Source organism: Phacochoerus africanus, chromosome 15 (assembly GCF_016906955.1).
Source record: "Phacochoerus africanus isolate WHEZ1 chromosome 15, ROS_Pafr_v1, whole genome shotgun sequence".
Taxonomy (NCBI): Eukaryota; Metazoa; Chordata; class Mammalia; order Artiodactyla; family Suidae; genus Phacochoerus; species Phacochoerus africanus.
In genome coordinates, this window is record NC_062558.1 from 82,638,388 (window position 1) to 82,708,904 (window position 70,517).

Sequence of the window (70,517 nt, forward strand, 5' to 3'; positions counted from 1 at the left end):
CTGGGTTGAAAACCCAACATAGTGTCTGTGAGGATGCAGGTTTGATCCCTGACTTTGCTCAGTGGGTTAAGGATCCTGATCCAGTGTTGCTGTGGCTGTGGCATAGGCCTGCAGCCGTAGCTCCAATTTGATCCCTAGCCTGGGAACTTCCACACGCCATGGATCTGGCCATAAAAAGAAAAAAAGGGGGGAGGGCAGAAATAAGTCTCAAAATATCTGTAGTCATTATCAGATTAAACTCACCAATTAAAAGCAGATACTCATTTTCACAGAACTTGAACAAAATATTTTAAAGTTTGTTTGGAAGCACAAAAGACCCAGAACAGCCAAAGACATCCTGAAAAAGAAAAACGGAGCTGGAGGAATCAGGCTCCCGGACTTCAGATTATACTACAAAGCAACAGTCATCAAAACCATATGGTTCTGGCACAAAGACAGAAATACAGACCAGTGGAACGGGATAGAAAGCCCAGAATTGGAGTTCCCGTCATGGTGCAGTGGTTAACAAATCCGACTAGGAACCATGAGGTTGCAGGTTCAGTCCCTGCCCTTGCTCAGTGGGTTAATGATCTGGCATTGCTGTGAGCTGTGGTGTAAGTTGTAGATGCGGCTCGGATCCCGCGTTGCTGAGGCTCTGGCATAGGCCAGCAGCTACAGCTCCAATTCGACCCCTAGCCTGGGAACCTCCATATGCCACGGTAGCTGCCCAAGAAATAGCAAAAAAAAAAAAAGCCCGGAATTAAACCCACACACCTACAGTCAACTCATCTATGACAAAGGAGGCAAGAATATACAATGGAGAAAAAACAGCCTGTTCAATAAGTGGTGCTGGGAAAACTGGATGGCCACATGTAAAAGAATGAAATTAGAACACTTCCTAACACCATACACAAAAATAAACTCAAAATGGATTAAAGACCTAGATACTATAAAACTCTTAGAGGAAAACATAGGCCAAACATTCTCCGACATAAAAGACAGCAACATCTTCTCAGATCCACCTCTTAGAATAATGACAATGAAAACAACAATAAACAAGTGGGACTTGATTAAACTTAAAAGTTTCTGCACAGCAAAGGAAACCCTAAGCAAAACAAAAATACAATCCACAGAATGGGAGAAAATCTTTGCAAATGAATCGACTAACAAGGGATTAATCTCCAAAATTTATGAACACCTCCTACCACTCAATACCAAAAAAACAAACAACCCCATCGAAAAATGGGCAGAAGATCTAAACAGACAGTTCACCAAAGAAGACATACAGATGGCCAAAAAAACACATGAAAAGATGTTCAATATCACTCATTATTAGAGAAATGCAAATCAAAACCACTCTGAGGTACCACCTTACACCAGCCAGAATGGCCATCATCAAAAAGTCTACAAACAATAAGTGATGCAGAGGGTGTGGAGAAAAAGGAACCCTATTACACTGTTGATGGGATTATAAATTGGTGTAACCACTGTGGAAAACAGTATGGAGATTCCTCAGAAAACTAAAAAGAGAACTATCATTTGATCCAGCAATCCCACTCCTGGGCATCTATCCAGAGAATACCGTGACTCGAAAAGACACCTATACTCTGATGTTCACTGCAGCACTATTTGCAATAGCCAAGACATGGAAACAACCTAAATGTCCATTGACAGAGGAGTGGATCAAGAAGATGTGGTACATATACACAATGGAAAGAAATAACGGCATCTGTAGCAAAATGGATGGACCTAGAAATTATCATGCTAAGTGAAGTCAGCCATACAATGAGACACCAACATCAAATGCTATCACCTACATGTGGAATCTAAAAAAAAAAAAGGACAGACTGAACTTCTTTGCAGAGCAGATTCTGATTTATAGACTTTAAAAAACTTATGGTTTCCATATGAGACAGGTTGGGGTTTGGGGGGATGTACTGAGGGTTTGGGATGGAAATACTGTAAAATTTGGTTGCGATGATTGTTGTACACTTATAAGTGTAATAAAATTCATTAAGTAATTTAAAAAAGTAGATATGCAGATTTATTTTTAAATCTTGTTTTTAAAAAAGTATGTCATTTCTAAGAGAAAAATCTAAAGAACAATACAGTAAGCATAAAAGAGAGAGAAAACATATACTTGACAAATACTATCTTAGATAGCAATGTTAATAGCAGGTATAATAATTTTTTAAGGAGAAAAGTAATAAAAGGAGTTAAGTAACCAAAAGATAAACCAATTATGAACTTGTATGAACCTAATAATGTGCCCTCAAAATTATAAGGCAAAATCAGAACAAATTATAGGGAGAAATGAACAAACTACAAAAAAAAAAAAGTGGAAAATGTTAAATTACTCTCTCACAAGTCAATGGATTGAACAGAAAAAAACCTCAGGATGTAAACATTTTAAATAACCAGATTAGCAAAATGGATGGAGAGATACATAGAATCTTACACATGTAAAGAGTGAATATACAAAGTCTATTATTAAGCAACAAAAAGTCTTAAATTCTAGAAAGAGCATATTTTCTCATCTCTAGGCATTAGTTAAAATCTATGATATGTTTTTTAAAAAAGCCATAACTTTGAAAACAAAATTGGAAAACACATTTCTAAATAGTCCATGAATTAAGGATAAAACCCAATAGAAAAAAAAAAATCGAAATACTTAGAACTAAGATATAACAAAAGCATGGCATATTACAACATATGTAGTTAAAGCAAGCTTTAGAAAGAGATTTGTAGCCTTATATAAATATTAGAAAACAACAATAAAAGATTCTGAAAATAAATGGCCCTAATATTCAACTCTAGAAATCAGAAAAAGAACACTGCTAGAGTAAACTCAAAGAAAGTAGAAGGAACAAAACTACAGGGACAAAAACAGAATTATTAATGTTTTTAAAAGACAACATGATTTTAAAAATCTAAAGGAGATTCTCTGCAGAGAGTCTGGCAAAACTCATCTGAAGACGTTCTAGGAGTTCCCGTCGTGGCGCAGTGGTTAACGAATCTGACTAGGAACCATGAGGTTGTGGGGTTCGGTTCCTGCGCTTCCTCAGTGGGTTAAGGATCCAGCGTCGCCCTGAGCTGTGGTGTAGGTTGCAGACGCGGCTCTGATCCCGCATTGCTGTGGCTCTGGCGTAGGCAGGCGGCCACAGCTCCAATTGGACCCCTAGCCTGGGAACCTCCATATGCCGCGGGAGCGGCCCAAGAAATAGAAAAAAGACAAAAAAAAAAAAAAAAAAAAGAAGACGTTCTAGATCCCAGCCTCTCATCTGCCTCTCATTTATGCTAGGGATCCTTCTTGCAAGTCTCTGTTGTGTTGGGTATTTATGATTAATTTTTTCTCCATTAGAGAAGAGCTGTGTTTAGAGCAAGGGGGTATTCTCTTGTACCTTCTTTCTTGGCACCTAGCACAGGGCCAGTCAGTCGGGTTGGCTGGGTTACACTGACTGTATTCAACCATTGTCAGTTGAATGAAGCAATGTAAAAAACATTATCAGTAATTATGAAAGATTGTTAAGTAGATTATGTACTACTCCGAGCCTTACAGCACCTGACCTTTTTACAAGGCGCTTACTTTCCCTTCCGTTATAGGATGTTTACACTGACCCTGAGCAACAATGAAGAAGAGGTTACTTTACAGATTTCTACCGGTCATTTTGAAAATTTTACAGGCGAGAAAACCAAGGCTTGAGAAACGCATCACTTTCAAGTGTCAGAATGGGTACTAGAACCCAGATTTTTGAACACCAAATCTAGAGTCTTTTCCCCCACGTGATGCTCTCACCAAGTCATGTAAAAGCCCAGTGGTAGTAGCTATTCACCATTCTAGCCTGGAGGAGTTCAGTTCTGAAGCAGGAAAGTTTGTGCTACATTTAGAAGTAATTCCACCCTAAAGGATTTGTTTATTATTTGTTAACGTGGTATTTAAAGAATCATTTGCTCGGCCACGAGAAAAATGAGCCATTCAAAGAAGCGCGGCTGTGGGGCCGCCAGGAAACAAGGAACAAGAGGCGCGGGCAGAGGGTGTCCAAGCAGAAGGGTTGGGTGGACGCCGGATGACCTTTCCAAACGAAGCCCCCAGCCCAGAGAAAGTGCCGGGAAACAGAAGCCCCCTCCGAACGCCGCTGGTCCGATGCAAGGGTCGTCACCGCTCCTGTGCCGCTGCGGGCTCCCATACGAGAAATATAACCCGGGGAGAGTCTCCTTGTGCCTCTGACCCTCAACTCTGTTTCCTCCGAGCCTTTGGCCAGAATTTCACCCTTATCCGACCAATCATCTCCAAAAAATGCAGTCCAGCCGCGAAAAAGGGCCACGCCTTGGGGGAGGTGGGGCTGTTGCCTGGATCCCCAGGGTAGCAGGGCTTGATTCAATCCTGCAAGAGTGCGCGGCTTGCGCCCAACACCCACCCCCAGCCTGGTACCCTGCCGCCCCGCCCAGCCCAGCCCCACTCCTAGCGCTATTACATTGTAAATCGGACCAGCAGCTCTTTTTTTTTTTTTTTTTTAACAGCCCCCCAAAAGCAACTACCTTCCTAAGGAGCTAAGTATTAAACAATGGCTACACGCGAGATCGCGCATGTTGTGTACTGATTAAAGAAGAACCAGGTTGATCTAGCTGCGCTTCCATGAAAAGGACCTCCAAGATATTGAGTTAAAAGGCACGTTGCAGAAAAATACAGCAACACCGTTTTGTAAAAAGTATATCTATGTGATATAGGAAAGGCACGCCTAAGTTGGGCTGGGGGAGTGAAGAGTGAATCTCAGGCTTTTAAAAATATTTAAATGTTTATGTAATATATATTATAAACATTTGTTAAATAAAAATAAAAATATTCACAAATCGCATGCGTGCATGACCCTTTTTAAAAATAAATTTAGAATTGTTTTAAATCTCCAGAAAAATTTCAAATAGAAGGTTCTCATAAACACCTTTTTTTTCTATTATTAACATTTTCTGTTGGCTTGGTGTTTTGCCACAATGAGCGAGTCAATACTGATGCAGTATTATTAACTTCACTCAGATTTTCTTAGTATTTAAATCTAACGTCCTTTTTCCAGGATCCCATCCAGGATACCATATTACATTTAGTTTTCATAATCTCCTCAGGCTTACTCCTGCCTGTGACCATGTGTGTCTCAGACTTTTCCCTGGTTTTGATGACATTGACAATTTTAAGTAGTACTGGTCCAGTATTTCGTAAAGTATCCCAGAACTGGGATTTGTCTCATGTTTTTCTCATGATTAGCATGGGATTATGTATTCTTGGCAGGAAGACCACGATAGGTTCATACCATCACTATTGATTTCTCATTCTTGATGCTGATCTGGCTTTAGTAGCTGGTCGGGGTTTCTCCTCTACAAAGCTACTCTCCCACTCCAATTTCCATACTGTTGTGTTCTTTACTTTAAAAGCGTCACTAAGGAAGGTACTCTGGGCTGCAGGGGGCTTGGGGAATCCGCTCCTCGAGAGTGAGACGAAGGGCAGGACGGACCTCAAGAGGCGTGGAGAGAAGCAGCATCATGTCGACCTCTGGGCGACCGTTGAGTACTCCTCCCGCGGCGGCGGAAGGCCTGTAGCTTCCTTCCTCGCAGAGGCAGTTTACAGCCAGCTGACCCTGAACGTCTTCTCACCTGGGGGCGGGAGCTGGGCGCAGACCACGCCCCTAGGCCCCGCCCCCTCCCGCCCCTCCCCTGGCGCACGCGGCTCCGCCCCGGGCGGATTAGGACCCCGGGCCCTAGGAGTTTTCCGCCTCGCAGGCTCCTCCTCCCGCCCCGCCCTGACTGCTGCGGAGCCCGCGGGTCCCGAGAGCCCCGAGAACCCCGAGACCCCAAAGAGCGGGAGTGGGACAGAACTCGAGGCCAATCCGAGGTGCTACGCCGGGACGCCCGTGGAGAAAGTCGCTGCTGCCCGTGTTCCTGTTCGACCGTCGCGGCCTCCCCTACCCCGGTGGCCAGTGGCCAGGTGAGTGAGGGTTCTTTGACTGCCGGGGGCACGGGACGGGGCGTTGGCCGGGCGCTGCGGCCTCTACCGGAAGGCCCCCAACTGTCCCGCGCCCCTTCCCATCGCGGCCCCGTCGCTTCCTGGTTGCACGGCGTTTGGGGGGGGGAAGGGGCGGGTGTCGGGCTGGTCCCGACCGGCTGCGTCGACGGCGAGGGGGCGGGGGGTTGCCTTCCTTGCGGGGTGGGTGGGCCACGTGATTGTGCTGCTGTGCCGGTGTCAGGGGCTCAAGCCGAATTTGGGCCGGCTTGGGACCGGGTGAACCCGTGACAAGAAGGCGACTGGCTGGTGTGGGTATGGACGGTGGCCATGGCCCCTCTGACCCCGCTGAATTCTCTAGAGTGTGTGTACCCTTCCGGGAAAGGCTTGTCCTGAGGAGAGCTAGTGGAGGACGCTGTCTTAAGCACCTTTCCTCCGGAAGACGGAAATACCTGGCAGCTGCTAGTGTTGGAATTGATTTGTAAGGCGTTTTGAGAGAACGCCGGATCCATCTCAGGTGCTCTGCTGACCTGTGTGTTTACCTTCTCTGTCTGCCTTTCCCCCATCTCCAACCTTGAGCTGAAGTTTCAGGGAGGGATTCTTGACTTTAACTCCCTTTGGGCTCAACCCAGCCTCCTGAAGTTTAAAAAACGTAAATACGCGTCTGTTGGCATAAATGAGGGTTATGAAATTCATCAGCTTGAGACTTTGAAGAGGAGAAGCTAAGCCAGCCAGTTCGAGCCCAAGCTGAGAACAGTCTGCCTGGCACATTTCTGTCCCTGCCCCCTCTAGTTAGTGTGACCTTTCTTTAGAGGCTGGGTGTTTTAGGACAGACCCAGGGTGTCTGTGGTAGCCAGCCACTCTGCCTACCCTCCGTGCCTTCTTCACTTTGCTCTCTGCTGCTTTGACCTGGGCATGGAGTGGCGCTGGGTGGGGTGAGCCTCTGCCCTGCCCACACAGCAGGAACAAAGCTTGCAGGCAGTGCCAGGCTGAGTCCAGGAGCTGGACAGGTGGGCTGTATTATCTTGCTCACTCCTAACTGGCTCTCATTATGCTCCTTTGTTCCTTCCTTGTTTCAGTCAGCTGTTGGGGATTCCAGTAGGATTAACAGGGCCCTTTCCCTCAAGGCACTCTCCATGCTACAAGGTGTTCCTAACAAGATAGGCCAGGGCAGTTTGTTGCCCTGGCGTGGGGTGCTTACTACCTCCTGCATCCCTCCTGAGTCTAACCTCTCGTTAGTCTCTGTGCCTTGGTTTCCTTAAAGTGGGGGTAATAATAGCTACCTACAAGGCCATTGTGAGGATTAAAATGATTTAATATTTTTAACAACCATATAGCTCAGGCATTGATCTGAACAGGTGGTGACTGGTGCACCATACCTGTGTGTCCCAGGTGGATGTCACCCAGATTAGACATAAAGCTTGCAGTGGAGCCTGGCACATAAGTAATCATCTATGAGTCAACAATAGTAATATAGTAATAATAGCTACCACTCCCTCTATGCAGCTGAAGGTCTAACAGTTGAATTGCTCTCCTTCTGACCTCTTCTGTCTTAGCTCATGCTGTTCTGCCCTCCTTCCCCCATTTCTGCCCATTTTTCACCACCCTCCTAGGGACCATTCAGGTGCCTGCTCCTAGCAGGAAGGGGCAGAACACACTGTGAGCCCACGCAGCTCTCCTCTTCTGCTCCTTTGGCCCTATTTCTCAATATTCACTCTGCAGTAGTAATTGTATAGTCTTATCTCTACCCCATCCTCCTGTCTCTGGTCTCACAGCATCCAGGAGGGACCTTGCCTAATTTAGGTCCTTAGGGGATGTTAGTTAAGTGAAAGAAGCAGGCCAGGGAAGTGAGTTGTTAAAGTATTGTACCTTGGAAGCTGAAATTGGATAAGCCAAAAAAAAAAAAAGTGGGGAGAGTGAGATACAAGCAAGTTCAGACTGAGAGGTGAGCATAGGAACTGGTTGAGCAACCAAGTAGGAGTCCCCTTGGATTCCTTTCTGTAGCCAGGACTAGGATGGTAGATAGGGCTCATCCTGGATTGCTGTACCTAGAAGGCCAAGATCGATTACTGATGCCTTGGCCGCGTGACTTGGGGAGGATGGGAGGTTTGGAATGACAGGAGTGAGAATTGAGTGTGGGTTTTTCTTGGGAATTCATTGCAGAATAGAGGGGGAAAAAAAAAAAAAAGCCAGTGTGGGCAGGAGGTGAATGTAGAAACAAAATCTGTGCTGAGCACTAGATGTTCAGAGGACCCTCTCCTTCCCCCTCCATCCTTTGTCTTCTCAGCTGCATCTTTTCCCTCTTGAACCTGAAGCAGTCCCTGGCACTTGGTCCCCTGGAGGGTGCTGGGGGAGGAATCTATACCTAGGTGTGTTTCACAGTCACAGCCAAGCAAATGGACTCAGGTTTCTCTGGATTTTTCTCTACAGTACCTTGTGAACCTATTGCCTGCAGAACATCAGGAATTTGAGGGATATATAGATAGTGAAGCTCTTGGGGAAATAAAGAAAATGAAGTTTTCCTGTTGGAAATTTGCTTTTTTTTTCTTTTTAGGGCCACACCCATGGCACATGGCAGTTCCCAGGCCAAGGGTCAAATTGGAGCTCCAGCTGCCGGCCTACACCACAGCTACAGCAACATGGGATCGAGCCATGTCTTCGACCTACACCACAGCTCACAGCAACACTGGATCCTTAATGCACTGAGCGGGGCCAAGGATTGAACCCACATCCTCATGGATAGCAGTTGGATTCATTACTGCTGAGCCACAGTGGGAACTCCTGGAAATTTGCATTTTTAAAAGGAGTTGAAATTTGGGGGTGCTTTCTAATAACCCCTGAAACCATACCACATTAAGCCTGCTGACCCTGACCCCTGTACTCCATGAAGCAAAGGTCTGATGTCACATGGTGGTTTGTATTTGGGAGGATCCTGACAGTACAGCCTGAGCAGTGACCCAAACCACAGTTGCTTTGCTCCTGGTCTGAGAAAGTAATGGGTGAGGCCAGCTGAGGAGTTGGGAGACAGTGCTCTCATCCATGCTGGGTACCCTGGGACAAGCCACATAGCCCACAGAGTCCCAGTGTTTTGGGTGGTCAAATGCCCACCTCAGATGGTTGTTTACAGAATCTGGTGAGAAGTTGTTTGCAGGGGGATTTAAGATCAGTTAAGGAGTGGCAATGGCGATGTTGATGTCTTGGGTGTGTCCTTCTAGGAACCTTGAAGCTGGGGATGGAGTGTGCAGGTGGCTGACTCCTGGCTCTGTGATCTCCTAGTGTCTAGTTTTCCAGGGGCTAGTGTTCCTAGAAGTCCTGCTGCTTTCACAGAAAAGGTGGGGGGGATTGCTCCTGAAACTGAGAGGAAAGTCAGGTGCCCCCAGCCTCTTACTTCTATAGTGTAGGAAGAGGCTAGCTTGGAGGACAGAGAGTGAGGGACAAGGAGAAACTCAGAGGCTGGTAACAGGGAGGCGGAGGGAGCATATGGCAGGTTAGGCCTGGGGAGTGGCATCTCTGGGGGGAAAGGGTGTGTATGTGGGCAGTCTGGTCTTAGCAGATGTGAAGTTGCTGTGTCTACCTAAAAGATCATGGCTATTTTAGGAAGCAAGTGACAAGGGATGTTTCTATTGAACCCAGCATTAGCAACTACCCAATGTTTGCCAAGTCTGTGCTGTGAGCATAAAAGCAGAGGCTACCCGCACCCACCCTAGTTGGTCCCCTGGCTGTTCTGTAGGACAGGTTTACAGTAATTTATTGAACCCTTCCCTTATTAATGGACATGGAGACTGTCAGCTGTTTTTATAATTTGAAACAGTGTTGGAGTTTTTATAATTTGAAACAGTGTTGGAGTTAACAACCTATAGAATCCTGATTGGAATGTCATCGACCGTATTTGTTTACAAGGAAAAGTTGACATTTTTATTGTATGAAGTTTTCCAAATCAGGGACATGTAGATTACAAGGCCTTGTAATATAGAATGTCTTTATTAGATGTGGAGAAAAGGACTCCAACTGGATATTCTGGATATGTATAATAAAGTATATATGTCATGTAATTTGGAAATTATTCCTAAATGGTTTTTTGGTATCCTTTCCTCCTTTTTTTTTTTTTTTTGTCTGTTTCTTGGTTATTAATTTCAACCTGTATCATTATGCATTTCTTCTTACTTTTGGCTTATTTTGTTGCTCTACTTTTAACATCTAAATTGGTTCATTTATTTTTAGTCTTCCATTTAAACTTAAGTGTATAAAGTGCAGTCTTTTCCTTTGAGTACAACTTTAGCTAATGGGCCTTTGTATGAAATGCTCACCTTTCCACTGCTTTCTAGTTATTCTGTAGATCAGTTTTGATCCAAGGATTTTTTAGAAGGCAGTGCCTTGAATTTGAGTAGTTTTGTAGGGGGTAGGATCATATTTTAATGTTGACTGCTCTTTTTTTGTTTGTTTTGGCCGCACCCGCAGGATATGGAAGTTCTCATGCTAAGGATCAAACCTGAGCCACAGCTGCAACCTATGCCACAGCTGTGGCAATGCCGGATCCTTAACCCATTGCACCGGGCCAGGGATTGAACCCAAGTTGCCTCAGAAACAGCGCTGGATCTTTATCCATTGAGCCACAGTGGGAACTCCATTTGACTGCTAGTTTTATTGGATTGTGATTAGTGAATGTGATTTGCAAAATCTCCTATTGGTCTGTATTAGGATCGTGTGGTCAGTTACACAATCAATATGAAAGGTTTCAGGGACATGTATTCCCTATGGGACGTGGACTCCACATACATCTGTGATCTTGAGGTTGCTGTCTACATCCTTGCTTGTCCATCTGTCAGATTCAGAGAGCTGTATCCAAAACTCTCATTATAATCTTTTTAAGTCAGACTCGACTTATGTTTGTTCTGGATTTATGAATTTGGCATGCATGTTTGGTTTATAGAGGTTTATCAGGCTTAGCTTCATGGATTATACCTTGTGTAATTTGTCTCTTATTTAATGCTTTTGGCTTTAAATTCTGTATTATCTGTGTTTTAGCAGTATATATTGCCAGGAATCCAGGAGAATCCCTTCTTCTTTAACTGTCCTAAAATTAATACCTAAGTACATTTTATAGAACAGTAAGTGAAAGGCTCAGAAATTTGGAGGCAGGCATCAGTCAGGGAGGGGAAAGCCATGCCCTTGAGTTTCCACTCATACTCGGTCAGAGTAGTAGCAATCAGGTTGCCCCCGCTTGCTTCTGGTGAGCTCCCCTTCCTTGCCTGTCCCAGTGGTCCCCATGATAACTAGGCTTTTAGGAAGGATGGATAAAAGAAGATCTGTCTGCCTGCAAGGCCCATGGACAGGTTTGGGTATATCATTCTTCTGCCTTTTTTTTTTTTTTTAAAATCACACCTTGTATTCAAAAGGCAGGGAGGAATGTCATAGTCCTACCTTATATATATTCAGGATTTTGCACCAGGGTGGCCTAAATATGCAGGCCATATCCACCCCCACCCCCAGTACCATCCCTTAGGTCCAAAGAGATGGATGGTTCTGACTCACAATTACATGTTTCCTTTCTCAATTGCAGCAGCAAGATGGACTTTCTCTGTTGCCCAAAGGATATGACAAAATAGTACACAAAAATGTCCCAGGGCCAAATGTCAGATATAGAGACTTGGGTCCCAAGTCTTATACTCTTTTCTGTGCTTGTGTTTTAAGTTATGTAAACTCTTTCAAGAGACTGAAATGGCCCAGGCTTTGTACCGTGAAATCCTAGTAAGTTGTTTTCCAAGTCCTGTGTTTTCAGAGAGAGGCAAATGGCTGAGAAATGGCTGGAAAAATCCCCTCAGCCTGCAGAGTCAGGATTATTGGCAAGTCCTCAACGTGGCTTTAATATTAATATTTCCACTTCTGGTTTTTCTTTGTGTTTACCTAATGTGTCATTGCTTTGATTTTTCACTTTTCTTTCTCACTTAAAAAAGTTTCTCTCGTAAGCAGTGAAACCGCACATGACTGGTAATGGGGAGGAAATGGCAGAAGGCAATGAAAACAACAGACTGAATTTGGTAGAGAATGCAGACTATTTGCATACCAGATATTCTTGGTTTCATTCCTTGTGTCTTGTTTTCTATTTATTATTTATTATACTTTGATGTTATTTCTTTCCTGATTTCTGGTTTCTTGGTTAATTGTCTCATCATTCCTCTTCCCCATTCACCTGCAGTAGAAATCGGATTGAGTTGTGATTTAAGAGTTTCTCGGAGTTCCCGTCATGGCTCAGCAGTAACGAATCCAAGTAGTATCCATGAGGGTGCAGGTTCGATCCCTGGCCTCTCACTCAGTGGGTTAAGGATCCCCAGTTGCTGTGAGCTGTGGTGTAGGTCACAGACTCTGCTCAGATCTTGTGTTGCTATGGTTGTGGTGTGGGCTGGCAGCTCCGATGTAACCCCTAGCCTGGGAATTTCCATATGCTTTGGGTGTGGCCCTAACAAACAAACAGAGAGAGAGAGAGAAGGGGGGGGGGGGGAGAGGGAGAGACACACACACACAGAGGGACAGAAAGAGAGAGACACACACACACAGAGAGAGACAGAGAGAGACACACAGAGAGAGAGACAGAGAGACAGAAAAAGACAGAGACAGAGGCACAATATCTCTAGATATTGGAGTCCAGGATTAATAAGTGTCTACTCCATGAGGTTGTCCAGGCACCGGGCTCCGTATATAAAGTTGCTCCAGGCGTTCTTCAGAGCTCTGGTTTTCAAACTTGAGCAATGTTTAAGAATAACCTGGAAAGTTTGTTAAAACACAGACCTGGGTCGCACCCCTAAATGTTCCGATTTACGAATTCTGTGGTGAGGCCTGAGAAATTTCATTTCTGACAGGCTCCCAGGTTGTGCTGATGTGGCCAGTCTGGGGACCACACTTGGGCAATGCTGCTCTAGGTGCTTCCCTCACCTGTATGGCCAGGGACAGCTGCCTTCCTGACAGGGCCCTGCCTGGTTGCCAGGGAGGCTCGGAAACCTAGCCCATGTTTGGGGCTGCCATGTGCCAGGCTCCAGTTAGTGTTCTGTTATGGAAATGAGAGGGGGCAGATGGTTGAGGGGGGATGACCAGAAGTTTCTGGAACATCACCCACTGCTGTCCTCAGTCTGAAACTATGACTGTGCTTTGGCTAAGCCAGCCTTGCTTGGCTTAGGAAGTGGGAATGGTATCTCAGGACAGTGGCAAGCCAGCAGTCAATGCAGAAGATGGCAGCCTCCTGTGGGCTGGTGGCTGGCTACACAGGAAAGTTGCTGCTCCTACTTTGCTGATGGTCTGAGGGTCCTCACTGCTTCCAAGCCGTGCCTAATAGTCAAGTCTGACAGCTCTGCCTTCTGCCACTTGGAGCCACCTCCCGATCTTAGAGGCTCAGTGGGATGGGGGTGGGATGGTGGTGTCCCTCCAAAACCAGCTTCAGCATGGAGAGTATCTTTCTGTGCTTCCTCCTCCTAACTGTTGCCTTCCTCATCTCTGGATGTTACAGGCGACTATTTCCAAGAGCTTGGGGGCAGAGGCCCTTTTAACCCTGAACTGAGTTAGGCTGATCACGGCTCCTGATACCCTGGAGAGATTAAGACAAGTGGATGCCAACCCCTGCTCTCTGCTGTTGTGAACTCATAGGGGGTGAACCTGGAGAGAAGCAATGTCACAGAAGCTTCCCTGTGTAGATGACACTTTCTCTGTGACTTGATTATATGGGGCTTTATTGGGAGGCAGCAGAGTCAGTTTCTCATTCTGTCTCTCCATGGTAGTCCTTACATTTCCAAGTCCATTCTCCAGCCTAGGAAGGTGGAATGGCACCCAGAAGTGTGAGTGGAGGGGAGCCAGCTGGTCCGTGATGCTTCGGCCTGGAGCTTGAGAAACACGATCGAGCCTTTGTTCTGCCCCAGCCGATCCTGAGATCCCAGGCATGCCTTGCTCTCTAGGCCTCGGCTCCCACCTTAGTAAAGGATCTCTTGAAGTCCCCTTCTAGCTCAATGTTGCAGGAGCACTGTGTACTCCAAATGCCAGCACCCTGGGAATTGGCTTTATTTCTGAGAGGTTCTTTCTGAGCCTGCTCAGTTCAGCCCCTTGGCTAGACCTGGACACTGGTGCGTGGCTACACTCCCAGCCTCCTCTGCCTGGAGCTTCTCCAAGCGGGGCCGCCCCAGGTGCCAGCCCTTGGGGAACAGAATCTGAGGCACTGCCTGGCTAATGATTGACATGGGCCCTAGCTATTCCTAATTCATGGGTGTGGGTGGGGAGTTGAATGTTTAACAGCACCTTCTGTGGGCTTTTTGTTCGCTGCCTGGGAAAATATCGTCAGGATTGGTGGAGTGCTGTTTTGAGGCTCCCTGGCTTGCTTCTGGGGCTTGATGGCACCTGTGACCCACACCTCAGAGGTGAGACAGTGCCCCAGCACAGTCAGGAATATTCAGGCGCCCTCGAACAGTGCTTGAGTCCTGCCTTGTCATGCGAGGGAATGTCTTAGCTGAGTCCTCTCTGCCCTTGGAATTCCTGGAGCTTTAGTACCAGAAGCTGTGACCAAAGAGACTGTTGGGGACAGGTGCCACCAGGGTGTGAAAGAGATAAAACAGGGTCCACTAGTGTCCTGTCTGTGTTAGGGACCTTGCTGTGCTCTTCCCCGTACTGGCCAGTGGAGGAGAGGAAATGCCTATCCTACAGCCCAGGCACTGTTCTCTCTCTCTAGGAGGACTGGAAAAAAACAATTCTGGTCCTGGCAGTAGTCAGGTGTGTGCTCCTTGTCAAGAATCATATCTGAGGCTTAGTTCCTTTGAGGTGATAATACCTACTTGCAGGATCATTGCAAAGCTTAGTGAGATGATATATAATGAGGTAATTTATACCATAGGTACTAGAAAAGGGGCACAATTATTAGAATACTAGAGGACATTGAAACATTTTAAGCTAAGTGCTAGTAAGTTCCAGAAGAGCAGTCATCATTGTGGGTAGAGAGATCAGAGTAGACTTCCTGAAAGAAGCAGGGCTCCATCTGGTTAAAGGAGGAGGGCCAGGCTTAAGGCTTTAGGCTTAAGGAAGGCCTATAGGAGACGGGAGAATAGACCAGGTAGTGACTGAGCAAAAGTCCTGGAAATGGAAAGTGCTTAGGTATTGGCTTGGCTAGGTGTCAGACATCCATTTCCTGGAAGTTCCTGTTGTGGCTCAGCGGTAATGAGCCTGACTAGTATTCATGAGGATGCAGGTTTGATCCTTGGCCTCACTCAGTGGGTTAAAGGATCTGGTATTGCTGTGGCTGTGGTGTAGATCGCAGATGTGGCTCGGATCTTGTGTTGCTGTGTCTGTGGGGTAGGCCTGTGGCTACAGCTCCAATTTGACCCCTAGGTGCAGCCCTAAAAAGACAGACAAAAATAATAATAATAATAAAAAGGCATTCATTTCCTGCATTCTTTCCATCACATGGAGATGTCCAGGGACCTTCGTTTTCTTCCTACTGCATAGCCCAGGACCAGTTGGCAGGCCTTCACCTCCACCTGCACAGGAATCAGCCCCACCTGAGATCTGAAAGAGCATCTTCTCCAATGTGCTCTGTAGGCTCTTGTGGGGATTTCTTTTCAGCTTCCAGTTGAACAAGCCTGTCTGGGGACTTTGTCACCATTAGAAGAGCAGCCGTCAATAAGTGCTGTTTGAAGGAGAGTTTCCTGGAGCTTCTAGGCAGGGCAGGGGTGCTCAGGCATTTGGAACTGGAGTAGATACCCTCTCCAGTCTTCCGGGCTCGAAGAGCCTGCGCTTTCCAAAGGCATTTGAACAGCCCCAGGACCCGGCAATGAGAAAGTATCAGGGCCTCACTGATAGAGGCTCTGGGTCCCCCTGCTGCCTTTCGATCTTTAGTCTTGTCCTTCGCCCCCCTCTCCCTGGTTTGTTGAGAGAGAATCATGACTGACTTGCATATGAAGGTGAGATGGCTCATTGCATCTAACCTGTCAGGGCCTTGGGTGAATACCTATTCCTTTCATTACAAATATAGGCACTTTCTGGGACAGCGGGCAGCCGAAGCAGGCACAACTCGATGAAGGGGTGCCTGCTACAGCCCCAGCTGTGTGCCCACATGGGAGTGTAGGACCCTTGCTGCCTGTTCTGTTTTTCCATTTCAAACAAAATTTAAGTCAGAGAGGAGTGCCCCATTGTGGCTCAGCAGGTTAAGAACCCAACTAGTAGCCATGAGGATTGCAGGTCTGATCCTTGGCCTCCATCAGTGGATCAAGGATCCAGCCTTGACATGAGCTGCAGTGTAGGTCATAGATGTGGCTTGGATCCCGAGTTGCTCTGGCTGTGGTGTGAGCCAGCAGCTGTAGCTCCGATTCCCTAGCTTGGGAACTTCCATATGTCACAGGTGTGGCCCTAAAAAGAAAAAAAGAGAAAAAAAAAGAAAAAACTAAGTCAGAGAGTCTCTCTTGCAACCCTACCTCTCCTCTCCCCACGGCCTCCAGGGAGCTGGGCAGCACACATTAGCAAGCATGGATCCCTCCCAGGCTCACTCATTTAACAGGTGAGGGAGAAGATGCCCGGGGCAGCCTTAGGTTTGCCAAGGCCCATCAGAGAGAAGCCAGTTTCCTAGATGTGCCTCCTGGCCCCTCTCCTCTCTGCTCCGGAGAGCCTTTCCTGATTCTCAGCCTTAATCTCCATTCTGCCTGGGAGTGGCTCTTAAACACATTGTGGGTATTTTCCTGTGACTGCTCTTCTGTGTTTATCTCCCAGGCTAGAGGGAAAGCCTGGTGCAGGCCAGGACTTTGTTTTTTCCTCCCATGCCCAAGGTGGTCTCGCCCAGCCCTGGGTGCTTCTCTGAGCCCTGAGGTGAAATTACTATGAAGCTAATATAACTTAAGCTTCAGGTTCAAGTCTGCCCTACTCCCCATCACTTGCATGTGGCCCTTCTAAAGCTGTGGGATGGGCCCTTGCAGTGAATTCATGGAGTCATACAGTTTTGTAGAATTTGCAAAAAAGTCTTCTGTATTTGGTTTCTTAAAGGGGGCCCCTAAGGTTACATAGGCGTAAGGCTCCACAAAGCCTGGACCCCTCCCTAGAGATGCTGGTGAAAAGCCAGCGATTGGTTAGGGTCCTGCATTTTGGGGAGTGGGTTCTTCACTTGGGGGCAGAAAGTGGTGGGGGTCCTGAGCCAACCCTGGAAGGATTTTGCTCTGTCACCTTGGCTTGTCACTTCCCCCTCTTTTGCGTGTCAGTTTCTCCGTTTATGAAATGGGAGCCAAGGGGTGGGTGGGAATGAACTGAGTCATCTCTTGGGCTGACCTCTGGTGTCCCAGTGGCTTGGTCCTGCTGGCTGGGCATGATCGCCCCGCCTCCCCACACTTCACACTACCTTCCTTTCCATCCCTGGAACATTTGCATTGCTGGCTGGGTGTGTATGGCCTGACCACACAAAACCCACACACAAGCCCTAGATCTCACCATGGTGACTCATGGTGACTGATAATACAAGTGACCAAAGTTTTGTTGAGCTCTTACTCTCAGACACGTAGGAGACACGGGCACCTGGTCCCTCCTTTCTGGGTGGAATGGTTTTTCTATGGTCTTGGGGGTTTATTGCTTCCCTTGCTTCCCATGCTAAGTGAGGTAGACTTGTGCACTGATCAAAAGATACAAAGAGAGCAGAGGCTTTTACATTTTATTTATTTATTTGCTTTTTTAGGGCCGTACCGACGGCATATGGAGGTTCCCAGGCTAGGGGTCTACAGCTGCTGGCCTACACTACAGCCACAGCAATGCAGGATCCGAGCTGTGTCTTCGACCTACAGCACGGCTCATGGCAACGCTGAATCCTTAACCTGCTGAGCGAGGCCAGGGATCAAACACGTAACCTCATGGTTCCTAGTCAATTCGTTTCCATTGCGCCACGACAGGAACTCCCAGAGGGCTTTTCAAAGAGAACACTATGAATAAGGATCTGGAGGGAGAGAAGCAGTGATCACGGACTGTATTTAAATTGTCCATACCTAGTGGTACCAAACAGCACAGCTTTTTGGTGTGGTAAAATATACACAACCTAAACGTTACCATTTTAGCCATTCTTAGGGGTGCAGTTCACTGGCATGAAGTACATTCAACATTATTGTGCAATCACCACCACCATTCATCTCTACAACTTTTCATTCATCTTCCCAAACTGAAACGCTGTCTCCATTAAACACTAACCTCCCATTCCACTCTACAACCACTGCCCTTCTACTTTGTCTCTGAATCTGACTGCTCTAGGGGCCTCAGAGAAGTGGAATCAGAGTATTTATCTTTTTGTGACTGGCTTATCTCAGTCAGCATAGTATCCTCAAGATTCATCAATGTTGTGGCCTATGTCAGAATTCCCTTCCTTTTTGAGGGCAAATTCTCTCTCTTTCTTTCTTTCTTTTTCTTCTTTTTTTTTTTTTTGTCTTCTTAGGGCCGCACCCACAGCATATGAAGATTCCCAGGCCAGGGGTCGAATCGGCGCTATAGCTGCTGGCCTCAGCAACTCGGGATCTGAGCCACGTCTGTGACCTACACCACGGCTCAGGACAATGTCAGATCCTTAACCCACTGAGCAAGGCCAGGAATCTAACCTGCATCCTCATGGATGCTAGTCAGATTGGTTTCTGCTGAGCCACGACAGGAACTCCATATTTTGTTATGTATATACTGCATTTTGTTTATCCATTCATCTGATGATGGACATTTGGGTTGTTTCTACATTTTGGCTGTTGGAAGTAATAATTGCTGTGACCGCTGTTGTACAAATAATTTTGAGTCCTTTCAGTTCTTTTGGGTACATGTGCAGAAATGAAATTACTCGGTCATGTGTTTAATTTCTTGAGGAACTGCCCTACTGTTTGCCACCAGTGGCGCCACGTTAGCACAGGACTTTCTGTGGTATAGTTTTTTCTCACAGGTCTCCTGGTGTTTGTTGGCAGGGTTATATCTTTTCTGGAAACTCTAGAGGAGAATCTGTTTCCTTGTCTTTTCCAGCTTCTAGAGGCCATCTGCATTCCTTGGCTCCTGGCTCCCAGCCTGCACGGCTGGAATCCCTCTCATGTTTCTTTTTCATCCTTATCTCTCTGTATTTTTTCCCCCCATCTTTAACACAGCCAGGAAGGGACTCGGCCTCACCGGGATAGTCTAGGATATACTCTCCCCCTTTCAGGCTTGGTAACCTTGATCACATCTGCAAAGCACCTTTGTCATGTAGAGCAACATAGTCACAGATTCTAGGGGATCAGGATGTGGACTCTCTGTTGGGGATATTTTTGATAGATCTAAGCAAGGAACCTGATAGTCCCTTGATCTCGGGCTTTGAAAAACTTCCCCTCTCTCCTTTCCCCTCCCCAACATTGTCCTGAAGCACCTGTGACCAAAATGACTGTGTGGGCTGGACCCCTGGTAGACACTGAACAAGTTCGGGGGTATGTCCAGGATCTTCGATGGACCTTTTTCCTCTCTCCAGACATCAGAGTCTGTCCTCTTTAGCCACTTGGGAGAATACAGCACTGGCTAAATTGGTCACAGAGTGGAGAAAACTGTCTGTAGTTTACAAAGGTCTTCCCTGTTCTTACTTCATTCAGTCCTCACAATAACTCCCAAAGTCATGTCTTTGCCGACAGCTTGGAGGTTCAGAGAGGTTACGTTGTCCTGTGAATGTCACATAATAAGTGGCGGAGTTAGGATCCAGACCCTAGATCCCAGGCTAATGCTTCTTAGGGAACAAGTTAAAATTAACTGAGCATGTACTATATGCTAATAGGCTACATGATGGAGAGCTTTATAGGTGTGTATCAGTGCATCAGACCCTCACTGCCACATAGTAAGATGAATGTATTTCCCCTAATTTTATGGGTAAAGAGAAAGACTGAGAGAGGTCAAGCAACATGCCCAAGGTCATACAGCCGTCAAGAGGTGGAGCTAGAATCTGAATCATTGTCATTGGACTTCAGTATATTGCCCTGGTTGCCCAGCAGCAGTGTTGGAAGATGTTATCAGGGCCATGTGGGCCCTGGGCAAAATTCATACGACAGAGCTGAGAAGTCTCTTATGACTGTCCTGTGATGTTTGTGGCTCTTGATGAAGGGGTGTGGGTTGTGCAGAGATGGGGGAGCTGGTTTGGAGTGTGGGAGAGAGAGTAATTGGGGATGGTAGAAGGACCTGCAGAGAACCTGAGATCAGATGTTACGAGACCCAGTGATGCTCAGGCTGCGTGACCTGCCCAGCTTCCCCTTCCTACCCAGACGAGGGAGGGGTTCAGAGAAGGAGCTCCCCAAGTTCCCGTCCGGCTAAGCTGCTGCTGTCTTTGAATAGACAATACCTGCCACAGTGCTTGGAGTGAGGTGTACCCACGTGATCCTGGAGAAACAGTGTTTGGGTTGGACTTTGCAGGAAATGGAGGGACTTGAGAGCCAAGTGGGGATAGCACAGAGGCCTCTGACTCTCTGGGACTTGTGCTTGATTAGTATCTGCTGGTCCTGAGAAGTGCCTCCTGATCAGGTGGTGTCATTGGAAGCAGTTTCCCCATGCGGAAGTGGTGAAACTGATAGACACAGGCCTGCCTCCCCAGCCTGAGCTGCACTTAGAAACAAACCACAGTTTCCCTTTTGGGAGAGGGAGTGCTTCCTTAGATCCTGGCTGCACCTTGGACATAGGTGGGGGATTTTTCTGCCACAAGAACCTTGGCAACTACAGGGACCTCGGCCTGAGCCCCTGTTCAGTGCTGGGCCAGGTTGTCAGCCAGATCTTGACACCCTATCTGGGTTCTCCTGCTTCCTCTGTGGCCGCTTCCCACCTCTCAGAAATCCCGAGGTGGGATTGGTATTTGACTAAGTGTTGGCTCTTCCAGAAGCCCATTTGGTGTGGGCAGGTGTCCCACGGAACTCCGCTCGAACAGGAGTGACCCAGGTTTGCCAGGCTGTGCCGTGCAGGGCTGGTAGAGAGACCTGTGAGATTCTCGGAGTCGGCTTGCTGAAACCTTTCTGGGACAGTGCTCCCTCCTGCCTCGCTCCCTCCTCCCCTTCTCAGTTCCCAGGAGCTGGTCTGGAAAGGCAGCTGAGAGCAGAGAAAAGGGTCTTCTTCAGAGCCAGGCCCAGAGTGGACACACTGACAGCAGCCTCCTGGGTCCCCGGAGGCCTGGGGCTTTGTGCAGGCTGAGACCCTGCTCCCTCTGGTCCCTCCTCCAGGTTTCTTCTCCAAAGGCCTTTTCAAAGGTGTTGTCTCTCCCCCCTCCCTCATGCCCTTCTCCCCCTTTCCTGGAGCTTGGACCAGGCCTCTGGGCACCTAGGCATGCAGAGGGGATGGAAAGAAAACATCGCCAATTCCTGTTGGTGGTTTCTCCTTGGGGAGAATGGAAAATCCAACACAGCCATTCCCAGGACCAGCATCTATGGGCTGGGCTTGGTGTGGAAGAAGGAACCTGCTGTCTTCTGCCCTTCACCCTGCCCTGACTCCCAGCTCTCATGTTCCTCTGCCACTCCCCACACCACCCCCTCCCCTCCTTGCCCCCACATTGCTCACCCTGAGTGTTACCAAATGGCCTAGAGTCCTCTGGCACCCTCTAATCTTGTTTGCCATTTTATACTCAGGGAAACTGATACAGTGAGAGGTTAAATGATGTAATGAGAACATACTTTTACTATCTGATGTGGAAAACTAAGGCCCGGAAACATTAAGTAACCTGCCTGAGACCACACACTTAGTAGAGAATAGGACTGGGATTTGAACCTGGGTTGTCCAGCTTAGAGTTCATGCTCTTCCCACTACCCTAGACTGCCCTTAGTGAAATACCTGGGGTCATGGTGAAACCTGGTGTCCTGTTTCTTAATTCTATTCTATTCCATCAACAAGTGCTTCAATTTTCAGTCTTTGAAATACTAGTTTCTGGGGCTGGTGGGCTCTATGAAAAAGTACAGTGTAGAGGTGAAAGTCCTAAGCTTTGGAGCTTGACTGCCTGGGTTGCATCCTGGTTCAGTCATTTACCAGCTGTAACCTTGGGCAAGTTGTATAATCTCTCCATACCTGTTTCCTTATCTTTAGTATGCAGATCATAATCTCTAATATGTGGATCATAGTATTTGTCTTATAGAGTTGCTGTAAAGTTAAATTCCATGTACAGTACTTAATACAGTGCCTAGTACATAATAAGTATTTGATAAATGTTTATTATTATTATTATTGTCTAGTAAATTTGGGAAATTGAAGGATAAAGTTAAGCAGGACCTTTGTTGTAGGACTTCTCAGAGCCTTTGTTACACTATTAAGACATGGTACTTTCCTGGAAGGGGTTGTAGTAGGCAGCATTTTCCAAAGTGCTTTTTTAACAACTAATCCCTCTTTCTTAAACCAGGTACCTGGTAAATTCTCAACTCATTAAGATATACGTTGTGTCTGAGAACACAGCGCAGGAAGCACTGAGCTGAGCGTCATGCTGTCTGTTTTCTGCTTGGCAAGGCTGAGCTAGCGATGGGAGTCCAGATTAGACTTGAGCAAGATTTTGGAGAACTGTCTGTGGCAAAGCTTGGGCAGTGCCAGGCTTCCCTTCTCCCCTCCCTGTGAGTATGGGGAGAGGGAAGTGTGAACCCAGGCACCTGAGGGTTTCTGGAACCTCCCAGAATGAGGAATGGCCTTGGCTAGCCTCAGTTCAAAGCATTTCCTGCACTGTCTTCCTTCTGCCCTTAGAGGAGGAGGTCTTTGAGCAGATCACCAGTGGCAGCACCAGCTGGGACCGCCAGACAAGCCAGGCCAGCCCATGCCGCCAAGATCACAGGTTTTGTAGCATGGCACTGTTAGGAGAAGGCAGGCTGACCCTGCTCTCAGCAGCCAAGTCTACCATCGACCCTCTCCCCATGTGTTTGTGACCTGAGTAAACTCTGTCCCTGGGGTACTTTAGCTACAAAACCAAGGAGGGTGAAAGCTAGATAATCTTCAGGTTCCCTTGCAGTGCAGACCTTTGGAGAGTGTATAAACCTAGGGTTGGGGTGAAAACCTAAAGATATGTCCCTTTCAGGAGCCCTAAAATCCAGGAAGGAAGAGCCCCAAGAAGTGAAGCCCCTGTCCCACCAGAAGTCTGGGGAGGTGAGAGTCAGGCTCCAGGTCATGGTTGAGATCCTTCTCCATATGAGGTTCTGGGAACTCAACTACCTTAAATAGATGTTTCTGGCTTGCTTGGGGCCCCATTCCTCCCCTGCTCAGGGTCATGGCCTCCCAGCAGTGACCTGGGAGGAATGGGCAGTGTGTAGAGGTCAGGAGCTGTTCAGACCCGCTTAGGGCTGGCTAACTCTTCATCTCCCCAACAGCCAGGTCCTGGAGGGAGGCCAGGCCGGGTTGTGGATGATCAATTACACCTGAGTCTGCCCAAAGCTAGCTTTGGACTAGAGTAAGGAGAATTTGCAGATAAGCAAATACATTTTTCTTGTTTTGTAAAAATTATACATATGAACATACATAAATATTTATACACACATATATGCATGTACATTTGTGTGTGGGGTGTTGGGCTTGAATTATACTTTGGAAACTGCCCAGTGGTGACCTTTGGATAGAAGGTTAGAGGGGAGAGTGGATTTTACTTTTCACTTTGTGTCTTTCTGTTCCATGTGAATTTCCCTACAAAGTGCTTGTGTTCCTTTTGTTTTTTATTTTTATTTTTGGTCTTTTTGTCATTGCTTGGGCCGCTCCCTCGGCATATGGAGGTTCCCGGGCTAGGGGTCTAATCGGAGCTGTAGCCACCAGCCTACACCAGAGCCACAGTAACACGGGATCCAAGCTGCATCTGCAGCCTACGCCACAGCTCACAGCAAGGCCAGATCGTTAACCCACTGAGCAAGGCCAGGGATGGAACTCGCATCCTCATGGTTCCTAGTCGGATTCGTTAACCACTGAGCCACGACGGGAACTCCCTTATTTTTTATTTTTAAATGTAACTTCTTTTCTAGAGCAGTTTTAAGTTCATAGCAAAATTGAATGAAAAGTGCAGATTCCCCCAGCCCTCACGTACACCCTCTTCTCCACTCTCAACATCCTGCATCAGAATTACAGTTGATGGACCTATGTTGACACATCATTATTGCCCAAAGTCCGCAGTTTACATTAGGGTTTACCCTTAGTGTTGTACATTCTCTGGGTTTTAACAATGTCCCCACCACTTCAGTGTCACACAAGAATAGCTTCATTGCCATAAAAATTCTTTGTGCTCTGACTGTTCATTCCTTCCTCTTCCCAGCTCCTGGTAATCACTGATTTTTTTTTTTTTTGCCTTTTTGCCTTTTTGCCATTTCTTGGGCCGCTCTCACAGCATATGGAGGTTCCCAGGCTAGGGGTCAAATTGGAGCTGTGGCCTCCAGCCTACACCAGAGCCACAGCAACGCGGGATCTGAGCCGCATCTGCAACCTACACCACAGCTCACGGCAATGCTGGATCCTTAACCTACTGAGCAAGGCCAGGGATCGAACCTGCATCCTCATGGTTCCTAGTCGGATTCTTAAGCACTGAGCCACGACGGGAACTCCTGATTTTTTTAACTTCTCCGTAGTTTTACCTTTTCCAGAATGTCATATAGTTGGAATCATGTAGTGCATAGCCTTTTCAGACTGGCTTCTTTCAGTAATCATATGCCTTTAAGTTTCCGCCATGTCTTTTGATAACTTTATAGCTTGTTTCTTTTACTGCTGAATTATATTCCATAGTCTGGAGGTGCCAGAGTTTATCTGTTCACCTACTGTAGGACATCTTGATTGCTTCCAAGTCTGGGCATTTATGAAGAAAGCTTTTACACATCCATGTACAGGTTTTTGTGTGCACATGTTTTCAGCACCTGTGGGTAAATACCAAGAAACACTATTGTTGGGTCATATGCTAAGAGTAAGTGTGTTTAGTTTGTAAGAAACTGCCAAACCGTCTTCCACAGTGGCTGTGCTGTGCCTCTTTGCATTTCCCCTAGCAATGAATGAGAGTTCCTGTTGCTCCACATCCTCACCTGCATTTGATACCATGTATTGGATTTTGGCCATTCTAGTAGGTGTGTAGTAGTATTTAATTTAATTATGTTAGTTTGCAGTTCCCTAAGGATGTAAGGCTGAGCGTATTTGCTGTCTGTGTATCTTCTTTGGTGAGATAACTGTTCAGGGCTTTTTCCCATTCTTTAATTGAGTTCCCTTTTTGTTGAGTTTTTTTTTAAGAGTTCTTTCTCTATTTTGGATAACAACCCTTTATCAGATGTGGGTTTTTTTGTTGTTTTTTTTTGTCTTTTTGCTATTTCTTGGACCGATCCCGCAGCATATGGAGGTTCCCAGGCTAGGGGTCGAATCAGAGCTGTAGCCACAGGCCTACGCCAGAGCCACAGCAACGCAGGATCCGAGCCCAGCCGCGTCTGCAGCCTACACCACAGCTCACGGCAACGCCGGATCGTTAACCCACTGAGCAAGGGCAGTGACCGAACCCGCAACCTCATGGTTCCTAGTTGGATTCGTTAACCACTGCGCCACGACGGGAACTCCAGATGTGTTTTTTGTAAACATTTTCTCCTATTCTGGCACTTGTCTTCTTCCTTTTATTTTTAAAAATTAATCATCAGAGATCATCTAAGCTGCTGTATTTAAATTTTTGCATAAAAACAGATTGAGGATTTAATATTTAAAAACCAGTACTCCAACCCCAGGCTGGGAAGGCAAGTGGGAGGGGGTTATCCTGAGGCAAGAGATAGATGGGTCCCAGGCCAAGCAAGTGGAATCTGTCCCTTGTGGACAGATACATCAAGATAAAGATGATGGCAGGAGCGAGGAGGAGCTGAGTCCTGCTTGGATAAAAGATAAAGGAACTGCATATTTCTCATTCTGGAGATCAAAAGACCTCCTGAATGACACATGCACAGAAAGGTTCCTCAGGGGTCAGGGAAGGGAGGGGGTGCCAGACTATAACATGTCCTGTCAACTTCCCAGAGACCCTTGCAGTAGAAACATGTGTGCACACAGGGGACGGCCCTAAGTCAGGCCAAATGGACTCAAGGCCGGACAAAACAGGATGATTGGCCAGAGGAAACCCAGAAGGATTGCCCCCATGTAGGTGATTTAAACCACCCCCAAAGCACATGGCACTCTCTCTGTCTCTGAACCTGTCCATGCTTTCTCTGCATGTATCTTCTCTCCTAGTAAACACTTTACTTGCCTCACTACTTGGTCTCATGTCACATTTTTCTCCAAGACATGGAGTGGGGACCTACATCAAGCCTACTGGCCCTTGTGATCTGGTGGTTAGGATTAGGCACTCTCACCCTACAGCCACCTGAGATCAATCCCACAAAAGCATGCACTCTAGTCCAGCCCTGCATGGTTTGCTGCTGGGCATTGATGGGTGAGAGGTGTCATTGCTGTGTGATTTCTGGCCCAGGAAGGTGCTTCTAGGCTTCTGCCTCCTCTCAGTATTAGCCTGCTGCAAGCTGTCTGCATATGGCTCTCTGGGAAGGACACTGCTGTATCCTTGTGCTAGGCATGGCCCTGCCACCGCCCTTTTTCTTCCATGTCCCTGGAAATCAGGCAGAATGCAAGAAGATCTGCAGAGTGCATAGCCCAGCCCGTATCTCCATCCCCCATTGTTGGGATGGGGAGGCAATAAGTCTCTTCATTGGTGGAGGGATGGCTGAGTCTGGGGAGTGAGGTGCCTTTCGTTCTGGGTGATTGTGCCCCTTCTCCCAACACAGCATTTCTCAGTTCCTGTGTTTGGGGACCCTGGCTAGGGCCCTTGTGGAGCCCTTGAAATGTAATCACGTACTTGTATACATGTGTACATTTTTAGGGAACAGGCCATTTTATAGTTCCTGAGAAGCCCCCATGTATCTGCTGTGTGCTTTCAACATTCTCTAGCCATCTGAGGCTTGGTCTGATGGAATTCTGGGATGCCCAGGTCTTGGTGTTCATTCTCAGAGTTTGTTTCAGGGCAGAAGGGCTAGATAGAATAAGCTCAGAGTGTCCAAATACCTTGAAGGAAAGAGTGTTTCCTAGAGTGTGGGGCATAGAATCAGTTACGTCAGAATCGCTGGAACAAAAAAAAAAAAAAAGAATTTATAAAAGGAGTTCCCGTCGTGGCTCAGTGGTTAATGAATCCGACTAGGAACCATGAGGTTGCTGGTTTGGTCTCTGCCCTTGCTCAGTGGGTTAAGGATCCGGCGTTGCCGTGAGCTGTGGTATAGGTTGCAGACATGGCTCGGATCCCTTGTTGCTGTGGCTCTGGTGTAGGCCGGCGGCTACAGCTCTGATTCGACCCCTAGCCTGGGACCCTCCATATGCCGCAGGAGCGGCCCAAAGAAACAGAAAAAAGACAAAAAAAAATCGCTGGAGATGGGGATGGGGTGCTTATTTATATTTCAGATTCCCAGGCCGAATCCCAGATTGAAGGGCCCAGGTTGGGGCCAAGGCCTCAGCATTTTTTGTTTGTTTGTATTTTGACCGCACCTGTAGCATATGGAAGTTTCTAGGTCAGGGATTGAACCTTTGCCACAGCAGCAATAATGCCAAGTCCTTAACCCGCTGAGCCACCAGGGAACTCCAGACCTCAGCATTTTTAGTGGGCTTGTTCAGGTGATTTGCACCCATGATGAAGCAGTGTCACAGAAAGTGTGGTCCAGAGTCAGGCAGCATCAGCATCACCTGGAATCATGTTGGAAATGCATATCTGGGCCAGTCCCAAACCTAGCCTTGCAGAGACTACAGGGGTGGGACCCAGCAACCTGGGTTTTAACAAGCCCAGCAGGTGATTGTTTTGCAGACTGAAGTTTGAGAAGGACCAGTTCAGCCAGAGAGGGCCACAGCTGGATGAAATTGGGCACACAGGTAGATGGTCCCAGTGAGGAAGGAAGGGTGGCATTTGTTCTCCATTGTGCCCCCAGCGAGACAGGACCAGAGGCTGGAAGTTCCCCAGAGGCTGGTTTCCAGGAACTGGAGCAGTCCCTGAAGAGGCCAGCTGCCTGTGGCGTGTGGAGGCTCTGACCAGTGAGTCCCCAGGACAGAGCACCCTGATCCGAGCCGGGGCTGGGCCTGCCTGTCAGAATTGAGTCCACTACTGAAGCGTTCCCTACCGAGGCACCCGTTTTGTTAAAGGGCAGAGGTAGGAGGAAGGCATTGTTCAGCACAGAAGTTGTGGTACTCATAGGTGCCAAAGAGAAAGCAGATCTACAGGATTGTAACTCACTGTGTCCCCTTCTGTTGTGGAGAGTGAGGGCTGGACAGCTTTGGGAGGGGAAGGTAAGTACCCCCCACCCTGGAAGTCCAACCCAAGTGCCCCTCTGAGCTGGGATGTGGCAGAAGCAGAGGCCAGAGTTACCCAAAGACTGGGTCATGAGCAGATTTCTTAATTTTCAAAAAAAGGGGAGGAAGACTGTGGATGATGGGGGTCAGTTGCGTGCTGATCCCTGCATCCTCCTAGGACATGTGGACATTGGGTTGGGCGAGGTGGGCACTGTGAGCAGGATAGGGCATCCAGAGGCCTCCCCCTGCTCTCTGGCCACCTTTGCTTTTCTCCTGGGGATTTTTAGATAAGTGGGAGGTCTCTAGGCACAGGGGCTGTTAGAGTCCTCATTTGATGGAGGCCCTCCTATGCTATTATGAGCAAGATGAGGACAGGAGTGTCGGGCCGTGGTAGAGTTGGGTGGCTGGGTGAGCACCTGCACCTGCGGTGGTCCTGGGTGGGCTGATATCAGGTTGGGGAGTGGTCAGCAGCGACAGTTCAGGAGTGCCCTTTCTTGTATAACTCACTTGGAAGAATACATTTGCCATGCTTTCCAAATCTGTGGGTATACAACAAGCTGAGAGAGTGCCAGGATGCTTGATGTTGGTCAGCGTCGCAGATCTCGTAGGCCAGGGCGACAGGCAGAATGGAAGGGAGATATTTAATAGGGATCAGCATCCGGGCTTCTTTTCCAGAACACTTTCCTCCAGGTGTTACCAGTCGGGGGTGGGGGGGGGCAGTGAGCTCCTCCCCTGTGCTCTCCACACCACACCTGGGGTCTGTGGTTCCAAAGAGAGCTCAGAGAAAGACAAGGGGGTGAGTCACAGACTCAACTGTTTCAGCCAGGAAATGGTGGGGGGAATGTTCTTTGGGAAGATTGGAGGTGGTCTCTAGGGGAGAGGGGAGGACGGGGGGGGGAAGGATGTTCCTTGGGTGTGGGATTAGACCTGACTTGTGAGGTACTCCAGGCTAGAGCCCATCGCCACAGACATACGTAGACTCTGGCTGGGAATGCTGTTAAAGGTCCCCACCCCCAGCCCAGCCCAGCCCAGCCCAGGAATGAGCCCCATCACCCAGTGAGCCAGCTGAGGCTGGCTTGTGGTCCGGCCCTGGACTGGGACCCTAGCAGCCCCTCTAGGTATATTTATATAATATGCTAACCCCAGGCTCAGAGCTGGGCTGCTTGCACTGAATGGATCCTGTGTGAGTTATTTGAATCTTGGAAGAACAGCCACGGCCTCAAGTGAGCTCAGAAATTGCCATCTGAATTGGGCCTTTTTTAAAGTTGTTTTTTTAATAGGCATATATGCATGTGGCAAGAAATGCAAATATAAACAGTGAACTTCATTTCTATTCCAGTTTTCCCCTCCAGAGGCAACCAGTTTTTCCCAGTTTCTTGTTTATCATTCCAGGGATGGAGTGTGTGTGTGTGTGTGTGTGTGTGTGTACACACAGCACTAAGTTTGTGCTTTTTCTTTTTTAAAAAAAGTTAGCATACACACTGTACTTACTGCGCTTTGATTAATAATGGTGATCATTTCAAATCCTCACATACAGAGCTGGCTAATTCTAAAATAGTTATAGAGTATCCCTTGTATGACTTGTGATTTATTTAACCAGCCTTTTATGGGTGGATATTTAGGGGTCTCTTGTTGTTGTAACAAAACCTCCAGGAAGATCCACGTCCCTGCGTTATTTCACACGTGTGTGTGTCTGGGAAATAGATTTTCAGAGGTAGAGTTTCTGAGTCAGTGTCTTCTCAGGGCCGCACCTGTGGCATATGGAGGTTCCCAGGCTAGGGGTCAAATCGGAGCTGTAGCTGCCAGCCTACACCACAGCCACAGCAATGCTGGATCTGAGCCACATCTGCAACCAACACCACAGCTCACAGCAATGCCAGATCCTTAACCCACTGAGTGAGGCTAGGGATCAAACATGCGTCCTCATGGATGCTAGTCAGATTCGTTTCTGCTGAGCCAGGTTGGGAACTCCAAAGAGTGTCATTTTTAATTTCATCATCTCTGTGTTTTTAATTGGCAATTCTCAGCCTGTTAGTGAGGGTGAATTATATATGGTTCATTTTCTGTATTTTTATCATTTGAGTTTCTCCAGTGGTTGTTGGTCTTTTTCTTATCATAAAACTTTTTTCCTAAATTTGCCATTTCTCTTGTCTTTTTGTTGTTTTCCTCATTTGTTTCTTATGTAGAAGTTTAATTTTATGTCTTTGGGGTTCCAGGCTTATGTTTAAATCTTTTGTCTGGCTGAAGTTTATTTTGGTATATGGGACAGGGTATTGTCCAGCTTTTTTGTGTTATTTTTCCCATCTGACTGGTGGGGGCCTTTGGGCTCATTCCTCTGGAAACTGGTCTCCAGAGAGAAGTGTCAGGAACGTGACTGCAGCTCCCCCTGTTTTCCTTATGGGCAGGATTTCTTTCTTCCATGAGAAGGTTCCTGGCCCATCCATCATTCAGATCCCTAGCACATCTCACCAGTGAGGTCTGAGGGTCTGCTGGACAGGTCAGACCAAGGGCAGCACCACTTAGTCACCACACACAGGTAGCCAATTCTAGCTCTCTCCAAGGTCACAAGGCCATTGCCTGGCCTCGCATTGCTTTGCCCGCAGTCACCTCTGGACCCACTGACCCAAATTACCACGCCCAGAGAGCTGAGGACCAGACCCACCCCATGGGGTCTCATGGTGCCTTAAGGAAGCCCTTCAGCTTCCTTGAAAACAACATGCCCAGTTGGCCAACTTAGCTGCCATAGGCAACCAGAATTTTACTTAATGGCATTTGGAGCAGTGTTTCTCAAAGTAGGGTCCCTGGACCAGTAGCGTCACCTGGGAACTATTTAGAAATGCAAATTCTGGTTCTACTGACGTAAACCCTGTGGGTGGAGCCCAGCAATGAGTTTAACAAGCCCTCCAGGTGGCTCTGATGCACTCTGCAGCTTGAGAACTAGCTTGGGGCCCCACGTGCAAAGAGGAGCAGCTCACCTGGGATCAGCAGGTGTGGTTGTTGAAGGGGCCTCAGGTTTCCTCACTCTCACCAGTTGTGCTTCTCAAAACTGCAGCAGCCACTGATTAGCAACAGTAGGCAGGTTGCATGACAGTCTTGAGTGTGCAGTGTCACGGCAGATTTGTGTCCCTCCCGGGCAGTAGTTCAGTTGGCATGAGTCACAGCAGAGGGATCTATACACAGAGGGACTTGGTGCGAACAGATAGTCCACCAGCAGCAACACGCAAGGGCCCTAGGTTCTGAGCCTTTCTCCTCCCCTTTCTTCTGATCTGTAAGTCACTTCTCCTTTTTGAGCTCCATCTGCCTCATCCATAGACCCAGGATATGCTGCCTCATTTGCCCTAATTCTTTTTACCAGATCAGGAGAGCCCTCTTGAATTCTCCCTCTTTTTTTTTTTTTTTTTTTTTTTTAGGATCACACCTGTGGCTTATGGAAGTTCCCAGGCTAGGGGTCCAATCACAGCTGTAGCCGCCGGCCTTCACCACAGCCACAGTGATGCCAGATCCTAGCAGCATCTTCAACCTACAACACAGCGCACAGCAACACCGGATCCTTAACCCACTGAGCAAGGCCACGGATCAAACCCGCATTCTCATGGATCCTAGTCAGGCTTGTTAACTGCTGAGCCACCACGGGAACTCCGTGAGGTCTCTTCTTGTTTCTGGGAATGATGATTCCACACCCGTTTCCCTTCCCCAGTGAACCAGAGGTTGGAAAGTGAAAAGAGTAGCTTGTTACAGAGCCAGATTGGAGGCCACCATGGATAGCTTGGGCTCTATAGGCTGGGGACGGGGCTCTGGCTTCCCCTCTTGCTGGATGGGGTGATAAAGAAGATAAAAGCAACTAGACCTGTACCCCTGAGGATGAGGCGGTGCACCGTCTCGCCTGTGAGGTGGGAGAGCAGCCTCAAACACGCAGCATCCCTTGTCAGCAGAGATGGGAGTGGAGCTTGGGTGAAAGGGCTTTTCAAGGAAACCCACCAGCTTGTGAGTGGTGAATCCTATAAGGATCCCAGTTGCTGTTTCTGGCGGGGGCCCAGCAGGTAGAGGGAGAGCTGGGTGGCCTGCCAGTTTCAGTCTGGATGCAGCTCCTGCAGGGGCCAGCCTATGGGCATTGCCATTCTCCACCAAAGCTGGTGGGAGCCACCTGGCAGAGCCTGAGTGCACTTTCCTCTTTCCTTTCAGATCTAAGCATGAGCTACCCAGGCTACCCACCGCCCACAGGCGGCTACCCCCCAGCTGCACCAGGTAAGAGGTCTGGGTTGGGGGGTGGGGGGAGAGGAAGAGGAGGGGGGAGGAGTAGTAGTGCTTTCCAGTCATTTCCTTGAATCCATCATCCCCTCTTCAGTGCAGCCAGATGGGGGAGGGCTGGAGAACAGCTTGGACCTGGGTTCGAAGCCACTTCTAGAAAGCTGGGACCAGGCCAGGCCCTGTTCTCTTGCTATATTAGCTGGTAGCAGCAGGCAAATGCCTTAAGTTCTGAGACTCAGTTTTCTCCTTTGCAAATGGCTTCAAGGGTCTCCATCCCTGGGCTGGCCCAGATAAGAATGAGATAGCCAGGTAAAACTGCTGGCACAGTGTCCTCTGCAGCACTGCTCAGTGACAATTGCCCCTTGTCACCTTTCCTGCCCTGTTCTCAAGGTGCCTGGTTTCCCAGCAGCAGAGGATCCCCTGCAAAGGGAGGAAGTGGAGGGAGTCACTAAGGGTCAGATGTTACTGATGCAGCTGCTGCTGTGGGTCAGTAGCAGGGAGGTGGCACTAGCCAGTCAGCCATCTTTGTCCTACTACTGCCACCTCTGTCACCACTTGAGCAGCAAGAGAGGGAGCTGACAGGTGATTCTGGGAAGGTTCTGTCTTGAATGTCCTGGAGCTGAAGCCAAACCTGAGGCCCTCAGGTTCTTTCCGCTGCCATGGATGGGGCTACATCTAACAGACCAGCAGCCTGAAGGGTGATGCTGGCTGTTGTGCTTGTCACAGTGACAACTGTAACATATGAATGCTCACCAGGCCCCCAGCTAAGCCCTGCCCAGCATTAACTCACTTAATCCTCATCACAGTTTGAGGCAAACACTAACTATCCCCACTTCACCTGAGGAAACAGCCAGGATGTTTGAGTGCCTTGCCCCAGAGCACATACCCAGGTGCCACTGGTTTCAGAGGTGTGGCTTTTTGCTACTGTTCCCCTGCTGTCCCCTTAACAAGGATGGGTGTTTTCCCTGACTGAGCCCCGTCTCCCTCCATCCTGTCATCCTGCTTCTCCCTGCCTCTTCCAGACTTGCGATGTTAGCAAACAGCCAGCTGGGCAGGACCCCCACCCCCACCCGCTCTGGTCTGTCAGTGCTCCTTGAGCTCACCGCTGTCCTGGGCTCAGCACAGTGTCCCCGAGAGACCTGTCTGTACTTGTGCTCCATGAGGGTGAGCCCAGGGGGGCAGGTCTGCCCTTGGCCCCTCTACCTGCTTAATAATTTCACAGAGGGTTTGGGAGGGTTTGCTGAACCCCTCTTTCCTCCCTAGAAGGCAAGGAAGGTTCCCTCTTCTCTTGCTCTGCCAGGGGGATTGGGTTAGACTTCCTTGCTGAGTATTTTCTGTGTGGTGTACAGGGCTGTCCGAGGCTCTGCTTGGCCTTCCCTCCCAGCTGCCTGGGAGCTGATGGCTCTGCCTTTCCCTGTTGGAGGGCCGTTCTGGGGCTAACCGGCTTGCTGTTGCTTTCAGGTGGTGCCTGGGGAGGCGCTGCCTACCCGCCGCCCAGCATGCCCCCCATTGGGCTGGATAATGTGGCCAACTACGCAGGGCAGTTCAACCAGGACTACCTCTCAGGAATGGTGAGTCCAGCCTTCCCGCCGGGCTGCCCTGGGGCTGCACTGGCATGGCCTGAAGGATGAAGCTGGCTCTCTTGGTGTCAGAGGGTTTGTGTGTGTGTGAGAGGGAGAGAGAGAGATTACCTGTGATCCCCAAGGGTATGTATTGAGCTATATCTAAGGACATAAAGGTTTTCATCAGGGCTCTCACTGTGTCTTGATTTTCCCATCTGTAAAATGAAGGGCAGGGAAATGCTTTGGACCACATCGTCTTCCAGGACCCTTTTGGCTCTAGGGGATTGGGTAGGGGTGTGCCTTCATGGCACATACATCACGCACCATATGAGCTCAGCATAGGGACGAGCAGGGTAAGGGTATGCACCTCTTGCGTGCACATGCCCTGTACAAGCGGCCACATGTACCTGCATGTTATACATGTTTATGTGAGGATAACTGTTCTGAGTGGGCCTGGAAGCGGGTGCCTGGTGGCACAAGCAAACATAATGCTTTTGCTGATTTGCTTGTAAAATAGTATATTTTATAATCCAAAAACAAATGCATGCTCACTGTGAACGCAACCAATATGTAGCCTCATTTGTGCCAGGCCCATTCTAGGCACTGGGGGTAGAAAAATCCCAGCCCTGGAGTGCTTACCATCCACTGGGAAGACACATGGCATAAGGGAACCATGTGGTATTAGAGGAAGTCTGGGTACTTTGGCCACAAGGGCAGGTAAAAGGGTCAGCGATGCAGTTGGAGGGCATGTAGGACAAGGTGTGCGGTCAGGGTGGGCCTTGCTGAGAAGCTGGTGGTGCTCAGACTCACCTTGAGCAGAGTGTAGCCCCGGGTACCTGCTGCTGGCTCCCTCAGGGCGGGGAAAGGACAGATGGATGGAGTGCAGCCTTGTTTCTCAGAGGCTATCAGTCTAAGGCTCTGCTTTGTGGACTTTCAGGCAGCCAACATGTCCGGGACGTTCGGAGGAGCCAACGTGCCAAACTTGTACCCAGGGGCCCCTGGGGGTGGTTATCCTCCGGTCCCCCCGGGGGGGTTTGGGCAGCCCCCCTCTGCCCAGCAGCCTGTTCCTCCATATGGAATGTACCCGCCCCCGGGAGGAAACCCACCCTCTGGGATGCCTACATATCCGCCATACCCAGGGGCCCCTGTGCCAGGCCAGCCCATCCCACCCCCCGGGCAGCAGCCCCCGGGAGCCTACCCTGGACAGTCCCCCATGCCCTACCCTGGGCAGTCGCCAATGCCACCTCCCGGGCAGCAGCCGATGCCAAGCTACCCAGGATACTCGGGGTCCGGGACCGTCACCCCTGCTGTGCCGCCATCCCAGGTGAGTGCCAGCTCTATGCTATTCTCTGTCCAAGCCTAGCTCCAAAGGCTCGAGACACGTGGCCTAGTGTCCTCTGCCAGCAAGACTGGGGAGGTTGCGGGGATGGGGGAGGGCTTAGTCCTCCAGCTGTAACCTCTGGTTTTCAGTGTCACTTTCTCACAGACTCCCTGTACCCCGGTTTTATTGCTGAGGCCCTAGGCACAGTTGCCTGGTTTTTCCCAGTGGTTAAATGGGCCCCATGAGCTTTGGGTTTGAATGCCCCCAGTACTCTTCATTCCTCTTGTGTTTTTTACTGCCTTGGGTCTGTGCTTTGTAAGAACTGGTCTCAAGGTCTATGCCCAGGGGCTGTTAGTCTTCTGTCCCCTGGATGTGCTCTCCCAGACTGGCATCAGAGGATTCTTAAAACCAGCTCCTTTGAGCAGGGAAGATTGTTGGCAGTTCTTTCAGGGCTGCTCTTGGCTCATTTTGGAGAGCAGTTCATGTTTACAGAGCCTAGAATTCATTGTCATGGTTACATGGCCAAACCAGCCAAGCACAGGGCTAGCAGTATGTGGTTGATGACTATTTTTAGTCAGAGGGTCCATTCCCCTCCCTTTCCCACACCCACACATCCCCCCCTCCAACCTCTGCCTTGCTTGTCATACTCCCTCTCTGCCTTCCCGCTTATCTTTGTTTTCAGCTTAACTCCTTAACTCTTAGAACCAGTTTGTACTAGATAATCCACCAGGAGACAGTTTAGGTAGGAAAAGTCATGTTTGCTTGGAGTGTAGCTGTTGTGTCAGGAAGAAGTCCTGCAGGCGAGCAGGTCACGGGATCCAGAAAATGGGGCCCGGAAACCAGAGCTAGTCCAGGAGGCTGCGTGTGCTAGGCTGGACACCTGCATCCTGGAGGGAACACCTTTTCCTAATGTACATTGAAGGTGGACTGGCCAGGCCCCTTAGGGGAGCCCTGATGTGTCTCTGGTGGTCCCCTATTCCCGAGGACCATTCTTCATCAGGACCCAGGCGAGGGGAGATTTTCAGCATCAGGACTCAGCTCTAGGTGGGCTCTTAACCACAGGAGCCAGGCATCAGTGCCGGGACACGACGACAGGTAACAGTCACCTTAGGCCAACTCAGCATCGAGTCCCCTGTGCCACTGGTTGCAGGCTCCTTCAGGTACCCCAGCTTTTAGAAGATAGGTCATTCCCAGAGTCTGAGGTGAACAGTCTCACATCTGGAAGAATATAGATAGCACCTTTCTGTCTGTCTGTCTGAGCAGTTTGGAAACCGAGGCACCATTGCAGACGCCCCTGGTTTTGACCCCCTGCGAGACGCCGAGGTCCTGCGGAAGGCCATGAAGGGCTTTGGTGAGAGACCGTGGGTGGCACATAACCTAACCACTCCCTGACTGCCCAGGCAGTTACGCATTGGCTCTGTAGGCTGGGGTCACTGGGTGGAGGCAGTCTGGCCTCAGTGGTGGAGGAAGAGAAGGTGGACATGGGAGTGCAATTGAGCTGCCCGGGAGATTTAGAGGACCCAGACCAGGAAAGTCCCCAGCCACAGAGCATCCCCACAACCCCCAGCCCTGCCCACTCCCACCCCTCCTTCCTCCAGGGACTGATGAGCAGGCCATCATTGACTGCCTGGGGAGTCGCTCCAACAAGCAGCGGCAGCAGATCCTCCTGTCCTTCAAGACAGCTTACGGGAAGGTGAGTGTCAGGGTAGGGGGTCCCTCCTGAATCAAGGCATATCCTCCGGCATAGCCCTTCTGCTGCTTTCCCTTGGGTCTGATCTCCTGGATGGACAGTAAGGCACATTAGGGCATTTCCTGTTGACTCTCAGCTGATGGCATCTCCTAGAGGTGAAGGACCCTCTGAGGGAGAAATCCCACAGATCACCGACTACTAAGGTTTGATGGGAGACACCCAGAGATCTGGGTTGCAGCCTGGCTGTGCCATGACTCACCAATTCCATGGCCGAGTTATTTGCCTTCCACTCCCACCTGGCCTATTTCCCCTCCCGGGAACCAGGCTGCTGACCCCTGCCTTCTTTCATGATCACCTGATAGAAGGGCTTTGAAAGAAAAGGCTTTAAGTACTGAACAAGTGTTCGGGGGACGCATTTTGGATTTGGGGCCTTTTGGATCTTAGGTAAACACCTGGTCCGCATTGATGAGGCTAGTGTTCTGGCCCAGTGCATCTCCCACTTTAACGTGTCGTCATGGGTTCCCTGGGGATCTGGTGTGAAAGCAGGCTCTGATTCTGCAGGTCTGACTGGGGCCTGAGTTGGTTTTTCTGCCGAAGCTGCTGGTCTTTGGATCTGGGATGTCCCTGTTAGTCACCTCCCATGGATTCTCAAAATAGGTTTTTTTTCCTTTGAATGTCCACTCAGGATTTGATCAAAGATCTGAAATCTGAACTGTCAGGAAACTTTGAGAAGACAATCTTGGCTCTGATGAAGACACCGATCCTCTTTGATGCTTATGAGATAAAGGAAGCCATCAAGGTGTGTACATGCTGTGTGTGTGTGTGAGTGTGCATGTGCATGTTGTGGACACAGCCTGGGGCAAGGCCTGCACCGTGTGGGGTGTCTTAACCCGCTCTTCAGCTACTGTTGTCAGCACAGCTGCCGAACCCTCCCAGGTTGGAGTCCAAGTGCTGCAGAAAGGGGAACTTGTGGTGGTTTCTCCAAGAGCAAATAAGGCATTAGTCATCATCAGAGAGCATCTAAGTCTCTCCACCTTAAAAACATTGTGACATCTGGGATTGTAGAGGAAGCTAATGATGCACTAGTAAGAAGAGGGTGTGAGGTGTGGATGGTATCATCCTCATTCTTTGGGACTCTATAATTAGCAGATAATAGAAAGAGTCTGGAGGAGCTTAAGCAGAACAAATGTGGAGAATCAGTTATGAGGATAAAGACAGGCAGGCTGGCTTGGAGAGGAATGAGACCCAGGCAGGAGTTCTCGTCTCTGCCACTTCTTTTTTTTTTTTTAGGGCTGCACCCTCATCATATGGAGGTTCCCAGGCTAGGGGTCTATAGCTGCTGGCCTACGCCATAGCAACCCTGGATCCAAGCCGCGTGTTCGACCTACACCACTGCTCATAGCAACGCTGGATCCTTAACCCATTGAGTGAGGCCAGGGATCGAATCTGCAACCTCATGGTTCCTAGTCGGATTTGTTTCTGCTGCACCATGATGGGAACTCCATCTCTGCTGCTTCTTGAGTGTCCACTTCATTCTTCCTTCTGCTTCTGTGTCTCTCCTTCCTTGGCACAGCATCCCTATTGACCCCTCTCCACATACCTATCAGATGCCACAGGAGAGACTAGCTATCTCTCGGCCCAAGTTCCAAATGGGGGCTGGTTTTGAAGGGCCTCATTTGGGTTCAGTATCTCTCTAGTCTAGTTATGTCCAAGAGGAGGGTCCTGCACATTCCCTACAGTCCTTTGACTCCCAAGACCCACAGCAGATGTCCTGTGGATGGGGAGAGGCAGCTCCCACAGACGGGGGAGTCCTTGTGAACTGAACAGGTGCCCCGAAGGAATCTGCCATTCTTCAGAGGCCTGACAGGCACAGTGACTTTTCCTGCCCCTAAGAGGTTGTTATGAGAAACTAAGGTGTACCTTTTGGTCAGTGTCAAAAGACACGACCAAGCCAAAAAGCTGGAAAAGGAAGGATTTATTACTTAACATCAAGTAAGGAGAGCCCTGGGGATCTTTCCCAAAGCAGTGTCTCTCAGAACAGCAAAATTGGGGAAGTTTTACATGAAGGGCACCTGCCTTTACAGAGTCCAAGCTGTAGCCGATTGAAGTCTCGAGGGCCAGAAAAGCTCAACATCACCCCTTAGGTTCCAGTTAAGGGCTTTATGCTGATCTTCACCACTGAAACAGAACTGGAGTCTTTACATCTGATTTGTTACCTTTGCTGTTGTTACTTTTCTTGCCTGATAACAGCTTGATCTTTTGTTCCCTTCAGGTCATTAATTCCTGAGACTTGTTCAAGGATAAGTGTTGCAGCCAGGCTTAGATTCCAAAATGGCTTAGACCAAAAATGGCTTCTCTTAGGTCAAGAAAGTCATGCCTGGTTCTCTTGCTCCAGGGACCCCCCCCCACCATACCTGCTTACTTCGCTCCCATGTTGCGAAGTAACATGGGAACCTGACTGGGGCACAGCGAGGTCAAATAACTTTCCCCAAGGTCACACAATTAGTAAGCTGTAGAGCCAGGATTCAAACTGACATGGAAGCCAGGCTGCTGACCCCATCGTCCCGCTCCTCACTGTCCCTGATGTGGTCATCTCTTTTGTCCTTAATGTTGCTGTCTTTTCCTGGGTGTCTCCAGATGCTCCACTGTCCACTCTAGGACTCAAGTTTTCTCACATGTCCATACTCACTTTAAACTCATTTTCTCAGTTGTTTCTATCTCATTCATGGGCAGAACTTAGAATGAAACAGATCTGGGTCCACATCTCAACCCCACCATTTACTTTATAGCCTTGGACAAGTCACTACATCTCTCTGATTCTCAGTGTCCTGGTTGGATAGACTAGGGATGATTCTTCACCTGATCTCTGCTGGTCACCATATCACTGTCATTACTGGTGTTTTCCTGGGACTGCAGAGGGGAGCTTGGCTGTCTCAGGCCTGGGCAGCAGCAGCACGATGGGCAGGCCTGTGTCCGTGGCCTCTTTCCCTGGGGTTTGTGCCCTGGGGATCATGGCACCTGCTCTTCCCTGGGTGCCAGTGAGGAGTTGTAACAAGTTCGAGGTTTGTTGCACTCTGCCTCTGCAGGGAGCCGGCACTGATGAAGCCTGCCTGATTGAGATCCTGGCCTCCCGCAGCAACGAGCACATCCGGGAATTGAGCAGAGCTTACAAGACAGGTTAGGCTGGCCCCAGGCCTCTGCCCCTTGCTGATCCCTGTGCTTTCAGGGCCTTGGCCGCACCCTCTCCCAGGGCCTCTCTTCCTTCCTGGCCTCCTTATCCCCTCATCTCCTGCCACCCCCAACCCAATGGGCTTCCCTCCAAGACCCAGCCCTGCCTGCTCTGTATACAGGAATCGGGTGACCAAGGTAAGGGAGGGCTGGGGAGAACCTCCTGGGGGTAGTTGGGGCCAAGTCAGCCTGGGCATCAGTCTCTCCTGATCTCTAGTGGTTGCGAGTCCCTGGGGGGTCATGTGGTCCACCTGTTTTCTCATGCCAGTGCCCACTGTTGTGTGTGGCCCTTCCCTGCGTCTCCCTTTCAGAATTCAAAAAGACCCTGGAAGACGCCATTCGGAGCGACACATCAGGGCACTTCCAGCGGCTCCTCATCTCTCTCTCTCAGGTACCTTCCCCAGGGCAGAGTGGACCCACAGCAGAGAGAGGTGGATCACTGAGCCACAGGGAGGAGGAATGGGGAGGGAGGGTGTGCAACTTCAGGGAGTGGCCTTGACCTCACATCCAGCCTCCTTTCAGGGAAACCGGGATGAAAGCACAAATGTGGACATGGCACTCGTCCAGAGAGATGTGCAGGTGAGTGATGCCGCTCGCCTGACTTCCTGAGCCGGGGGAAGGGGGGGGAGTGGGGGGGATGTCTCCACTTTCTTGCATCACGAGGGAGGAGTTTTGGGGTAGAAAAAACAACAGACAAGGAATGGATTCCAGATGCTGTGACTTCTAGGTGTCTCTGCTTCTTATCAACTGCGTGACCTTGAGCCGGTCACCCCACTTCCCTAGGCTCCGTTTCCTCACCTGTAGGAGGGAACATGTGAGATGATAAACATTACAGTGGTTGGTAGATCAGTTAAGGATGTGGGATTTTGTGTGACTTGGTACCTTCCCTGTGTTTGGTTGCATAGACCATTATGTTTGCAAATGGGGCAGAATCACACTTGCCTATTAAGCATTTGAAGATTTGAGCCTAGAAACTACCTGTCGCATTAATTGTGCAGCCTTACAATTCTGCCTTTGTCCCCAGCCTGGTGTAAATTGCTGACCAAAGAGGGAACAGACTCTTGCTGTTCCTTTCCTCTTTGTCCAGGTGTCCAAATGTGTCTCTAGAGGAGTTTTGGTTTCTCACTAATGAATTCAGCCCATAGCCGTTCAACCTGGAGAAAGCGCTAGCTTCCTGATGGGATGGAGCTGGCTGAACCTCTCTCCTCTCTTTAGTGCTCCTGCCCCTCAGGGCCTAAGCATTCATAGGAACTGCCAGAGGGCTCCTTGTCTGTCATGTGTCAGGTTGAAGAGACCTCTGTAGTGCTCTCCTATATGGGCTGGAAGAAAGCCACCCTCTGGTCTGGCCCATTTACTTTCCAGACAAGGACACTGAGGTTCAAAAAGGTTGAGCATTGTGTCCAGAGAAACCTGGATGAAGGCTCACTCACTGTGCCTAGACAGCGCCTGACTCTGCCCTGGTCCCAGACCGCCTCACTGTTACATCTCCCTGGCTTGAGACACCCATTCCCATATCTGGACTCAGGGCTGGATGTCTCCAAAGCCCTAGGCTCTAGCTCTTGCCCCAGTGGGGATTTTCCTGTTTCTGTTTCCTACACAGGCCATTTCCTAGCTGAGGCAAAAGTTGTCTTGGTTGCAGGGCCTTGCGCCTACTGCTCTGCTTTCTTAGTCCTGGAGCTGCTTGGTCTCACCTTGACCTATGGGATCTCTGAGCCCCTGGAAGGCACTTTGGAGCCATCTGGCACAGAAATTGCAAATAGGCAAATATATTGGTCTCAAACCTTCAAATATTTAAAAGGAAAGTATAGCATCTCCCCATTTGCATACACAACAGTGCATGCAATGAAACAGTGGACAAGCACCTATCACAAAAAATCCTGCATCTGTAACTGTGATCTATCAGTTATTATATTTGTTGTTTCAAGTGCTCCCTCTAATAGATAGGGGAACTACTTTTAAAGATTGAGAAATTTCACATAGAAATCTGCATTTCTAGTTCCTCATGAGAAATGGATCTGGCATCTGTGAGCCTTATTCCTCTGTCAGAGTACTCAGCTGGGAAGTAGCTGCCCCTCTGCCTAGTTCCCATGGTCTCCACCACTCTCTGGCCTTACAGCAGACCTCATTTCCACATTTAAGTCACCCAGCTGGCCCCTTTGGGCTTTCAGGTTTGTGACCCTGAATCTAAGCCAAACTTCACATTTTAGAGGTGAGGAAACTAAGGCTCAGAGAGGGCCAGTGGCCTGCCTCGAGTCCCATGGCAAATGGGTAGCAGAGCTAGGACTCAAGCCATTTTTCCTCCATGTTGTTGCTCCTTTGCTTGGGTGAAAACTGTTGCTTGCCTGTCCTGGGTCCAGCTGGCCTCAGCTATTCTGGCTCAGCGAGGGGATGCGTGGATACTGTCTAGTCCTGCACAGTGAGCGAAGCTCAGCTCTGCACCCATCCTGCCTCCTTCCCCAGCTCTCTGCCCAGCTCTCCTAGGTGACTTGGGTCTGGTGTGCCTCTGGGGTGAGGCTGCATTGCGTGCCCTTCTGCCTCTCTGTCCAGGAGCTCTATGCAGCTGGGGAGAACCGCCTGGGAACAGATGAGTCCAAGTTCAATGCAGTTCTGTGCTCCCGGAGCCGGGCCCACCTGGTGGCAGGTAAGGCAGTCCCTGGCTCCTGCAGCCAGGTAATGAGGGCAGACAGGTGTGGCAGGCAAGAGCTTGCAGGACACTTGGCAGTTCCTCTCTGCATGGGCCTTTCACTTTCTTGAAAAAGCCCCCTGGTGGAGATTTAAAAGATATTATTAGCAGGTTTCCTGAGTCAGCAAGCATCTGGTCTCGTAGGAAGCAAGGGAGGAGGTGTGGGAAATGGGAGCCTCCTGTGGGCTGATATAGTTATCTGCTGGCATATGAAATATTAGAGTTGAGAGCCTTCAAGAGCACCCCATCCAGTGATTTCCAAAGTGTGGCATAAAGAATAAACAGGGAGTTCCTGTTGTGGCTCAGCAGTTAGCGAACCCAACTAGTATCCATGAGGACACAGGTTCGATCCCTGGCCTTGCTCAGTGGGTTAAAGATCCGGTATTGCCATGAGCTGTGGTGTAGGTTGCAGATTTGGCTTGGATCCTGTGTTGCGATGGCTGTGGTTACAGCTCTAGTTCGACCTTTAGCTGGGAAACTGCATGTGCCATGGGCGGATGTGGCCCTAAAAAGACAAAAAGACCCCCCCGCCAAAAAAAAGAATAAACAGAACAGGAATTCTCTTGTGATGCAGCAGTTTAAGGATTTGGTGTTGTCCCTACGGTGGCTGGGTTCACTGCTGTGGTGTGGGGTTCAGTTCCTGGCCAGGGAACTTTCACATGCTGCAGGTGCAGCCAAAAAAGTAAATGAACAGAACAATTAATAATACTAAGGAACATTTCTTTGCTCATTCTTTTAACAAATATAAACTGAGCTTCTGCCATATGCCAGGTCATGGAACAGGTGTAGGGAACGGCACTGCAGAATCTCTGTTCTCATGGAGTTCATCTTCTTGTTGCAGGAGATGTGCAATAAATGAAAACTAAATTCGATCTGTACCAGATTCCTTTAGAGAGGAATTATAAAGTTAGAAACTGGGATAGGAAGTGATAAAGGGACTGAGGATGTTGGGGGCAGTCTTCACTGAGGTAATGACATTTGAGTTAAGAACTCGGAGGAGTTGCAGATGCAGAGGCCCTGAGCATAAGGCCCTCAGCACAACCGGGAAATAGTGAAGGGGGCTGGTGAGGTGGGGCAGATGGGGTGTGTGAGAGGAGGAGGAGGAAGAGGTGAGGTTAGAGACAGGAGGAAGCTCTGCTGATAATTGCATGGTTTTATCCTGAGTAAAACAGCCATTGGAGGGCTCAGTGTGAAGGCAGGGCATGATCTGACTTAGATTTTGCAAGTGTACTGCCCACTGTGTAGAGAAGAAACCAGAGAGGAGGCTGCTGCAGTAAATCCCAGGGAGAAATGGTGGCCTGGACTAGCTGGTAGGGGCAGGTAGTGAGGAGGAAGGGGTCAGATTCTGGCCCCATTGCTGATTAATGGACATGGAGAGTGGGAGAAAGAAAGTTGTCAAGGATGACACAGGATATGTTCTGGCTGAGCCAGTGGAAGAGGAGAGGGGCCCTCAACTGAAACTGGGATGCTTGGATGGAGCAGACTTCAGGAGGAAGGAGAGTTAGGAGCCTTGGGCTGGAGATACCAGGTAGGCAGCTGGGTGTATGAGTCCAGTGGTCAGAAGATGTTTGGGCTAGAGATGGAAGTTTGGGAGCTATGAGTGGGTCGATGGAGTCTGAGGCGCTGGGGCCACAAGAAGTTCCCTTGGGAGGGAGATGGGAGGCAGACCAATGGTCTGAGGACAGGGTCCTGGCCATTGCAGGAGACAAAGGGACACCCCAGACAGAGGTGAGGCCGGCAGTGTCAGCAGTGAACATGTGAGGGCAGGTGTGGATGGAGAATGGTGACCACACCTAGCAACGTGGGTGGTGAGAACGCCAGCAGCTGCTCTGTGCCTGTGCTAAGCCTTTAATACACGCAAGTAGGTGCTATTCTCCTATTTACATATGAGGAAGTAGCCACAGGGCAGTTGGCAACTTAGCCACCCAGCTGGTAACGTGCCAGGAGCTGGGCTTTGAACCCAGGCCGACTGCCTCCACAGCACGCTTTTTAACTTCTACACTTTACTGTAATGGAGCATGGGTGAACATATGTTCATCTTAATCATTATTTATTGTAGTGAATATAGAATATATGTACAGCACATCAAACCCTTGGTTTCACAAACATTATTAGGAAAAGAGAGGAGCTGATCTGTAGAAAATGGTAAGTAATGAAGATGGATGCAGATACAGCAGAAATCAGGATACTGATATGCAAATGACAACAGTTTGGAAAACATGGATAGAAACTGAGACCCTGGCTGGAGAAGAAGAGGGGATTTATATCCAGGGACAGAGCTCAAGTTAGAATCTGTCTCTTTGGTGCCATCTGCCTCTTGGGACCCACAGCCATTTCCCAAGGGTGCTCGGTCCATCCCAGGGCAAGCTCACTGTCAGATTGAGAAAGACTGGTATGTAGAGTGACCGAGAAAGGCTGGGACTGGAAGTGCCTAGGATCTGGGCAGAGAGTGTCAGTGTTGGGCTCCTGGACAGGGGGTTACTAACGGTGCAGTGGGTGAGCAGTGGTGAGGGCAGGGCTAGTCAGGGGACTGCATGAGCAGGCCTGGGGGGCAGGGGGAGTGTACTCACCTTGGGGTGAAGAACCGGCAGACCTGAGAGCTGGGCAGGTGTGGTCAGTAGGGCCACCCAGGGTGCCATGGAGCAGAGTGGGAGAGGTGGTTCCAGAAGGGACAGAGGCCTGCTCACTGCCTCTCCCGTACAAGTCAGCTGCCATAATAAAGTATCACAGGCTGAGGGGCTTAAGCAGCAAAAGCTTATCTTCTCACAGTTCTGAAGGCTAGAAGTCCAAGATCAAGGTTTCAGTAGGGTTGGTTTCTCCTGAGGCCGCCCTCTTTGCTGTGTCCATACATGAGCATTTTTGTGTTTGCAACCTTGGTGTTTCCTTGTGTATCCAAATCTCTCTCTCACTCTTTTGTTTGTTTGTTTGTTTTTGTCTTTTGAGGGCCATACCTGAGGCATATGGAGGTTCCCAGGCTAGGGGTCTAATTGGAGCTACAGCTGCCGGCTTATGCCACAGCCACAGCAACACCAGATCTGAGCCGCATCTGTGACCTACCACAGCTCACAGCAACGCTGGATCCTTAATCCACCCAGCGAAGCCAGAGATCGAACCTGCAACCTCATGGTTCCTAGTTGGATCCATTTCCACTGAGCTACGACGAGAACTCCTTTTTTTCTTTTTTTGGCTGTGATATGCAGCAGCTTGACGTAGGGCTCAGTTCCCAGACCAGGGATTAAACCCAGGCCACGGCAGTGAAAGCACTGAATCCTAATCACTAGACCACCAGGGAACTCCCCAAATCTCCTTTTGTTATAAAGAAACCACTCACATTGGATTTGGGCCCACTCAAAGGGCCTCATTCTAACATTATGGCCTCTTTAAAGACTTTATCTCCAAGTACAGTTAGATTCTGAAGTCCTCAGGGTTAGGACTTGAACATAGGAATCTGTGTTGGGGAGAATAGAATTCAGTCCATAACATGTCCATCTGTCTTTCCACTAGTTTTCAACGAGTATCAGAGAATGACAGGTCGTGACATTGAGAAGAGCATCTGCCGGGAGATGTCTGGGGACCTGGAGGAGGGCATGCTGGCCGTGGGTAGGTGTCTCTGGCCTACCTTCAAGAGGCTGGCGTGTGTTGTAAGTTTTCAGGGTGCTCACCCACCCTCTGGTTGAGGAAGAGGATAGTGGAAGGATCCAGGATTGCTAAATCCAGCTAAGTGACAGGAAATCAGGCTGCTTCCTGGATCAATGCTTTGTTGTAGCCCCAGCCTCCCTGTCCCAGGGAGGTGTCTTGTTTATGTGTCAAGCGAGGCTCTGGGGGAGGAGCTGCAGTGTGGGCACTAGTGCACTCCCAGAGAGAGCTGACTCATATCCTGCCAAGTTTCCTCTAAAAATACATCCCTGCAGGCACTTGTCAGATGTTTGTGATGGAAACACGTGGAAGGTTTTTTTTTTTTTACTTGTGATAGCAAAATAGGCCCTTGCCAAGGAAAGCTGGCATAGCTCCTGAGACGCTGGTGTGCTTCCTGCAGTGCAGGACTGTGTCATGTCCTCTAGAGGAGGGCAGGGCCTGATGGGCTCCAAGCCCACCCGCATACCCATGAGGTTGGCTCCTCTTTAGACGCACTTGGTAACATCACGGCCCATCTTTCACTTTGCTTTTCTTGGAGCTTTCTGGATAGCACAGATTTTCCTGCATCCCCATTGGGAGGTGGCCTGAGAGCCCCAGGGAGACATTCATTCCACTTGGCCATCCTTCTCCATGAGGACCACGCCATCTCCAGTCTGCCCCCTCCCACGTGAGAAGCATCATGGTTCCTCATCACCCTCCCCGTTCCTTCCCTACATAGCTCCTTTCATCACATTGACTACCAGGAACGGGGCTGGGTTGGTGTCAAGAGCTCTGCATGTTTCTATTCCAAAGAGCTAGAGCCAGGATCATGGGATAACTGAGCTTGGGGGAGATGGGGGTGGAGGGGACAGAGGGAGAAAGATAGATGCAGTGCAGTGTTTGATTGACGTCTGGCCTCCTCAGGGGATGCTCTGTGCTCTGTGCCTGTGCTCCCTCCCCCCCACCCCCCGTTTTCTGCAGATCGAATAACTCTGAGTTTCTCTCTTCTAGTGAAATGTCTTAAGAATACTCCAGCCTTCTTTGCTGAAAGGCTCAACAAGGCCATGAGGGTAGGTAACCCCCATGTGCAGCATCTGGGTGCCACCTGTGACTGGGACCTTGCTCAGGGAAGGATGCAGGAGGAGAGCCACCTTTCAGCCAAGAGGACAGAGGGCCCATGGGCAGGGAGGGGACCAGGGCCCAGGGAAGGTGGGGAAGTGATCAGTGTGGAGGCCCGTTGCTCACACCCTTGGGCGACTCTCTTTAGGGAGCAGGAACCAAGGACCGGACCCTGATCCGCATCATGGTGTCTCGCAGCGAGATCGACCTCCTGGACATCCGGGCGGAGTATAAGCGGCTGTACGGCAAGTCGCTGTACCACGACATCACGGTATGAGCCCCTGGGGGCTGTCTGAGCTTCTTCCTGGCGTCCTGCTTGCCTGTGGACCTTGCCACTCCCATTGACCCCATTACTCTCTGTCCTCAGAGGTCCCTCGGGCTCAGCTTCTGCCATATAGGCATCTTGTCTGTGGTCCTCCAACTTGCCCTCCCCAGTTTTCACTTGTTCGTCTAGTTGTACAACAGGTCGTCAGCTCTTGATCCTGCTGTCACCCCACTATCCAGCATATCTGCTGCTCAGTAAATGGTTGGGGCAGGAGGGTCTAAAATCAGCATCAGAGAACATGAAAAACCTCCCCAACCTGGTTCCTGGCCTTTGGCGCCCAGATACCCTGTGGTTCTGTGACCCATCCATGGGAGATCACATCCTGAACCCCCTGAGGGCCCGAGGCTCTGGCTTTAGGTGGAGGCAGCATGAGAAGGCAGTTCAGAGTGAGGGCTGTTTTGTGTTTATTTTTCAAATTCTGAGTTTGATCATTGTGATGAAAGCAGCTTTCTATTTTTTTGGCGGGGGGTGAGGAGGTGCTAGAAAGGCTGAACGGTGTTGTCCAAGGTCCTTGCCACCTTCGAGGCCAAGTGCATGAGCCTCTCTCTCACCCTCTGCGGCAGCAGCATGGTGGGGAATTTCCTAGGATGGGGTCCCCTCTCTGTAAGGGCACTCGTGGCATGAGAAAATTGAGCCAGGAAGCCAAAATTGGCTGAGCCTCTCTTAACTGATGTCTTACTTGTTTCTGTGACCAGGGAGACACTTCAGGGGATTACCGGAAGATTCTGTTGAAGATCTGTGGTGGCAACGACTGAGTGGTGACTGGTGGGTCACTTCTGTCCACCTGCTGGCAACAGCATTGCCAAGAAAAGGCCAAAAGAATATCTGTTTCTAGCAAATCCACAAAATAGCCCCCTGGTGTCCCAGTGTGGACCATCCGTAGAACCCTGGCCCTGTCCTCCACCTGCCCTCCTGATCCACGTATTGTGCTCGTGCTGAAGGACCTGGGCTGGTCTTGAACTCTCTTAGGATGTCCCCCCTCCACTCCTCATAGCCTCTTGCTGCTGAAGTAGCTGTTTTGTTTCCTGACTCATGCAATCATTCCCCTTTGCTGTGGCTGAGACGCTTGGCTTCATTTTATTCATGGACTTTTGTATGTTTATTTGGAGGCATTTTTTAAAAATATATAGTCATTGCCAGACAGATACACACACATTTGCTATAGATGCAATTCAGGTGAGAGAGGTGGAGGTTGGGGGCATCATATCTTCACTGAGGAGTAAAAGGGAAAACCTTTGAAGGGTACTCTTTGCGTCTGGTGCGAATGTGTCGTGAGCTTTGTTATTGCCAAAGTCACTCCTTTTTAGAAGAAAAAAAAAAAAAAAAGACCAGACAGTCCTCTGTTCCTTCTTTCATGCTGAACCAAAAGAACAAAGCCAGCTCCCTGCCAGTGACAGGGCTTCTTATAATTGAGAATGTGCCTTAAACGTGAACGTCGATGCTCAAAAGCTGTTTCTAGATTAAAGTCAGCCAGTTCTGGAATGTTTTGGAAGTGTTTACCTGGTGTCAGCTTGCTTTCTTGTGCTTCATGATTCTGCCCTGTAGCTCAGGGGTTCCAGGCTTATTAGCCAGTGAAAATTTATATGACTTTAAATAGAAACTTGTGTTCAGGAAAGCTTGAGCATAAGTAGTTTACAGGGGTTGGATTGTAGGTACGTAAGAAAGAAAGGGAGGTTCCTGAAGTCTGCGCTTGGGGTGAAGATGCTGAAAAGGTGCAGGGATTTGGGTCAGATGCGGCTGCAGTTAAGTCCATGGAGGGCAAGTAGGAAGCATGTGGTCCTTCACCCAGGCCTAGAAGGAGGGGCATGGGCAGGAGGGGCTGTGCCTGACTCCTGGGGAGACCTATTCATGAGACCAGCACCTCCCCTTAGGAGCCTTTGGTCTGAAAGGGAGCACCTGGCTGTGGTCCCTGGTGGGCCCTTTGCCCCTTTGGTTGGTGGTGTTAGGAGAAGGCAAGTCCAGAAGGGACAGAGTTTTTAAAAATTGTTATGTCACATCTAGAAGCCCAGAACTTGTCTTCTGGTCAGGTGTCTCTGTTCCTTATCTGACCTCCTGTGTTGAAAGTTTAGAAAGGAGAGAATCCAGAGACTGGGGTGGGAGCCTCAAGCCTGCTGAGCTTGAGCAGAGGCCCCAGGGAGTGGCTTGCCCACAAAGTAAACATCTGCTTGGGGACTCCTCACTGCCTTCTGGACATAGAAGAGAGATGACCAAGGGGTTCGGAGCAGCCATGAGCTAGACACTAGCCTGGTCTACTTAGACCTGCCTTGCCCAACCAGAGAAGGCTGATGGGGGCCCCAGAGCGGGTGGCACGCCCTGCTTGTCACTTCAGCTCTGCTGCAGTTCTTGTGCCTGGAACCTCTTGACTAAGACCCAGCATGCTTGGCTGAGGCATTTTTCCTCTATCTGGGTCAGGCACCTTGCCCCTGGGTGCCAGGTAGGACCTGCCTGGTGGGATGGGCTGCATGGTATTGCACAGCTTGCTGTGAACTCAGGCTGACCTCAGTGGCCTCCTGAGCTCTGCCAAGGCGTAGATTCAATCTCCTGTAATGTGATTGTAAATGTTCTGTGACATTACTTTGTCCTTTTGTTTGCACCAGTGGTTTCACCTAACAGGCAGTGTGTAACCTATACATGCATTTACTTTTGTTCCCAGAGAGTGTTTTTTTTTTGGTTTTGTTTTTGTTTTTTGCCTCTTTAGGGCCACACCTGGGGCATATGGAAGTTCCCAGGCTGGGGGTCGAATCAGAGCTACAGCTGCCAGCCTACACCACAGCCACAGGAACACCAGATCCAAGCCATGTCCGTGACCTACACCACAGCTCACAACTATGCCAGATCCCCAACCTACTGAGCAAGGCCAGGGATCGAACCTCCATCATCACAGATGCTAATCGGGTTTGTTACCACTGAGCCATGATGGGAAATCCCATAGAGTCTTTTTAGATATTTGGATTTGTTGCCAACATTTAAGCATTGAGAGGTTTCCTATTTTAAAAAATCTGGAATAATAGCTTGTCTTGTATAACTAAAAATTCTAGTATCACTGGTTGAGCATTCCTGCATGGCAGTTCCTGTTGGAGCCAACCTGTGGCTGTACTATCCATTTGCCACAGGCCCCACTACTCCCTATTGTCTCATACCAAGTGCAAGTTATCTATTTGGCTCTATGGACTTCTGAGTTTGAGACTCCAGGTTTACACACTTGGGGACCATCTATGTTCATCTTGATCCTTATTCTCTATCTTTCTGTCCCTCTGGCTGCCCTCTTGATCATGCTTACGAGACCCAACCCATAGCAAGGATGGGCTGGAGGACTATGTAAATGCTTCATAAATCTCTCTAGAGACGAGAAAGGCACCACCTGCCTTCTGACGTCAGTGGAAAGTTCTTAACACCGATGGTGATACTCAGGATGAAAAAAGGATGAGAGGCTCATTGAGCTTACAGGTCATCTTCCTGGGAGGGAACTATACAGGGTCTTTTCCTGTCTACTGGTGGTATAGTCAAAGCCAGTCCATGCTGCACATCTAATGTCACTTCCAGAACAACTGGAGGATGAGTCACCAGGTGAATCCAGCCCTGAGCTCATTTTTACCAGCTGTGGGACATCTCAAGGAATATTATGTGTTAGTGGCAAAGCCAAGACTAGGGCAAGGCAATAAGTCACTTGCCTCAGATGTAAAATTTGAGAAAGGAACCTTGGGGTGCTTACTTGGTGGATAGGGAAATGGTCCTGAAGTAGTGGTTCTCAAACCCTAGTGTGCATTAGGATCATCTGAGGAGTTCATTAAAGATGCAAGTCTCTGGGCCCCACCCTCACAGAGTCTAAAACAGGTGTGGGGGCTGGGAAGCTGCATCTATAACCTGCTCACCTAGTTTTCTGCTGCTTGTCTTGTTTTCTGATGCTGTTTTAAGTACTCCTGTGCTGAGACAGAACTTCTGAGACTAGAAATATACACACAGAGAGAAGGCTGCAGGGTATTTGGAATTCAGTCAGGTGATGGGAGATAGGACTAGTCCACTCCTAGCTTTGGCAAGAGGTACCTGAAAGATTAACATCTGCACATGCCCATGGTTAAAGCAACAGCTGGATAGTCATGCCATATTCGTCCATTTGCTTTGGCAGGGAGTTACAGTCTGAGCCTAGAACTTGGCCCCTTATTTCTGCTCTCAGCTCCTTCCTACTCAGGCTGATATGGAATGGAGTCAGAAATGAAAAAAAGTCAAGCTCAATCATTTCCACAGGTAGTTACCAGCTTAAATGTTTACCCCATCAAACCTGAAAGCTGTCTGTGTTCCTCAGGACATCATTACTTAGTCCTCCACCTGGCCCAATACAGGGTTCCCTCTCAGCAAAAGATTCAATCATTCAAGCCCCCAACTCTACGAGGGGCTTTTAACCCCCAACCCTGACTCCTTGGAAAGTTCCTTTTGGCCTAATACTGAGGTTCACTCTTAACCTGGTTCCTTCCCAACAGTAAGAGTAGATGTAGCCCTGAAGCGGAAAGAGTCGAGCTTCCCTGTTCTGGTCTTGGCTTAGCTACTGATTTGCTGCATGACCCTGGATAAGCCACTTTCCTTCTTTGGGCCTCTGTTTCTCCTTTGTAAAATGAAGGGTGGACTAGATGAGAGCTTCTTAAACTTCCTTGTAGGCAGCAAAAATGGTAGTGTAGGGCACTCCAAAAATCCTTTCTCCACAAAGGCAGCAAATAATATGGCAAAGACTGTCAGAATCAACTTTATCAGAACTCTGAAAACTAACTGAACGTGTGCAGCAACCAAAACATAAGTGTAAAGAAAAAAAAAAAAGGTGACTTTTTTTTTGTCTTTTTTGGTTGTCGTTGTTGTTGTTGCTATTTCTTGGGCCGCTCCCGTGGCATATGGAGGTTCCCAGGCTAGGGGTTGAATCAGATCTGTAGCCACCGGCCTACGCCAGAGCCACAGCAACGCGGGATCCGAGCCGCGTCTGCAACCTACACCACCACAGCTCACGGCAACGCTGGATCGTTAACCCACTGATCAAGGGCAGGGACCGAACCCGCAACCTCATGGTTCCTAGTCAGATTCGTTAACCACTGCGCCACGACGGGAACTCCAAAAGGTGAGTTTTGATAAGAGGATCTTGTTGCATCTCACTCACCTTGGCCTTATTATCCTCATTTCAGCTTGGCAGCAGCTTCAAAATAATCTCCATAGTCCATTAGGTCCCTAGCAATAGAGGGAGCAGAATGGGCCTTGTTCCCAAGAATTATGGTTATTTGATCTATCTTGTTGTTCCCTGAAAGACTGGCTCGAATAACTTGCTTTTATTTTACTTAATTTGGAACTCTCCCAGAGTAGAGGTGGCAACCCTGGAGGATATCTGAAAGTACATTAGCTGCTGATGTCTAGAAAAAGGGATAACAGCTGGGGCAAAAAGGAGACAAGTAGAAAAGTTTGGGGAGGAAAGGCTGGGGGTGAGATACCTTGGGGAATAATGGTTTTGGAGTGCTCCCACAAATTCCTGAGAATCTAGACAGCCACATTCATGCCTAGAGATGGGCACATGCTTAGAAAAGACTTAAGAGGGCCCTAAGCTCTTACCTCTGGCTTTCAGGCTCTGCACATGCAGGAAATGAAGGCTCAGGCAGGCTTAGACTGCCTGGCTGAATGTCAAAAGATCTGCTCCAAGACACGGTAAAGACTCGGGGGGGGGGGGGGGCGGGTGTTGTTCCAGGAGTTTAAGGAGATAATGTTGAATCACTTAGTGACCACTAAGTTAACTGAACAGAGACAATTGACCACACCAGGGAAGAAGTACAAACTTAAAAAATTAGTTCAGAAAGTCACTAAACAAACTGCAATAGGTTCAATAAGCAGCAACCAAAAATTCTGGGGAAGGGGAAGAATCTGGTTTTGAGTCTTCACATTACAGTGTTCAAAATGCCCACTTTTCAACAAAAATTATGAGGCATGCAAAGAAACAAAGTATGAACCATACATGGGAAAACAAGAAATCTGTTAAGAGAAATTGAGGGCTGCAAAGACTTTATGTCAGCTATCTTTAAAAAGCTTCAAGAGCTAAAGGAAACCAAAAAAGTGATGTCTCATCAAATAGATAATGTCAATAAAGAGAAGTTATAAAAAGGAACCAAACAGAAATTCTGGAGTTCTACAGTATAATGTATAATAACAAAATTTTAAAAAATCGCTAGAGGGGAAGAGAGGAGATTTGAGAAGGCAGAAGAGCGAGCTGGCAAACTTTAAGATAGGTCAATTGAGATTTCCTAATCTAAGGAGGACAAAAAAAAAATATATATATATAGAAAAATTAACAGTTGCACCTCTGTGACATCAAGTATACCAACATATGTATGCATACTGGGAGTCAGAAGAGAGAAAAAAATATTTGAAGAAACAATGGCTGAAAACTTACCAAATTTGATGAAAGATAGTAATCCACACATCCCAGAAGCTCAGGGAACATAAGTAGGATTTTTAAAAAGATTCATTTTGAGACACATTATAACCAAACTGTCAAAAGACAAGAAATCTTGAAAACAGCAATAGAGAACTGACTTCACATTAAAGGGATCACCAATAAGATTAACATCTGATTTTTTTGTCATAAACCCTGAGGCCAGAAGGCAGTGGGATGACATATTCAGTGTCCTGGAAAGAAAATGTCAACCAAGAATCCTGTATCTGGCAAATATTTCTTCAAAAGTGGAGGAGTTAACACATTCCTAGGTGAGCAAAAACTGAGACAGATTATTGCTAGTAGGCCTTCCCTACAAGAAATGGTAAAGACAGACCTTCAAGCTGAAAATAAAAGGATACTGGACAATAATTCAAATCCACATGAAAAAGTAAAACATTAGTAAAGGGAAACAGGTAAATATACACATCTGCATTAATATATAGTTTTTGGTTTATAGCACTCCTTTTTTTCCCTATATGATTAAAAGATAATTGGAGTTCCCATTGTGGCTCAGTGGAAATGAACCTGACTAGTATCCATGAGGATGCAGGTTCTATCCCTGGCCTCAGTGGGTTAAGGATCTGGCACTGCAGGTGTAGGTTGCAGATGTGGCTTGGATCTGGTGTGGCTGTGGCTGGGTGTAGGCCAGCAGCTACAGCTCTGATTCAATCCCTAGCCTGGGAACTTTTCCATATGTTGTGATGCGGCCTTTAAAAAAAAAAAAAAAAAAAGGATATTTACACCAAACAATGATTATAACACTATGTTGATGGGCACAAAATATATAAGGATGTAATTTGTGATGATAACCACATTAAGGGCAGGTGAGCAAGTTTTTGTCTATTATTGAAACTTGGTATTAAGTCAAACTGGACTGTTATTGAGATATTATGTAATACCTTAACTAATAAATAGTAAAAGAAAGTAGCAGGAATCAAATGGTACATTTGAAATCATCTATCTAACATAAACTGTGGCAGGAGTCCCTGATGTGGCTCAGTGGTAACAAACCTGCCTAGTATCCACGAGGATGCGGGTTCGATCTCTGGCCCCGCTCAGTGGGTTATGGATCCGGTGTTGCCGGGAGCTGTGGTGTAAGGTTGCAGACACGGCTCGGATCCCAAGTTGCTGTGGCTCTAGTGTAGGCTAGCACCTACAGCTCCAGTTTGACCCCTAGCCTGGGAACCTCCATATGCTATGACTGTGGCCCTAAAAAGACAAAAAAGAAAAAAGAAATAGCAGAATGGTACTTAGTAGTAGTTACTTTAAATGGAGTAAATTACTTTACATATAAGTGGACTAAATATAAATGAGTAAATATAAATTGAGAGGCAGAGATTGGCAGACAAAGGACATTATATCCTGATAAAATGGTTAATCCATCAAGCTGAAACAATTATAAAAACATCTATGCACCTAACAACACAGCCCCAGAAAGTTTGAAACAGACAATTGAAGGGGAGAATAGTTCAACAATAATAGTTGGAGACTTGAAAAACCTCAATTTCCCTATTGGATAGAACAACTAGACAAGAGATAAACAAGGAAACAAAACTTGAACAGCACTGTATATCAACTAGACCTCAAGACGTATATAAAACAGTCTACCCAACAAGAAGTGAATACATATTCTTAAGTGCACATGAAAAATTCTCCAAATAGACCATAAAGTAATCTAAATAAATTTTAGAAGATTGAAACCACACAGTATCTTCTATGACCACAATGGAATGAAATTTAAAATCACAGCAAGACATCTGGAAATTTACAAATGTGTAGAAACTAAGTTTATATACTTTTAAAAAATGAGTTAAAGAAGAAATGAAAAATTAAGAAATACATTAAGATTAATGAAAAAGCACAACATACCAAAACTTAGGGGATGCAGTGAAAGCAGTGCTGAGGGAAATTTATAGCTGTAAATGCCTACATTAAAAAAAAAAATCTCAAATCAGTAGCCTAACCTCCCATTTTAAGGAATTAGAAAAAAAAAGAATTAAACCTAAAGCAACCAGAAGGAAGGAAATAATAAAGATTAGAGTGCTGATAAACAAAATAGTAGAAAAACAGAATCGATGAAACAAAAACCTTCAAAAAATCAAAATTAATAAACTTTTACACTGACAGAGGGAGAGAGGTAACTCAATTACTAAAATCAAATCAAAACGAAGACATCACTAACAACTTGATAGAATTGAAATAAAGGATAATATGAAAATACTGTTAACAGTTGTATGCCAACATATTAGCTTAGATGAAGTGGGAAAAAATTCAAAGTCTTGACTCTGACTCAGAAATACAAAGCCTAAATAGACCTATAAAAAGAGATCAATAGTCAAAAACCTCCCAACAAGGAAAAATTAAGAGTCAGGAGGGTTCACTTGTCAATTCTATTAAATGTTCAAAGAAAAAGTACACCAATCCTTCTCAAACTCTTCCCCCCAAATAGAGTTGAGAAAACTTCTTAACTCATTCTCTGAGACCAGTGTTATCCGATACCAAAGCCAAAGACATCGCAAGAAAAATGCAAAAAATTCTCAGTGAAACTCAATCAAACTGAATCTAGCAGTAAATTATAAGGATTAGACATCATGACCAAGTAGGATTTTTCAAAGGAATACAAGGAGCATTTAATATATAAAAATAAATCAATATAGTACGCATTATTAATAGAATGAAGAGGGATTAAAAAAACCACATGGTCATCTCAATTGATGCAGAAAAAGCTTTGAGAAAACCCAACATCTTTTCATGAATAAGAATAATAAACCCATGGAACTAAAAACAGAAGGAAAATTTATCAACCTAAAATAAAAGACATCTACAAAAATGCCCACCAATGGTAAAAAGAATAAAAGCTTTCCTCTAAGATCAGGAACAAGACAAAGATGTTTTTGTTACCACCACTCTTCAACATTGTATTGAAAATTCTAGGGAGTTCCCACTGTCGAGCAGTAGGTTAAGGGTCCCACTGCAACAGCTCAGGTGGTTATGGAGATACAGGTTTGATCCCTGGCCCAGCACAGTGTGTTAAGGATCCAGTGTTGCCATAGCTACAGCTCAGATTCAACTCCTGGCCTGGGAACTTCCATATTCTGTGGGTGTGCCCCCCCAAAATAAAAAGTTCTAGCCAGAGCTTTAGGTTAAAAAAAAAAAAAAAAGGCATCCAAATTGGAAAGTAAGAAGTAAAACTCTATTCACAAATGACATAATCTTATATATAGAAAGTCCTAAAATATCCACAGAAAACCCATTAGAGCTAATAAATAGATTCAACAAAGTAGCAGGATAGGATATGTGATCAACCTAAAAGTCAGTTATATTTCTATACATGAGCAATGAACAATTTGAAAGTAAAATTAAAACAATTCCATTTACAATAATCTCAAAAGGAATAAAATACTTAAGGCTAAATTTAACCAAGGTGGTTTAAGACATATACTGGTAAATACAAAAAATAGAAAACATCCTGTACTCATGAGTTGGAGGGCAGTATTGTAGAGATGGCAATACTCTACAAATTGATCTATAGATTCAATCCAATCCCTATCAAATTCTAACTTTTGCAGATGTGGGCAGGCTAACCCTAAAATTCATGTGGAATTGCAAGGAACTGGTCCTCAAATAGCCAAAACAATCTTTGAAAAAAACAAAGTCAAGAGCTCATACTTTAAAACTTACTACAAACCTACAGTAATTCAAACAATGTGATACTTACAAAAAGACAGACATATAGAGGAGTTGCCACTGTGGCACAGTGGGTTTAGAATCTGACTGGTGGCTTGGGTTACTGTGGAGGTGTGGCCTAGATCCCTGGCCTGGCGCACTGGGTGAAAAGATCTGGCACTGCTGCAGCTGCAGCATAGGTTGCAGCTGTGGCTCAGATTCAGTCTCTGGCCCAGGAACCTCTAATATGCTATAGGTGCAGCCATTTAAAAAAAAAAAAAAGAGGCATTCCCATCGTGGCACAGTGGAAACGAATCCAACTAGGAACCATGAAGTTGCGGGTTTGATCCCTGGCCTCACTCAGTGGGTTAAGGATCCAGCATTGCCATGAACTGTAGTATAGGTCACAGATGCTGCTCGGATCTGGCATTGCTGGGGCTGTGGCGTAGGCCGGCAGCTGTAGCTCTGATTAGACCCTTAGCCTGGGAACCTCCATATGCCGTGGAAGCAGCCCTAATAAGCAAAAAAAAAAAGGATATAGAACTGTGGGTTAGAATTGAAAACTAAACCTAAACACCTATGCTCAATTGATTCTTTTTTTTCTTTTTTTTTTTTTTGGTCTTTTTAGGGTCACACCTACAGCATATGGAAGTTCAGGCTAGGAGTCAAATTGGTGCTGCAGCTGCCAGCCTACACCACCACCACAGCCACAGTAATGCAGGATCCAAGCTGTATCCAGCCTACACCACAGCTCACAACAACACTGGATCCTTAACCCACCGAGCGAAGCTGGGGATCAAACCTGTGTACTCATGGATAGTAGTCGAGTTCGTTACCACTGAGCCATTCTCAACTGATGTTTGACAAGGGTGCCAGGACATTTCAGTGGGGAAAGAATATTCTCTTCAACAGAGTACAAGGGCAACTATCTACAAACGAGGTAATGAAGTTGGATCCCCACCTCACACCACATACAAAAATTAATTCAAAATAGATTTTAAAAAACCACTAAACTTAAAAACTAAAGCTATAGGCATTCCTATTGTGGCTCAGCAGTAACAGATCCAACTAGTATCTATGAGGATGCAGGTTTGATCCCTGGCCCTGCTCAGTGTGTTAAGGATCCGGCATGGCCATGAGCTGTGGTGCAGATCACAGATGTGGCTCAGATCCCACGCTGCTATGGCTGTGGCATAGGCTGGCAGCTGCAGCTCCAATTCAAGCCCTAGCCTGGGAACTTCCATAGGCCATGGGTGCAGCCCTAAAAAGCAAAACAAAACAAAACAAAAAAGAACTAAAGTTATAAAAATTTTGGAGGAAAAGACAGAAGTAATATGACAATAGACTCTTAGATATGACACCAAAAGAATAAGCAACAACAAAAAAATTAAATTGGAACTTCACCAAAACTAAAACTTTTGTGTTTCAAAGGATGCTATCAAAGTAAAAATACAACCTACAGAATAGGAGAAAACATTTGCAAATCATAATTCTGATGAAAACCTAGTATCCACAATACATAAAGAATTCTTATAACTCAAAAAAAGACACTCTATTTTTAAAATTGGACAAAGGATTTGAACACTTTCTCCAAAAAAGACACACAAGTGGTTGACATATACATGAAAAGATGTGCCGCGTCTAGTCATTAGGTAAATGCAACTTAAAACCATGAGATACCATTTTACACCTAGCATAACTATAATCAATGTGTTTGGGAGGATAAGGAATAATTGAAAACCTCTATAAGGTTTCTTATAGAACTTCTGCTGTGGCTCAGGGGGTTGAAGACCTGGTGTTGTTTCTGTGAAGATGCAGGTTCGATCCCTGGCCACATTCAGTGGGTTGAGGATCCACCATTGCCACAAGCTATGGCAGAGGTGGCAGATGCAGCTTGGATCCAGCGTTGCTGTGGCTGTACTGCAGGCCTGCAGCTGCAACTCCAATTTGGCCCCTACCTTGGAACTTCCATATGTTACATGTGCAGCCATAAAAAGAAAAGAAAACCTTACATATACATTGCTAGTAGGAATATAAACTGGTACAGCCACTGTACAAAAACAGCTTGGTAGTTCTTTAAAACCTTAACATAGAGTTAACTATTTGACTCAGCAATTCCTTCCTTAGTTATAGACCCAAGAGAAATGAAAATATATATCCACACAAACTCATACACAAATGTCCATAGTATTATTCATAATAGCCAAAAAGTACAAACAGTGCAAATGTCATTGATAATTGAATAAAACATGGTACATCCATACAATGGATTATTCAGCCATCAACAGAAAAGAAGTAAATGGAGCACTGACTGATACATGCTACATACAACACAGATGAATCTTGAAAACATGCTAAGCGAAAAAAAGTCTGACACAAAAGGCTATATATTTTATGATTCCATTTATATGAAATGTCCAGCATAGGCAAGTTCACAGAAAGAGAAACAGTAGTGGTTGCCAAGGGTGGATGGGAAGGGGAAGGGGAAGTGACTGCTTATTAGTATAGGGTTTCTTTATGGGGTGATGAAAATTTCTGGAATTAGAAAGTAGTGATGGGAATTCCCGTTGTGGCTCAGCAGAAACAAATCTGACTAGCATCCACGAGGATGCAGGTTCAATCTCTGCCCCCGCTCAGTGGGTTGAGGATCTGGCATTGCCTTGAGCTGTGATGTAGGTCACAGATGCAGCTCAGATCCTGCATCACTGTAGCTGTGGCATAGGCTGGCAGCTACAGCTATGATTCAACCCCTAGCCTTGGAAACTCCATATGCCATGGGTATAGCCCTAAAAAGACCAAAAAAAGAAAAAGAAAGTGGTGGTAACTGTGTGACATTGTGCAGCCACTGAATTCGTACCACTCAAAATGGTTAAAATTTTGAATTTTATGTTATATGAATTTTACCTCAATATAAATATTTTTTAAAAGTTTAATGTGCACACAGATCCCCTGGGGCTCTCATTAAAATGTAGATTATGATTCAAGAGTTCTGGGTGGGGTCCCAAATTCTGCATTTTTGATAAGCTCTCCAGGTGACACCACATGGTTCACCCATGGCCACATTTTAAGTAGCAGAGCTATTCAAAGGGCCCTTCTGCTGTGTTGAGCTATGTTTCTAGGCCTCAGGTGCCTAACTTCTTTTTTATGAATCAACCCCAACCTCTCCACCCCTATAAATAAGGAGGACAGAAGCATAGACCAACTGGGGCTCTCAGGTCTGAGCCTGCATGGGGTGTGAGCCTTGGGGCATGGGAGCAGATGGAGTAGGGGCTGTGGCTGCAGGGTCATTGTTAGCAGACACAGGGGACAAAGGAATAGCTTTCCTTTTGCACAAAGCTGAGGAAGGCAGCCAGAAATGCATGGCTCTGTTCTCAGCTGCTAGGCAACTCAGGCTCCGGTGCTCAAAAGCAACCTGAAAGAAAGGGGGACGGCCTCTGAGTGAGCAAACAGGGTGCTGAAGGCTCTCCCCTCCCCTCCCAGTCCCTTGGGGACTCCTGTACCAGGACCACAGGGCTCAAGGAGGGAGAAGATGTCAATCCCTCCACTGCCCATCAGAGGGAGGCCAGGCTTCCCTGAGAGGGTTTGGTGGCAGGAGAGGAGTGGAAGGGAGATGGAAGGAGCTCTGAGACAAGCTCTGCCAGGGAAGGAGGCAGCTGCTCTGAGGGTGCTGAGGGTAGAGCTCTTCCAGGAGCCCTTACCCGATGCTGGGCTGCAGCAGCCCCAGGGGTGGGGGCAGAGAACACTTGGGGTGAGTCGGGGGGATGCCTCCCACTTCTGTCCCAAGGAGGAGCTAGAGCTTCCTTGGCTTGTCCAGGCTACGTGGGGGGGGGGGGGGGAGCAGCCATCCCCATCCCACTTGCTCAGCCCCAGGTACTGTCATCTCTGCTACCTTAGCTGCTGTCTCCATCTCCAAGGAGGTCGGGGATTGGGCTAAAGGGCCCTGGGGGCAGGTTCCAAGCCAGCTCCTCCAGCTGACCCAGCAGGCCTTTCACTTCTGCCTCCAGATGCTCCACCGTCTTCTCCACCGTCTAGAGCAAGGAGAGGGGTGGGGAGGAGCAGAAGACAAGAGTGGTGCCAAGCCCTGCTTAATCAGCCACATCCTAAGGAACACTTGGCAGTCCAGTTGGGGGGTGCTGTGGGGAGAGAACTGGGTGCCAAGGCACCTGGGTCCTCCTAATTCAGGCTCTGCCCTGGCCTGCCTCTCAGTTTCCCAGATGACAAAATCCTAGGGGCTCACTCTCTAAGGCCACTCCTGGCTCTGCACACAGTGATTTCATTCAGTCTCTGGTTCTTCATGGGGGGACTTTGGGATTCCTTTTTCTCTTTCAAGACTTCACTGCTGTGAGTTCACGTTCCTTTTGTTGCCCTGCCCCCTCGTGGCAATTCTGCCAAATGACAGTTTGGGGATTTCGAAATTTTCTTTATAGGGGTTCTTTTCTTGTGAATGAACCCCATTAGCAGTCTGGTAAAACCTACAGACCCTCCCACTGGAAAAACGCTTTCATCAAAAAAATAAAACATAGGATTTCCAAGGACATCAATTTAATTAAAATATTATTAAAGCATTAAAAATAAAATTTATTTAACAACTTATTTAAGTAACAAGTCTAACAACTACTGAAATTTTGACATACCAATTAGAATAAATGATATGTTGAGATATACACAATGACTACAATGTGATTAAATTAGCTGATTTCTACTGATGACAAAGTCATAGTACTGTTAATATTACTATGATTTGTTGTCTACATTTATAATGAATGAGAATACTAAATTTCAGTGAAAGCTTTCTGAAAATAAAGTGCAATTTTTTTCCCCACAGTAGTTATGGACGCCAGGTTACAAACTGTGGCTGAATAACAAAACAGTGACTGAATTTCAAACTTCTTGTCCAGATTATGCAGAGATCTCTGGCTGGGGATAAGTAAGGCCTGGGGCGGGGGGGAAGCAGAGTTTGTTGGGGGCCCGTGAGCCTAAAAGCCCAGGTAGAGCAGGGAGATGTTTAATATGGTGGCCAGGGAGCAGGATTGGCCTAGGTTTCCTCAATCTTCCCAAGCAAGTTTGGCCTGAGCCCTCCAAAGCCACCAGCCTGGCAGGTGGTTCTGAAGCTGCAAGTCCCCCCAGGTCACCCTCATTACCTCCTCTATGACGTTCAATCGGCTGTGGATAGCCATGTATCTGTCACATGCTGTGCTCCGAGACGGGTCTCCTCCAGAGGGGATGAAGGGTTCAGCAGCTGTGGGAAAACAAGTCTTGTCACTATGGGGCCCTCAGTTTCCCTGTAACACTGGAGACTCCTGCAAAGTACTGGGCTCAGGAGAGGTGGTTCCTGAAAACTGTCCAAGGAGAGGCAGAGGAAGGCACGGGGGGGGGGGTCAGCATACAAGTGTGGTGCTGCCCCAGTCACTCCCTTGTCTCTAAGACCCGTGGTCATCTACAGACCCAAGTGGACTTCCTCAAGGAGGTGCTGCCTGAACAAGTAAGGTAAGGAAGGGATCTACCAGGGGCCCTAATAAACCAATCATGATGCTTGTTTAGGGGTTTATTTTAATAGAAGAATCACATAGTCATATATGAATTTTTAAAAATACAGAGAATGGATTGGAGCGATTTGTCTTTGAGGGCAGGAAGTTACCACAGTTATCAGTGTAAAAAGTGATGAAAGGAGACAGGAGCCATAGGAAGAAAATGCAAGGAGATACTTTACTAACAGCATAGACACTGGTGAACAGTTAGTAACACCTGACATTTGACCAGTACTCACTATGTACCACACAAGGTGCTAAACAACAACCAATTATCCCCAATTTACACATAAGGAAATCGATGCACAGAGGAATGAAATGTATGTCCAGTGTCACACAGCTAGTAAGCGGAAGATCCGAGGTTCACCCTGTTCAACTCTTGACTCATTTTCTTACTTAACAATGGTTCCTCCTTGGATCTTTCTGGCACCACCAACCCTCACACGGAAGTCTGAGAGCCCCAGTTTTTGCTTGTTTCATCTTTTTAGGGCCACACCCCTGGCATGTCGAAGTTTCCAGGCTAAGGGTCGAATTGGACCCCTAGACCTACGCCACAGCAATGCCAGATCAGAGCCTCATCTGAAAGCTACACCACAGCTCATGGCAACACCAGATCCTTAACCCACTGAGCAAGGCCAGGGATGGAACCTGCATCCTCATGGAAGCTAGTAAGATTTGTTTTTGCTGAGCCACGATAGAAACTCCTGAAAGCCCCAGTTTTGAGCTCAGGTTGCAGTGTTGGAGGCTCCTAGATGCTCTGGGGGCATCTGAGTTGGCTGGAACCTTGGAGCACATGGACACTCAGGAAGGAGGATACTGCCCAGAAACAAGAAGCAAAGAGATTTAAAGAGGATGAAACATCAGTACGGCCTAAAGCAGAAGGGAGGTATAGCACAACAAAGATTGAAAAACAGAGCAACAGAAAAGTGAATGCAGAATTGCACCCCCAGTACTGTCAGCAGAGAGATGGAAGCAGAGCAAAGTCTAGACCCTGGTGGGATGAGAAGGGAAGGATAGATCAGGAGAGAAACTTAGATCCTGAAAAATATTTCCATGAAGCTTGGCTGTGAAGGAAGGGAGATCAGATCACAAGGTCTAGAGAAGTGTTCATTGTGGTTGTTTCCAGGTTTTTTAATGATGAAGAAAATAAACCATGCTTATAGTCCGAGGACAGGCAGAAGACAGGAGAACAGAAAGAATGCATTTCCTGAAGACACATGAGGCCTGGAATCCAGAAATGGTGGTAGGGGCCCAGGGCAACACATGGAGGGAAGAGAGAGGACATGCAGCCAAACTGGGCACAAAAGTTCTGCCTAAAGGGCCAAGAAGTTGAGTGAGTCCCATTTGACGGGATCTCTTCACTTGGTAAAGTAGAGGTGAACCATCTGTTGAAAATTCATATAGAATTAGGAAAGAGGAAAGTTATTTGTAAAACGTTCAGGAATTCTGAGTGGATTGTTAGATATAGCCACCAAAGTGGGAGTCACCCTGAGAGTACTTCCACTGCGGAAACTGACAAATGCTTTGTTTTCTGAGAGCAATGTGGGCATCTGAAGCAGAGTAGGGGTAAGAGTTATTAGACTTGATCTTTGTAGACACAGAACTCATAACTCTCAGACCCTCAGTATTGGCTGGGATGGCCCAAGGGGACTTTATATAAAGTTGCCCAGAAGATTGGCAGGTCTTAAGGTAAGGACAGAGAGGGGAGCCATTTTGCTAGTGATGAATGTGTAACTCTTGACTTGCCCAAGGTCACACAGTAAGCAAGTGACTGGACTCCAGGCACCCTGGCCTTCTCCTGGCCCCACCTCAGCAAGATGGCCTTCTGGAGCTCTACAGAGTCTCCATGCCCTGATGTTTCCTGGTCTATCTGGATCCCAACACTTCCACTCAGGGGATTTTTTTTCAGAGAAGTCTTTCAGAGTTCCATAACTGAAATATAGAGGGAATGCTATGAGAGCTTGGCTTTACTTCAAAATAATCCAGGCCTGGGAGTGGGAGGAGGCATGGGCAGGAGAGCTGAGCAAACAAGATTGGCCAAGATTGATCACTGTTGAAACTGGGTGACTGGGGCGGGGGGTGGGGAGGGGGGTTGTTCCACTATTCTACTTGTGTACATATGGTCAGAAACCATCGTGGGCTTCACGCATTGATATAAAACATTTAGGATGGGGAGGTGGTCTGAGAAAGCCCATCTGGAGGGCTGTGCTCCATTCTGGGCCACGCATCATGAGAAGGCTTTTGACTGGCAGAGGCAGGTCCAGAGGGGGCCTTGGTGAAGGGAGTCCAGATTTTGACTCGTTTGTTTCAGCTGGATAAGCACTAAGGGGCAGGAAGAGCTGCTCTCCCCATGCAGAGGGCTGTCTGGGAAGAGGGGGTCTGTCCTGGTTTGGGTCTGAGTTCACACATTCTCTGCAGGCTCCTCCCAGGGGCCTCTGGCCAAGCGCCTCTCCTGAGCCCCACCTGCCCCCTCCCAGGCCCTAAAGTCCTCTTCCCCTCCTCCCAGCTTCAGCCAAGAGGAAGCAGCGTGACCCTGCCGGCCAAGCGGGGCTCTGCCAGGCCGCGAAGTCACGAACAACACGTGCCTCCCCTCCCTCAGCCTAAAACATCCTGTTCTCTATGCTCTGCGATGAGGCCTAACTTGGCTCCCAAACCCCTCCAGGGAAGAGGCTGGGCTGAGGCTCTCTCCACATCACACGGCACTAATCCGTCACATCTGGACACAACCTCACTCTGGGCTGCACCACACAACTGTCTGTGAGCTCATCCAGGCCCCCTGAGGAGCTCTGCTAAGAGTGCTGGGGCAGAGCCAGGGTGGGGCCGTACAACCACTGGCACCGCTCCCTCCCTGACGGGGTCCTCACAGCACTGACCGTAACACATGACAGCAGAAAACACACTGGAGACCCCCATTCTCAGCCACAAACTGGTGTGGGCCCATGGGAACTTTCCCCTGCCCTGAGTCTCCTCTGTTAACACGAGGTGGGAGGAGGGGAGGCACTGCCTCCCAGATGTAACTCATCCATGATTGCCTCTGTCTTTCAGGCCTCAAAAATTAGTGACAAGGACAGAACCGGCATGAGTCAAGGACAAATTGCTTCTTGGCCCAGAAGCTCCAATGAGGCAAGAACTTCCTTTCCGTTGTGCTTTCTCACCAGCAGAAGGCGGCTCATGATAACACCAGTTTCACAGGGCTTTGGGGAAGCTCAAACCAGAGGAAGAGCAGGGGAGGCTGAAGGATGATCATGACTGACCACAGGCAGCCAAGGCTGTGGTTCCCAGTGTTCCCTTTCTTCCTCTGGCCCCACCCTCCCGGCCCTGGCCAGTTGGGAAATAGACCTTCTTGGATGCCAGTTATTTTCCCTGGCCTTGCTCCAGCCCAGGGCCTAATGCGTGCCCTTGTACAGTGGGTGGAACATGGTGAGAGCAGGCGGCTGGTGGAGGCCAGAGGCCCAGCTGAGGCACCAGGCTAGCCTTTCCAGTTAAAGGGACATGGCCACTGGCCATCACCCACCAAGGCAGGAGGTACAGCCCCTTCCCACTGACAGGCATAGGAGACCTTTTGTCTCTGGGACCCAAACACTAAGAAAGCACACACAACTCGAATGATTTCTGACCTTGAGAGGTGCTGCTGTGCTTCTGAATGACAAAGACAGTCTCTGCTGTGACCAGTCACACCTGTCCCTTAGGGGTTAATTCTATTTGACCATATTCAATATAATAATATAATAAATTTGACCACATATTTACATTAAAATGTGTGGTTCCTTCCAAACCAACAGTGGTTTTTGATTTTTCTTTTTTAAGCAGAACAACACTATTTTCAAACTCTAATCTGTAGGCCTACTCTGGCTAAAACAGGAGAGAGGCCCTCTAGCCCCTAAGAGGGAGCTTAGACACTGAGGAACATTTCTGTGTTGTTTTGCTTTGTTTGGGGAGTGATATGTTCTGCCTGCCTTGCACTCTGGTCATTTTCCAGATGTGGATTCAAACCTCGACAATCAACTCTGAGAGCTTAGCAATCTCATTCCAATACAGTCAGCATCTGGTTAAGTGAGAATACAGGCTAAGCTGCTGTAACAAAGAGCCCCCTCAATCACACACGCCTTTTTTTTTTTTTTCCTCCCATATCATCAGTTCAGAATAGACTGGCTGGCAGTCAGGACTGGCAGGGGCTTCCTGTCCCTGAAGCCATACAGGAACCCAGATTCCTTCTACTCTGGAATACAGTGATTTTATAATCCACTGGGTTACAAAGTACTATTACATTCCTGAACCTCCACCACGCTGAGGTCTAGGAAGCCATCCAGGATAAACCTCTCTTCACGTGCTGTGAACAGAACATGAGGTTGGGAGTCAGAGGCAGAGTCTCATCTCCACTGCTTACTGACTGTGCTCTTTGCCTCTCACTCAGCCTCGTCTGTAAGGGATCTGATCCGGCTACTTGGAAGGACGGCTGTGTTGATCCAAGGGGATCCCGCACTCAAAGTTGCCTTGGAACCGCTAAGTGATGTGCAAATGCCATGGAGGACATTCACCAGGTGGGCTGGAGACTGAGCAAGTCAGTGAAAGCCCCTCCGCGTGGAGCCAGTACTCTCTGCTAGATCACTCTGATCGGTTCTCTTCAAGATGGGGAGGCATCTACTCTAGGACTAAACCTGTGTGGGGGTCTAAGGGATGATTGAGAGAGGCTCTTCCAAAAAGCACACAGAGGGCTCAGAGCTGACCGGGTACTCTGGGCTCTGTTACAAGCTAATCCTACTTGCTGGATCCTTGGTTCTTCACCTCTAGAATGGGTACAACCACATTCTATACTGGCAACTACTATCGATTTGTGATCACTTATTATGACCCAGGCTTTTTGTAGAGTACTTACAAGCATTATCTCATTTAATTCCTCTGTGAGCTCAGTACTCTTACATTCACTTTTTTATAGATTAGAAAACTGAAGATAACATGCCCAGGACTACAGGCTAGTAGGTGGCAGGAATAGGATTTGGATCCTATCTGCCTAACACTATATATTCTGTGTCATGGCAGTTGTGAAATGAGTTAAGGGCCTCCTATTTTGGGGTCTCAGCTGCCTTCTCTGTAAAATGTGGGGCTGGACAGGTATGAGGCTAAGGGGACTTGTACCAATGCACTTGCACCTGCCCTGAGGCCCCACAAGAGCCCAACTGTGTACATTGGATTGAATTGTCTTTGAGCAGTTCACTCCCCACATCCATTTTTGTAAGAAGAAATGCCGTGATCCTCACCATAATCCTTCAGCATCTTCCTCTTTCACTCAAAGCAAAAAAGCAGAATCCCAATGGAAAACCGAAGTCCGTGAGGACTTGGAGTAGTGGCAGACAGTGAGAGCTTCCCCTGTGGGCCCCCTGGCATGGGTGAGAATGGTTAGGACTAGGCTCTAGGACTTCAGATCCCTGTGATAGCAAAATAGGAAAGGAATGCAGCTGAAGCCTTAACATTAAAAAAGTTCTCTACAAGTAACACAAAACGGTCTGCTTCACTCAACACAAAGAACTTTTCAGATCACTACGAAAAATCCCAATGTGACACAGTGGGCTAAGTATCCAATGTTGTCACTGCAGCAGCTTTTGGGTCACTGCTGTAGTGTGGGTTTGATCCCTGGTCCAGGAGATTTCACATGCTGCAGGTGTGGCCAAAACAAAACAAAAATCCCAGTGCCACAAATGAAACGTCTAAGACAATTCACGAGAATTAGTAGAAATGACCACAATGCACTGGAAGAGAAAGTCCAACCCTGGTAGTAATCAAACAAATGCAAATTAAAGCAACATATCATCAAAGTATTCTTGCAAAAAAAAAAATTAACTGGAATTAGATGATGCTTCTAGCTCTAACTACCAGTTTATAGACCATACAGGGGAGAGAAGAATATTTAAATGACACCCAGGGGATGTAATCAACTAAAATCTAAATGAGAAAAACTTTATAAAACTAACAACCCAGTTTCTTCAACACATTTTAAGAAAAAAGGGATCAAACCCACACTACAGCAGTGACCCAAAAGCTGCTGCAGTGACAACATTGGATACTTACCAAAAGGAACTTTACAGACATGAAAACCAAAAGTAAGGTGTGCATCTTAATTTGGATCCAACAAACCAAATGTAAAAACAGGACAGGACCAGGGATAGTTGAACAATAGATGTTTGATATTAAGGAATTATTGTCCATGTTTAGGGTGTGATAATGGCATTGCAGTTATGTTTATTAAAAAATTACTTAAAGCAGTATTTATAGATGAAAATATATAGTGCCTGGAATTTCCTTTAAAAAAATCTGAGGAAGGGGAGAGAATGTGGGGATGATAGAGGAATGAAGACAGGTTAAGAATCCATCCCTGTTAAAGCAGAGTGATGGGCGCATGGGGGTTCATTATACCATTCTGTGTTTACATCCAAAAGATTTGATAATCAAGTGAAGAAACACAATAGTATATTGTCTGAAGTCTGAAAAATTATACACAAAAATGTGTGAACTCAGTGTGAAATTCCATGAACACATTTATATTTTCCTCTTTTTTTAAAATCTGTAGCAATGAGGGTGTATAATCAGAAAGAAAATCATGTTTAAAGATGGCTTTAAATTAAAGCACATATACCATTCATAGCAAAAGGGGCCACAAAAAGTCAGCTACTGTGAGCAGTGGCCAGCTCCTCCCTCTGGGGGAGCACAGACTGGGCTTTGTCCTCTCAGCTCCTGGAGGTGGGGACTTGGGAAGAAGGGGCAGGGGAGGAAGAGAAAAAAGACAGCACGTAGGCGGGCTCCATGCTGGGCTGGTCCCAGCCACTCCTCACACAGCCTGTGAGGAAGCAGCTGTTGGTCCTTCTTAGCCAAC

The 70,517-nt window shown here is 47.7% G+C and overlaps 2 protein-coding genes across 2 annotated transcripts in view; one reads left to right on the top strand and one right to left on the bottom strand.

The window, feature by feature from the left end:
* Positions 1–5,678: 5,678 nt before the first annotated feature.
* ANXA11 (annexin A11) lies at positions 5,679–49,492 on the top strand. The gene is made up of 15 exons (XM_047759605.1): positions 5,679–5,953; positions 32,387–32,449; positions 33,914–34,023; positions 34,952–35,338; positions 36,599–36,686; positions 36,934–37,028; positions 37,711–37,824; positions 40,112–40,202; positions 40,565–40,644; positions 40,776–40,832; positions 42,801–42,894; positions 46,441–46,536; positions 47,563–47,621; positions 47,819–47,941; positions 48,691–49,492. Exons 2-15 carry the CDS (start codon positions 32,395–32,397, stop codon positions 48,748–48,750), a joined length of 1,509 nt encoding a protein of 502 aa, XP_047615561.1. The 5' UTR covers positions 5,679–5,953; positions 32,387–32,394; the 3' UTR covers positions 48,751–49,492.
* Positions 49,493–60,490: 10,998 nt separating this feature from the next.
* PLAC9 (placenta associated 9) overlaps positions 60,491–70,517 on the bottom strand; it is an 11,678-nt gene continuing 1,651 nt past the window's right edge. Inside the window, exons 2-4 of the mRNA XM_047761592.1 lie at positions 63,263–63,360; positions 62,011–62,149; positions 60,491–61,533 (exon numbers count right to left, since the gene is read on the bottom strand). Coding sequence (XP_047617548.1) covers positions 62,012–62,149; positions 63,263–63,360 — 236 coding nt within the window. The 3' untranslated portion in view covers positions 60,491–61,533; position 62,011. The remainder of the gene's footprint in view (positions 61,534–62,010; positions 62,150–63,262; positions 63,361–70,517) is intronic.

What these genes read in the sequence shown, in the direction of transcription:
- ANXA11 (XM_047759605.1), top strand. Translation starts at nt 32,395, where the DNA reads ATGAGCTACCCAGGCTACCCACCGCCCACAGGCGGCTACCCCCCAGCT. An exon ending in GAGCAGAGCTTACAAGACAG is followed by an intron (nt 40,203 to 40,564) that starts GTTAGGCTGGCC and finishes TCTCCCTTTCAG; the next exon opens with AATTCAAAAAGACCCTGGAA. An exon ending in GGAGGGCATGCTGGCCGTGG is followed by an intron (nt 46,537 to 47,562) that starts GTAGGTGTCTCT and finishes TCTCTCTTCTAG; the next exon opens with TGAAATGTCTTAAGAATACT.